We start from the raw sequence: 72,089 nt of genomic DNA, 5'->3' as shown, positions 1-72,089 counted from the left end.
GGGGCAACCATTATTTATTAGTGTTTTTTACAATTATATCTATTAAATATGTTACAGTACTTTTGGGCTATGTTAATCTGTGACTATATACATTTTGCTTAGCAGGGTTGGCATGATTCAAATGAAATGATTTTAATCAAGTGATTTGAATGAATTACGAGTATAATCAGAGAAAATATCATTGATTATAATCTAAATTATTTTGTATTTTATACAAAATAATCTAAAAATTAAAAATATATTGTACACTATTTTGTGTACCTCTATCACTACTTACCATCTAAAAATATATAATAACATGCAAATATATAGACAAAGTCACAACACAGGAGCAGTTCAGGATTTGTTCCTGCCTATTGAGCCATGACTTGTACTGGACCTGTCTTAGAGCCTTACCACTCAGTGAGGAATATCAGTTTGGTAAATTTTCTGGGTGAATTTACTTTTTTGAAATTCTTTATGTTCATGTATGACTCTGATGTAGTTATTTTTGTATTCAGCCTCCTTTGTTACCTCACTAAATTAGTTAAAAGAAATTTGATTAAATTACATTATTATATACAAATCAATAAATGATAAGTATTTTTTTCAAAAAAGTGTATAATATCCTTTCATTACGATATTTGAACCAAATTATTTTCACAGAAAAAAATATATGGAAATTTTCAAATATATTATATATATATATATATATATATATATATATATATATATATATATATATATATATATATATATATATATATATATATATATATATGTGTGTGTGTGTGTGTATATAATGGCTTTAAACAAACTACATAGAAAAAACCTTCACTATTGTATAAATAAATGAAATGTGAATAATTGGGTAAAAAAACTCGATTATAATAAAAAAATCTGATTTTAATAAAAAAAATAGCTTATTTTTATTTTTATTAAGAAATCTTATTTTCTCCAACCCTGTTGGTAAGGCTAGCTTTTGCCCATTTTAGCTATTGGCTATATATATTCATGGTAGTGTTAATTAAAATCTATATTACTCTCCATCTATTCAATCGATTACCATACTAGATTTGGGCTGTTGACAGAGGTTAGGTTAGGTTAGGTTAGGTGAGGTTAGGTTATCTGCTGCCGACGGTAAATCCTTAATTAAAACGACGAAGGAGCTTCAGCGCTGAAAAGACCACTACCATACACTGCTCAACCGAAACATGTCTTGACTACCCAGCAAGTCCCTCAGCATCCAGAGCTGACCCACCTCAGCTGTCCTCCATCCCTGGATGAGGTAACTACTGGCATCAAACAGATGAAAAATAACTAAACCTCAGGGCCTGATGGAATCCCAGCCGAGGTGCATAAACCAGGAGGACCTCTGCTTACCAGCCTTCTCCACTCTCTCCTGGAGAATATATGGGAAAAGGAAGAAACCCCCAAGCTCTTAAAGACGCCTCCATCATCAATATTTATAAGAACAAGGGCAGACTGTGGCAACTACCGCGGGATTTCGCTATTGTCCATAGCTGGCAAGATTATCGCCCGAGTCCTCATCAACAGCCTTCTTCCTGAGGCGGAAAACTTCCTCCCAGAATCTCAATGTGGCTTTAAACCATCACGGGGCACCACTGACATGATTTTTGATGCCCGCCAGATACAGGAAAGGTGCAGAGAGCAGCGTCGTGACCTGTACATGGCTTTCATCGACCTAACTAAGGCCTTCTACACGGTCAACAGTGAAGCCCTCTGTTGGACCCTCAGACGTTTTGGCTGCCCACCAAAATTCATCGCCAATGTGAGGCAACTCCACGATGGCATGAACGACAATGTCCTGTACAATGCCACCCAGTGTGAGTTCTTCCCCATCCAAACGGGGGTTAAACAAGGGTGTGTACTAACACCAACTCTCTTTTCCATTTTCTTGGCTGCCTTCCTTACTCGTGCCAGTGCCCATTTAGCCGGCGGGGTGGACATCGAATAACGGATGAAGGATCTTTTCAACATAAAAAGACTCCAGGCAGAAACAGAGGTGGTCGGCAGTTCCCATTACTGAACTTCAGTATGCAAACGACCTCACCCTTGTTGCTCACACTGAACGCGACCTACAGGAGACCCTGAACATCTACACAGATTCGTATGCACACTTCAGCTTTGAGGTGAATGTATGTAAGACTCAGATTCGTTTTCAACCTGCCCCTGGTTCAGACACACCTCCACCATCCATCCAGCTTAACGATGCTACTCTCTCTAATGTTACCCACTTTCAGTATATTGGCTCCCCATCTGTCCACCAACGCGGACATCGATGAAGAGATTCAGCATCGGATCAGATGTGCATCTCAAGCCTTTGGCAGACTCCGAAACCGTGTCTTCAGCTGTAGGGAGCTGAAATTATCTACAAAGTTACTCGTTTATCAAGCAGTGGTCCTGCCTAGCCTGCTCTATGGCAGCGAGACATGCAACACATACAGAAAGCACCTCAAGGCACTTGAAAACCTTCACCAACATAGTCTACATTCCATCCTCCGAGTTCGCTGGGAAGACAAGAGAACAAATGCCAACACTCTTGCTGACATTAACCGTAGGAGCATCGAGGCTACCATTATCCATGAACAACTACGCTGGACTGGCCATGTTACCCGGATGGACGACAGTAGACTGCCAAAGCAGCTACTTTACAGTCACCCAACGATTAGTAAACGTAACGCCGGCGGGCAACTGAAAAGGTATAAGGATAGTCTTAAGAAAAACCTGAAAAAGTGCCAAATCGACCCCCTCACCTGGGAGACGATTACTCCATACCGCAACGCTTGCAGGAGCACCACATAAGAAGGTGTCAATATTTTCGAGTTAGCCCGACTGCATAACGAGGCAGACAATTGCCAACGCTGGAAAGACGCTGCCGACGCCCCTCCCGTACTAGATGTAGCCCCCCCACATGTGCAGCATCTGTTAACGACCCTGCCGGTCCCGTATCGGCCTGTGTAGTCACCTCACAACTCACCAACGTAGGTGACATCCTTAATAACTCATAACCATTGTATCATAGCTGGATGATCGTCATACTCTGACTTAGTAAGTGAGAAGCTACGTTAGAGTTTGCCCATATTAACTCACATCTACTTTAATCTCTGCCTGTGATAAGTAATATATGTTTACCTCGAAAAAATTCAAGGCTAATTATGTCCGTGAAAAGAACACTGAAACATCCTGCAGCTACCGTAAAATTAACCTTTTCAACCTTTTTTCTAACAATACATGTTCATAACCTACTTTGTTAACATAATGATATAATGCTACAGTAGTTTTAACATCAGCTAGGTTAGGGTACACTCGAGGTGTTAACTACAGTGTAAGTACAATACATTAGTTATCGCAGTATATACCGCTGTCTTAATATGAACGTCTTTGTTAACATATGTTAAGTCTCATTTATTATAAGACACAGTAATGGTGTTAGCAGTCAGCACTATAAACACTGTTGTGTTAACGGCTCACAGCCTGGATGCTGGGTGGTGTTAATGTACACTCGGGTGTTATCAGTTGGAACAGATCGCCAATATTAATGCTGTTAATAACGCCAGCTTACATATGCTTCAATAGTTAATTAATTTGCTGCTTAATTAATATCTGGACGTGTAGTATATGATAGTATGCTGATGCTGTGTGAGTGACAGAGAGAAGTGGGCGGCGGGGGGGGGAGGAGATTGAAGTACCCATACAAGGAAAATTCGTTCATCACTTCTGGACATAATAATAAGAAAACTTACACCAGATCACCGCTCTCACTGTTCTCAATAACACAAACACGAGAGAAAACACATTGGTGATTCAGTGTCACCGGCAGAGTACTAAAATACGACAAGTTTTACCACAGTTCCTCCGTCAGGGCGTCACGTGCAGCAACGAGGTGTGACGGCCGCCTTTACTCTGAGTAAATGCCGTCACGTTACTCGTTACGTCAAGCATCGTGAACAAACACCCACTTTCTCCCTCCAGTTTTACTTTCCCTGAAGCGTTATATCAAATGTCATGGCCGAGCAAACACCTTCCTTTATCTTTATTTCTTTCACCAAGCGCTTCATGTAACAGCCAGAATGAAAACGCTTCTTTCTTTTTTAATAACGTCTTTCCTTTGTCAATGTCTTACGTGTGGAAAACAAAAACCGATGAAAGAGGGAATGGCAGAGGGAGTGGCAGCAGGTGGAGGAAGACTCCTTGTTCAACCTGTGTTTGTGACTGCAAAAGTTGCTGGTAATGTTTGTCCACTGTAAGATGACCTTTGACGCAGTACAGTTCAACACCTTTGGGAGGATGTGTATCTGTGACGTTTCGAAGAAAATATAATTAATTATTATCTAAATCAAGAAACAGTTAACACAAGGATAAGTAGTTGACATGCTTCTTATGTTTCCACGTCGCACTATATTGGTCTGGTAATCCGGTATGTGGTTTGTGGGTGTTGAATTGCACCACGATAGATTTTAGGGAATATCTGTTTTTTCTTGTCTGTGATTGTCTTTAATATGTAACATCAGAAGACTTTACCTTATAGTGTTGGAACTCTGGCGTCATTACTTTGCTACAGTCAGTGATATTTTGTCTTCTCATTATTGTGATTTTTATGGATTAAAATTATAACACCTAATTCTGCAGATCTTTCATATATAATTTAATAATAATATATTTTGTAAATGAATTTCTTGTACTGTTTATTTTGGATTTTTTTTTCTGAATGCCTCACTGTTAGTCCTTCGGAATGTAGTAAGTAACTCAAGAGCAAGTACGAAAATCCCAGACCTTGTGTGTGTGTGTGTGTGTGTGTGTGTGGTTTGGTGTGAAGCGGGAAGCGAGGAGTCCGGCGCCACACAACATGTCGTCGGGGACAAGGACGCCAGGCTGGGTGCCTGTCTTCATCACCAGCAGGCGCTCAGGGACAGTCCCACCACCTGTGCCTTACATCAGTACACACGCACTTTTCCCTCTTCCCATTATGGTTCCTTTTCAACGTCGCCTCCGTGTGTAACAGGGCGGACGAGTTCAGACCTGTGATTAAATATATTCATGTCTTAAGTTTCCTTAAAATTTGATCATAGTTTCAATCTAATCAGTTGAACTTCGTCCCAGTGGTCAGCGCCAGGTAAAAATAAGATGGGACTTGTTAAACTATTATAACTGAATTGTAACAAGAGGTTCTCGGGAGTTGTACCGACACAAGAGGAACACAATTATTCCAAGAGGCAAATACATTTACTCTAGGAAGGAAACACAAGAGAATGGAGAGTGGTTTAAAATCAACATTCTCCCCAAGCTGGACACATGGCACATTATTCCTCTTCCAAAAACATCCATCCATCAAGACTGTACAGTAGTTACGTCCTATTTCTGTCACTAGTATTTGCCCAAGTAGTTGAAAGTTTCGTCTCAGTTTGAGCACGAGATGACACTTCCCCTCATTTGGACCTCGAGCAGTTGACCTCCACTACCCTTTAGGCGTAAGAGAACTTTTATTAAAGTTCACTGACTCCCCTGACACAAAGTGCAATTATACCGAAAATGAAGCTACAGTCTCCAATGCGTTGATCAGACGAATCATACCAAGGGAGTCACACGAGTGAGACTTATGCGCGACCTGAGACAGTTACTTGGTTATGCGAATTCCTAACTTTTGGTGTCAGAGTGTGGTACACTACCTGGGCCAGCTGTCAGTCCACAGTTTATTAAGTGGAATGCCTCAAGGTACGAAGGTTGGGTCACTTGTTTTACCACAATGACATTTATGTTGACCCGAGGAGGAACAATTCAAATTTGAAAACGACTGAAAACTCCGATTTAATTACTGAATCTTACCTCGACAATCCAGCCGTGGAGAGAACAAAATACTAGTATCATAGATGGTGTAATTTACAGACAGCTTTCATTCAAGAGACTACTGGTCAACAGTATCACGCTGACAACTACAACTCTTCCAAAATTGGTTAGAAACAAACACTTGGTGTGGTATTATCACATGATCCCAAATGACTACAAAATATAACTACAATTGTATTGAAAACGGTTAAGTGATAATGTTTCATAAGAACCCTGAAGAAATTTATTGTAAAATTACGACGATTTAGTCACAATCATTCGACCATTGCTGAAACACGCATGTTAAGTGTGGCACACTCGTTCACCGCAGACCAGACAAAATCAATAAAACTAATCTGGAAAAGATTCTGCCGCCTTTTGTTAGGAGACCACAGCTACAACAGCTGGACGCTTGTCTTGGAATTGTTAAAACTGGAATATTGGGAGCAACAGCGGAGAGATAAGTTAGAACGATTGAAGGAACATATATGGTGGCATCCATTGCCTCCTCCTGTTACGACCTTTGCCCCCACGGTATCGTCACCGTCTGCTACTGCTGCTTGGGGAAAGTTATCGATGTTATTTGATATTTCGTATCCCTTAAATCTTCCCCAAAGTGACAATATTCAGTTTAACGCAAAACGTTTGAAGTTGTATACATTAGGCTCCACAGGTGTAAATACTGTATAGTATGTGAGTATGTAGAGACATTTGATATATTTATTTGTTACTTATCTAACAAACGCAAAGTTGTGTGTTTATTCTTATAGTTATCACTCACTAAACTGTACAGGTTGTGGCTGCTCACATGGGCCGCAGTAATAATAGGAGACATTCTAGTTTAACCTAACCGTTAGTTTTAAGGTCCAGTCTTAATGGGCCCATTCCAACCTAAGGGTTTGGTCGGGGCCCCCTACTGTTACTGGAGCCCATTAGACTTGTCACCACATGGTATGAATATAAGGTGTGGACACAGATGATGGTGAGTGTGGATCATCAGCTGGTTGGTTTAATCGTAACAATCCCCATCTCGACCCATCATCATAATCCAGTAATAACCGCAAGATCACTGAATAATGTTCTCAATGTGTTCACTGCAGATGTGACGCCTTGGGGGGTGGATTAAGGACATTCTAGAACAACACAAACATTCAAGTAATCTGGGGCCAGTTATACAACACTGTCCTGTTAGCCGACGCTTCTCGCAAAAACGTTGAAATCATATACAGCAAAGTTTGAAATATTTCGATAAGACACAAAAGTCTTGAGACATCTGGTTGTTTCTTAAAGAAGATAGACCCTGTCAACTAAACTGTTCAGTCGGATCACATTAGATCAACCTTACACTATGACATTTGTGATTCTCGGGCATTTCTATAAAGATAAAGCACAGTCATGAACAAAAATAACCTAACCAGAACAACGAATCACCAACCTATCCGTTAGAACGTAAATCATTAGTGAGTCGATCCACGGCGACAGTTTCAAAGGCCTGACGTCCCGGTTCACAGAGTGAAGAGGGGGGGTATGTATATCTTCCCCTCTTCGTCAGGATATCATTATATTAGTAGCTGTGCAGAGCTTCTGAATGTGTAAGACATTTTGCATATCTCGCTTATTAACAAAAAACTATATTCTACAGTGTCAATACCGTGCTGACCAAGGTATCCTGTAATATGTGTCTACTAAGGATCACAGAATATGACAGGAGTAACTGTAAGCCAGGTATTATGACCACCTGTCTCCCCCCCCCCCCTTCAAGGCTGAGGATGATCCAAGGCGGAGGAGGACGTATCACAGCCAACACAATGTAAGAAAACAGGGGTTCAACATAAACGTATGCAGGGATGAAACGATACCACTTTAGAGGTTATCCTGGTGATACGTCTCATGCGATGGGCAACGATGAGATCCAGGAGAGCAGGCGAGGCGGAGATGAGATCTACCATAGGGTTTTATCCTGAAGGATTCCTGGATCTTATATCTAAGAAGTGACACAACGTCAAGGCCTTTTCAAAGAAAATGCTGATACGAGGACAAGATTTACTGTCTAGAGGGCGGCTAAAAGGTAGCGTCGAGGCCTAAGCTGACCGCAACACAAAGACGACAATAATGAATGACTTTTTCCGTACGTCTAGAAACGTGGTGTTTGAAGGCTATTTTCGAAGATGTCTTGAATAAAGACGAAAGCTAAGGTGCTCCATTGTTTCCCTTTTCCCTGTGTGATTTTATCAAGATTTATCTTATCCACGTTTTCGTTGTCATTGTGGATCTACATGAAAAAAAAAAAAAAAAAAAAAATATATATATATATATATATATATATATATATATATATATATATATATATATATATATATATATATATATATATATATATATATATATATATATATATATATATATATATATATATATATATATATAAATCACTGTAGGTGCGCGTGATCTAGGTATATGCTGATAACCACAAGGAAAGAAGAAAACACGAAGTTCCCAAGCGCTTTCGTGTAATTCACATCTTCAGGGGTGAGTACAGACTAGAGAGAGTAATACAAATCAAGGTGTATATATACAGAGGAGGGTGAGACCAGGTCCACAATGGTCAGGTATTAGGTAATGACCTTACTAATCTTTAAATAGCACACAACGGTTGGTGGTCAGGTCAGATGGTCAAGTGACCCGGCCTTCTCACCTGATCACAAATCTTCTTAATTACAAAATTGTCCAGCTTGTACATGCCGTTACTCAAATTCATGTTGGATGCTTCGGTATGTTTAATAAGACTAGATTCTATGATGTTCCTACTATCAATTGAATTACATGGTAATATTGAGGAGGCATTATCCCAGTCAATGCAATGCTTGTTATCCCTCAAATGAACAAACAGAGCATTGGATTCCTGGCCTGTCCTAACACTGTATTTGTGTTGTTTAATTCTAGTTGCAAGATCTTTACCTGTCTGGCCTAAGTAAAACATATTACATTCCTTGCAAGGAACTTTATAAATGCAACCAATTGTGTTGTTGGGGGAGTTCTTGATTAACATTTGTTTAACAGTGCATGAGTTTTTAAATGCCACATTGACGTTCCAGGTTTTTAGCTGTGCAGGAATGTGTGAGAAATTTTTGTGAAATGGTAATATTAAGATATTCTTATGGTCATGGGTGGGCTTGGGGTCAGTTCTATAAAAAGTTTTCTTAGTAATGTTTAAGCATTTGTCTATGAAAGATCTAGGGTATTTAAGGTTTGAGCCAATATTATATATATATTTGTATTCCTCATCGATGAATTCCGGACTGCAAATTCTCAAGGCACGTAAAAACATTGTTGAAAATACTGACTGTTTGACTTTATTATGGTGGGCAGAATAATAATGAATGTATGAACACACATTAGTTGGTTTTCTATAAATACTGAACTTAAAAGTGTTACCTATTCTGTGTATCAGACAGTCTAGGAATGGCAATTTACAGTCTTGCTCTAATTCCACAGTGAATTTGATCGAGGGGGCTAAGTTGTTAAGTTGTGGTAGGAAAGCTTTTAGGTCCTCATTACATGGCCAGAGACATAATACATCATCAACATATCTAAACCAGACTGCTGAGGGTGGTAAAATATTACTTAATAGTTTCTTTTCAAAGAATTCCATATATAGGTTGCTTAATACAGGTGAGAGTGGATTACCCATTGCCATACCAAATTTTTGAGCATAATATTCCCCATTGAATTCGAATTTGCAATCCTTAATACATAGTTTGATGAGTTCGATGAAGTCGTCTTTCGAGACGGGCAGTGAAATGTTAGAAGATTTGTGATCAGGTGAGAAGGCCGGGTCACTTGACCATCTGACCTGACCACCAACCGTTGTGTGCTATTTAAAGATTAGTAAGGTCATTACCTAATACCTGACCATTGTGGACCTGGTCTCACCCTCCTCTGTATATATACACCTTGATTTGTATTACTCTCTCTAGTCTGTACTCACCCCTGAAGATGTGAATTACACGAAAGCGCTTGGGAACTTCGTGTTTTCTTCTTTCCTTGTGGTTATCAGCATATTATCAGCATATATATATATATATATATATATATATATATATATATATATATATATATATATATATATATATATATATATATATATATATATATATATATAACTAATTCAGTATTCGTGAACCTTGCAAGAAATTTGAAATACTAGTACAGTACGATACAACTAAACAGCTGACTGTCAATTTACTGTCCGTCAATAAGATAATGGCCGCAGATAGAAACAACGTGGATTTGGGAAAACTATTTACCAAAAAAATCATAAAAGTCAAACACGAAAGAACACATTATAAACCCTGTTCTAAAAGTCATACAAATCCAACTGACTATTATAGAAATCCCCGAAACAGCGGTAACCTCACACCGGCCTTGTTAACACGTTATGAACACACTTATTGATAAGGGACCAGCTGGTCAGTGCCGGCTGTTTGTGGCATCAGATAAACATTAAACCTTTGACATATATTTGGCAATACTAACTTGCATCTAATTGTTTTAAATCAACTAATCTTGCAAAATTTAGAAAATATTTAATTTCAGTTTTGACAGCAAAGATCATTTACTTATAAATTAATCAACACAACATGACCTTATAAGACAAAACAAAAATATTAAATTCTGAAATCTACAGGATAATAAGATAATGATACAAGACAAGAATAATAGTGAAATGATTTCTAGAAGTTTAATTTGGAAAAGTTCGCTGCCAAAGGACAAATCGGTATAATTTGAAGGCAAAACTGAATTTAATGACCAAGAAATAGCTGATCTCAATATAGACAAGGATTGATCTGGAGGATTAACTAGTGACGTCACCATTTCGTCAAGTACAACGAGCCGCGGAGGAGAGAGTTAAGGTACCGTCACTTGCAATAAAAAAATAGAAATAATAAAACTTAGTGACAAAAAATATCAGAGCGAAATGTATCATGAAATTCCGTGTTGATGTAGATGAAATGATAAAGTAAAATATCAGGGAGGTTAAATTTATTATCTCATCAACTACGAGTAACTATAACTCCACACCTAATTTTGCTAACACTGTGGTTAAGACGACATAGAGTTTGTTAACACTGTATCTATTTAAACCTCGATTGAGATAAGATACAGTGATGGTGTTATCAGTGTGTGGTGGTTAACATTATATAATTGTTTAGTTAACATCGCTTAACCTCTTCTTTCATGTTAATTTTACTGAGGAGTTATCAGTTGGAACAGTTGTAAATAACGTCAACTTATATATCCTTCACTGGTTAATTTGCATATCTCGACGATGTTGATAATATATGGATGTGTGTGTGTGTGTGTGTGTGAAAAGGAGGAAATCCTCCAAGCTCTTAAAGACGCTTCCATTGTCAATAGTTATATGAACAAGGGAGGCCGGTCACTCTGTGGCAAGTACCGTGGGAGTGGGATCTCGCTGCTCTCGTAGCTGGCAAGATTATCCCCCGAGTCCTCTTCAACAGACTCCTTCCTGAGGCGGAAAACTTCCTCCCAGAATCTCAATGTAGTTTTAGACCATCACGTGGCACTATTGACATGATCTTTGCTGCCTTCGACTCGGTCAACAGGGAAAACCTCTGGTGGACCCTCAGCCGTTTTGGCTGCCCACCAAAATTCATCGTCATTGTGAGGCAACTCCACGATGGCATGAACGGCAGTGTCCTGCACAACGGGACCCAGTCAGAGTTCTTGCCCATCCAAACAGGGGTTAAACAAGGGTGTGTACTGGCACCAACTCTGTTTCCATTTTCTTGGCTGCCTTCCTTACTCGTGTCAGTGCCAATTTAGTCGGCGGGGTGAACAACGAGTACCGGGTGAAGGGGGTCTTTTCAACATAAGACGACTCCAGACTCGGCAGCTTCTATGACTGAACTTCAGTATGTAGATGACCTCACCCTTGTTGTTCACACTGAACATGACCTACAGGAGACCCTAAACACCTATGCAGATGCGTATGCGCCCTTCGGCCTTGAGGTGAATGTACGCAACACTCAGATTCTCTTTCAACCTACCCCGGGTTCAGACACACCTCCACCATCCATCCAGCTTAACGGTACTACCCTCTCTAATGTTACCTACTTTCGATATCTCGGCTCCCACCTGTCCACCACCGCAGACATCGATGAAGAGATTCAGCACCGGATCAGATGTGCATCCCAAGCCTTTGGCGGACTCCGAAACCGTGTCTTCAGCCTTAGGGGGCTGAAATTATCTACAAAGCTGCATGTGTATCGAGAAGTGCTCCTCCCCACCCTGCTATATGGCAGTGAGACATGGGTCACATACAGGAAGCACCTCAAGGCACTTGATAACTTTCACCAACGTAGTCTACGTTCCATCCTCCGAGTTTGCTAGGAAGACAAGAGAACATATGCCAGTATTCTTGCTGACACCAACTGTAGGAGCATCGAGGTTACCATTATCCATGAATAGCTACGCTGGACTGGCCATGTTACCCGCATGGACGAACGTATACTGCCAAAGCAGCTACTTTACAGTCACCTAACGAATAGTAAACGTAACGCTGGCGGGCAACTGAAAAGGTATAAGGATAGTCTTAAGACAAACCTGAAAAAAGACCAAATCGACCCCCTTACCTGGGAGACGATTACTCCACATCGTAACGCTTGGAGGAGCACCACACGAGAAGGTGTCAATACTTTCGAGTTAATCCGACTGCAAACCGAGGCAGACAAGCGCCAACGCCGGAAGGACGCTGGCACCACTCCTCCCCTCCCGCACTAGATGCAGCCTTCCACATGTGCAACGAATGTGGACGACCCTGCCAGTCTCGTATCGGCCTCTTTAGTTACCTCAAAACTCACCAACCTAGGTGACATTCCTAATAACTCATATTGTATCATAACTGGATGATCGTCATACTCGATTCCGAGTGACAGCAAAGTAGTAGTGTGTGTGTGTGTGGTCAGTCTGCTCTCCTCGCAAGATGGACCTGGGTTTGATTCCTGGGCAGGGTGAAAATATGGGCAAGTTTCTTCACGTCATTTGCCTCTGTCTACCCAGCAGTAATTGGGAACCTGGATGTTAATCGATTTGCGGATCGTGTCCCGGGGTAATGGTTAGCCAGTGCAGTTGGCGAGCTGTCTAGTCTTCGCGGATTATTCCTTGACACTGGGTCATGCAGCACGTTAACTCAGGGTGTGGTTGTTGTGTTCGCGACAGCTTCTCCACCTTAAACAAATTCACGCGTAGGTGGCCCTAGGGCCGGCCATCCTCATACACGAGGGGAAACCATTATTATTATTATTATTATTATTATTATAAATAAATAAATAGACAGGCAGTCAGATGTAAAGGTATATAGTGAAGTACACATATAATTATTCGTTCATCACTTCTGGACATAATAATAACAAAACTTACACCAGATCACCGCTCTCACTGTTCTCAATAACACAAACACGAGAGAAAACACATTGGTGATTCAGTGTCAACGGCAGAGTACTAAAATACGACAAGTTTTACCACAGTTCCTCCGTCAGGGCGTCACGTGCAGCAACGAGGTGTGACGGCCGCCTTTACTCTGAGTAAATGCCGTCACGTTACTCGTTACGTCAAGCATCGTGAACAAACACCCACTTTCTCCCTCCAGTTTTAGTTTCCCTGAAGCGTTATATCAAATGTCATGGCCGAGCAAACACCTTCCTTTATCTTTATTTCTTTCACCAAGCGCTTCATGTAACAGCCAGAATGAAAACGCTTCTTTCTTTTTTAATAACGTCTTTCCTTTGTCAATGTCTTACGTGTGGAAAACAAAAAGTGATGAAAGAGGGAATGGCAGAGAAGGAGTGGCAGCAGGTGGAGGAAGACTCCTTGTTCAACCTGTGTTTGTGACTGCAAAAGTTGCTGGTAATGTTTGTCCACTGTAAGATGACCTTTGACGCAGTACAGTTCAACGTTTACAGTTTATGTAGGTTTTATAACTAGCGTCTCTCTCTCTCTCTCTCTCTCTCTCTCTCTCTCTCTCTCTCTCTCTATATATATATATATATATATATATATATATATATATATATATATATATATATATATATATATATATATATATATATGTAACGAAGAGGGAAACATCTTGACTAAGTTGGGTTTCCTTAATCACATTTGCATCGAAACAGATATTCGTCTTTATCCTCATTAGCATCAGTGATTAAACATATCAGGTGTCAGATTGATAGCAGATGATCAGTGTGGAACATCAGTTGGGTGTTTTACTTGTAATAATCCCTGGTTCAATATTTGCTCATTAGTCAGCGATAATTCAAAAGTTCTCGATTATAAAAACCATAAAAAAAACACATTTAATGTTCAGTTCAATGTGACAGTCCAGCCCACTCATGAGTGTGATGGTCACGGAGACCTAACAAAGGTTTACAAACCTTGTATATTAATGCACTAACTCAGGTAGAAAATCTAGTATTCATCATTTTTCTATAAAACTGTGTGGCATAGTCTCCAAAAACTATTAATATAGTTTTGAGGAGAGACCTGCCCACACAGTGCTCGAGTCTTTAACAGTTTCAGCCAGCTGGGTCAGGGTTTACAGACAGGTGATACAGGACAGGTACTTCTTATTCATTTACCAGGACTACATTAATGAACGGTCACAGCGTCTGAATATGTAAGGATTTTATATTCCTCGCTTTATTAAAACAAAAACAATATACAGTATACACTGAGCGTGAATATTGAACTAAGCACAATTATCCAGCAATAAGTGTCATATAAGGATCACAGAATATGACAGGAGTAACTCTGTGTTAAACCCGAGGATGTTGTATATAGCAGGTGAGACCAGTAACCTGCCCGCCTCAGTAGCTGTAAGCCAGGTATTATGACCACCTGTCTCGCCCCCCCCGAGGCTAAGGATGATCCAATGCAGAGGAGGACGGAACACAGCCAACACAAAGGTCAAGGTTGCAGGAAATAAGTGGGCTCGACAAACATATATGCAGGGATGAAAGGATATATACATTATGAGTTATCCTGGTCATATCCTGGTTATGTTGGTAAAGGATAAATGCCACAAAAGTAGGCAGAGAGAAGAGGGTATCTACTTTAAGATTTGTTATAGTAGATAACTTGCGTAAGGTTTTCCTGGAGGGATTTGTGGGTAAAGGATAAGTGTCAGAAAAATGTCCATAGTGGACAGAACACTTGGTAAGGGAACTCTTAAAGGGTTTGGGGCAAATAATAGGAACCAAAAAGACATGCAGAACGCAGAGGACATCTACTTTACGGTTCTCAGGATGGATCATGTGGCAAAGTTTAAATATTGAAAAGTAGCGGAAAGTGAAGAGGACATCCTCTTTAGGTTTATTTCTAGAGGGATCCCGGATTTTATGCCTTAAGAGTAAGTGGTATAACGTGAGAACCACTTTACCGTTTATGTTGATAAGGGAATAAGGTGTACTAGCTGGAGGGTGACTGAGGGGTAGCATGGTGGCCCCTACTGAACCCCACACACACACACAATAGCGACGAATGGTTCAACGATTCTTTAAAGGAGTAAATGTCAAAAAGTTTTCCTTAAATATTTCCCTTTAAATTATTCAATACGTGAGTTATATGTACGTATATATATATATATATATATATATATATATATATATATATATATATATATATATATATATATATATATATATATATATATATATATATATATATATTATAGTGTGAGCCTCAGAACCCCGAAAATCAAGTTATCGATGTTTTATCTTTACTGTCGCTCTAGAAATTCCTGAGTAAGCTGCCAGGCCTCAGGGAACTCCTTGAAATCCGAAAATTCAGGTGGCAGGAAATATAAGTTGATGATGGTGTGGGAGACACTGCTGGCCCAGTCATCAACACCAGACAATTTTTGCTTCCTATCTTATTAACTTTATAACTCTCCTTTAAGTATCTTCACTCATTTTAGTATCAGGGCTGTTATGAACATACTGTATATATAAATATATATATATATATATATATATATATATATATATATATATATATATATATATATATATATATATATATATATATATATATATATATATATATATATTAGCAGCATTTAGCGTCCTGTGGGTCATACATAAAGACTTTTTTTTACGAATGACTGGTTCTGGTTCTCTTTCATCAACCAGTAAGGAATGGTTGGAGTTTCCCCGTGTCTGAAAAACGTCCATATCAACCGACCTTAGACCAGGTTCAAAGTATTGCTGTCAGATTAACCTTTTCATACAATATATTATTGTAATCCAATGTTTGGGAAACTTAGAGACAACAACAGTGGTGTCAGTGTTGGTGTTAAGTGGGTGTGGCCACGACGGCACTCCTTAACATCATGTACACGAATCATCTCCGCCGCCAGGACAAATTTAGGGCAAAGCGCCCGTGTTTGTAACAGTATTATAATCTCAATAAATTCATGATACTGATATTGATTCTTTTAATAAAGTTAATTGAGTTTTATTACTAAACTTAATTAGAGAAACAGTGTCAAAACACAAATCATATACCATAAGTTCGAGGGTAATTATTGATGACTGACCTGCCGCCGATTTTTCATAAAAATAGATTTTAAAAAGGCGGCAAATTCACTTTGTTTTATAGTGAACACTGTCGTAGTTTTGGCAAATGTGTTAAAAGTGGTTATTTGTAAATTAAACATAACCTAACCTTAGTTGCTGAAAAACAAAACAAGCGGCAGAAGCATTGTTAGAAGACCTCACCAACCTAACCAAAGAAACCTAACTACCCTTACCTAACTTCCTAGCCGTGGGACTCCCCCCCCCCGTATATTAAACAGAAAGAACTTACTATGATATGGTGTAATTTTCTGTTTTTGTGGACATGAGAGCCGCCGTCAGACCCTGTGTCTATAACCGTATACCGGCGTCGATCGAAGCGTCAATATGATTGGCTTCTCACATCCGGACTTGCTGCATCACTGCCACAATACCACAGAGAAGACATAGTAGTGTGCACCTAGGCGCCTAATTCTCTACCATACGAATCATTTCCCAAAGAAATTATTATTATATCAAAGCTGACTGATGAAAATATAATAATAAGATAATAAACACCAAAGCAAATAATGTGTCGGCGGGTTAGTCATCAGTATTAGTGTATTAATTATTATTGACTGAAGTAAGATATGTTACATATTCTCACCTTGAAGATTAAAGTTGCAAAATAAGTTAACAGCTTTTTGTCACTTTAATTGCCTTTAATCCGTGGCCACACATTTAGGGTGATCATCTATGGCCACACATTTGATCATCCGTGGCCACACATTTAGGATGATCATTTATGGCCACACTTTATCATCTGTAGCCACATATTAAAGGATGACCATCCATGGCCACACATTTAAGATGATCATCTATGGCCGCACATTCAGGATGATCATCTATGGCCACACATTTGATCATCCGTGACCACACAATTAGGATGATTATTTATGGCCACACATTTTATCATCTGTGGCTACACATTAAATGATGATCATCCATGGGCACACATTTAAGATGATCATTCGTGGCCACACATTAAAGGATGATCATCCATGGCCACACATTTAGGATGATCATCCATGGCCACACATTTGATCATCCATGGCCACACATTTGATCATCCATGGCCACACATTTGATCATCCGTGGCCACACATATAAGATCATCATCCATGACCACACATTTAGGATGATCATCTATGGCCACACATTAAAGGATGATCATCCGTGATGACTCACTAATGGAAGACCATTCGTAACCAATTGGACGAAGATCGTCGGTGTCAGTAACACACACAAGAGGACGCTATTCCCTGTTACACGTGAGAGTCAAAGTCAAGGATAACACTAGACGCTGTCCTCTCCTTAATATTATAGCGAGAGTAAAGCCCAGTATCAACACAACTACCACATCACTTCAACTCTACTTTAGCATTCATTATAGTTTCACATTTCCTCTTTAAGACCAAATGAGTATATAAAAAAAAATAATTCATAGCCAATCCTTAATATGATTCATCTCACATATATTGGTGTCTCTCTTAACTGTTACATCGTTTATTGGAAGAGTACTGAGAGATGCTTCACTTGTTAAATAGTCAGCTTTATCAGTCTGTTTGATGGCACGTGTGCCCAAGTTGTACATAGAAGAACAATGAGGTGAGGTGAGAGTGATTGTCTTACAGTGAAATGTCAGCCAGTCTGTGTGTCTCTTGGCCATCGTACATCGCGGACGATTAACTTCCAAGGGGATATGGTGGTCGCCCTTGTTGAATATGCATATATTCTTAGTTTCCGTGGGAGGCGGTCACTCTTGTTGCATATGCATAAAATCCACATTGCAAATTCTATCCACGAGTAAAATTGCCAAACAGAGAGCAAGGAAATATATAAATACATGAATGTATACTTTATACACGAAATGAACAACGCAAGTAGATAATTTAAACAGTTGATATTTTATGTAAAGTTGTCACCTCAGGAGCCATGAATATTCAACGTCGCAGGATTGCATACGGGGGATATATACTACACGTGTATTGTGGATAGTATGGGATATATTGTGACTACTGCTGTCTATATTATAATTATTGGTTAATATATTGAAAATATGGCTGTGCACATATTGATTTTATTTCCAATATTGCTGTGAATATTATGATTATACGTTTTTGCAACGTGAACATTTTTGTATTTATTGTGAATATTATTAAATAAATTATAAATTCATCTAAAAATTTATAAAGAGTAGTCTGTATATATTATAAATAGCACCGCATCTATTGTGAATATTGAATACTGTCAACATGAATATCGTCCTTTATATATTATGACTGATAAATATTCCTGAATATATATTACTAGAAATATTATATATATATTACTGAAAAAAATAGGAAAACCATGACAATCTTCACCTTTTCTCTACAGTGAATATTATACATCAATTTACACTAATTTCCGAGGTGACAGGTTGTAAATAAACAATATACTCCATATAGTACCTGTCTGCAGTTACTCCCGGGATTTTTTATTTAATGACTCAGCAGGACTTTGAGTGTAGAGTTAGCGGACTTATACCATCACATGTCAATATAACTTAATTATAAGTACACATAAGAGTGGCGCCTCCCATCACGGTGTAATAGTTTGGGGGAATTTTTTGAATAAATTTTACTCGTATTCCCCTTGCTAGATATCTTAGCCTTCGGGCTGCCGTGTTATCTTAATAAACCGTTAATTATTATTATTACACACACACACACACACACACGTACACACACACACACACACACACACACACACACACACACGGACACACACACACACACGGACGCACACACACACACGCACACACACACACACACTCTCACGCAAACATATGCACACAGACACACACACGCACACACACACAAACGGACACACACACACACACACACACACACACACACACACACACACACAAACACACACACACACACAGACACACACACACAGACACACACACACACACACACACACCAGTGGCGTAGCTAGAGTGTGTGCCGCCCGGGGCGGCCCTTGAGTTTGCCGCCCACCCCCCCCGTGCCCCCACAAAAAATACATATTGCACAGTGACTCACTCTTATATATATATATATATATATATATATATATATATATATATATATATATATATATATATATATATATATTAAATAGTTTGTGTACCATTATAATATTACTGTACTTTCACATACTCAAATATAGTATGCTTTAAATACACACCAAACATACTTAAACTTTATAAGTTAATCCTCGTCGTGTCTGACCTAACACCTGACCCACACCACATGAGCTCACTGGCATACTTGTTTGAAGTTGTTTCCTTAATCCTCAACAGGTTACAGGTTGTGTGTGTGGCGGGGGGGGGGCGCATAGCAAGGGTGTAGCTCATGACGTGGCCGTGATGATGTGGGTCAGGTGTTAGGTCAGACACGACAAGGATTAACTTGCCGCCGATACAAAGGGATGGATTAACGTCTCCAGTAGCTGCAGATATGGGTGATGAGCAGACCCAAAAGTGCCGCCCGGGGCGGACCGCCCCCCCCCCTAGCTACGCTAGTGACACACACACACACATTATGTCTAAATCAAATGTAAATTTGTATATTTTCAGCCACCGGCTGCAACTCTATTAATAAACCGTTTATTATTATTATTATTATTACTATTATTACACATATACACTCCTGTGTGTAACTATAGACCACAAACTGGACTGGAAGGCTCCATGTAAACAACACTATCAAGGCAGCCTCGTACCGACTCTACATGCTACGACGACTCAGGTCACTTGGGGCACCCACGCCAGAGCTGAGGACTATCTACAACGCATTTATTCTCCCAAAATTTACGTATGCGTCACCAGCCTGGTCGTCTTCTCTCAACTCTACCCAACAACGTCAGCTAGAGGAGGTACAGAAGATGGCTTGCAGAATCATGCTCGGTGCAGACTATTCTGGCTACAACAACGCTCTCTCCACCCTGGAAATGCCATCCCTCAGTGACCTCCACCACCATGCACTAGCAGGGTTTGGCAGTGGACTACTGCACCATCCTCGTCATCGCCACCTACTGCCATCTGCAGTCCCCGCCCACCTCGCGCAGTCCGCCACTACAACAAAATTCAGCCCATAAGAGCCCGCACCGATAGATATAAGAACAGCACCATCCCATCTATTGTTAAAATAATAAATAACTCCTGATTTATGTACTGTACAGCCCTGTAAATGTATTGAACGTTTATTATTATGTCTAAATCGCTTGTAAGTTTGTATATTTTCAGCCACCGGCTGCAACTCTATTAATAAACCGTTAATATTATTATTATTATTACACACACACACACACACACACACCACACACACACACACACACACACACATACATACACATACCAAGACCATGGTTATGCACATCAACCTCTCCGACGTTGTCCCACCCCCCTCCATTACTTTAGGTCCTAACACACTCCAGGTTGTAGATTACACTAAGCTCCTCGGCGTCACCATAGACAAACTAAATTGGAAACCACACGTCAGTGAAGTTGTCAAATCCTCCAGTTTCCGTCTCCACCTCCTCCGCCGACTCAAGTCCCTCGGAGTTCCTGCACCCGAGCTCCTCAGTGTTTAGTCAACATTCATACTTCCCAAGCTCACCTATGCCTCCCCTACCTGGTCTTCTTCCTTAAATTCCACACAACACCTAGAAAAAGTGCAAAAGAGAGCATGGAAGATTATTCTCTCCCCTTCCCACTCAACATCTCAAGAAGCGCTCAACACACTGACCCTCTCGGCTCTCTCTGACCATCACCACGACCTCATCTGCAAATTTGGTGAGAAGCTTCTGCACCATCCTCGACACTGGCTCCTACTACCACCTGAGAGTCCTCGTCCGAGAATTGCTGTTCGACACCACAACCGCATCCGGCCCATACGAGCACAAGCTGATCTCTATAAGAACAGCCCAGTCCTAACCATTGTAAAAATTATCAATAACTTGTAATCAACCAGTGTATTCACTCCCAGTCAATCTTATTTTTTGCAGTCACTATGTTGAAATGCCTTGTAGTCTGAGCTTCTCCCCACCTAGTTATTATATATCATATTTGTATCACTGATGTTACTTAAAAATTATTTGTAAATCAAGAGACCCATTCCCAAATTATGTAACTGTATATTTTCAGCCTTCCGGTTGCCCTGTTCTTTCAATAAACAGTTAATTATTATTATTATTATTAGTATTATTATTATTATTATTATTATTATTATTATTACACACACCAAATTGGGATAATTACGAAATATCAGTTTTTTTAATCAAATTGACCTGTAGTATATGGGCACAAACATACAGATAATCATCAAACAGACCTAACTTAACCTAACCTACCATACTTAACCTATTTTATGCAATGTTTGGATATTTCTAGATAACAAAAGCCAGTTTGAATTCATCTGCATAACTTCCCACGGAGTTATGAAGATAACTATATAAGATTATTAATATTTTGTTTAGCTGTAACAGGTAAGCTCTTTTTTCTGGAATTCATTGGTGATGTCACACGTTTCTCTCTCTTCCGCCATTGCTGTTTTGACGTTTGTTCCTCAGACTTATCATCACGTTCCCCCAAACTCACTAGATGGTTTTCTCACAACTCTTCTTCTGTACACCACACACACACACACACACATACACACACACATACACACACACACACACACACACACACACACACACACTCATACACACACCAAGAATCTCTCAGTTCACATGGAAATGGTCACATTATATTTAGATTAAGAAAAACAAATTATCTAACCAATTTTGTCCACTCATGAGCTATCATATAGAATTAATCTCCCTTAATCCACGGCAGTTTAAAACCATTCAACAAAACCCAGCAAAGTACAGTATTCAACTAACTAACTAACTGTTTCACAACGCCTATCACCTCGTCAACTTTTTCTTTAAAGTCAAACTTTTCGGATTTGTGCGGCTGAGTGGTCGTTTCGCTGCCTAAAGGTCGGACCATCCCAGGTGGAACAAAAAGTGCTTCAGTAGTCGGATTTATCGCCTAAAATTTGCAAAAAAAAAAAAAATCTGATTTAGGTCAATAGGACGAGAATATTTGTTTTTCTTTTTTTTTATGGATGATGTGGTAAGATAAGAGAAAATAATGTGGAGAAGAGTGAAAGCTTGTTCGATACATACAAGGGATGTAAATGGGAGGTTGGATCAGCCACTGGTTGCTGATAACTTTGTCCTTATGGCTGATGAAGAATTATATCTGCAACTGTTAGTGAAAGAGTTTTCGAAGACTATGCAGCAAGGCAAAGTTATGTGGAAAAAAGTACAGTAATGAAAAACAGAGAAAGATGATAGGGAAATATAAATGTGAGTTTGATTGGAGATAAATGAGAGGAAGTGAGATGTTTGAGGTACGTGGGAGTGGCTGTGTCAGCGCGGCAATTACTGGGTGATAAGTTACATCAAAGAGTGGCGCAGCGGAAACAGATCGGTTATAGTTAAAAACACGCGTTCAGACTAAATAATTACTACATTTACTTCAACGAAATTACTAAACACTATTTTTCACTGCAGTAACTGGTGGGTGACGTTGGATTAATTTAATTCGAGCCTAGAAGTACGCTTTACACAAAGGCACAAGGCCAACTATTGTGATCAGCAAGGTCTGTGAGACTCCGACACCAAACTGCATGTGGAAGATGACACGAAGCAAACTAAGCTAATCTGATCCCCGGATATAATATTATGATGATATTTTAGGGATGCGTGTGTAAATGATGGTTGTGAGATCAATCATATGCTTATTTATTTATTTCCCTGTTTAAGCATTATACTTTTATCACAATTATGTAAAATTATTCATCATTCTAAACGTTAATAATTATACTTTCCCGTTAATAACAAATAAATTAAATACATATATGATAATTCCAAAGCACAAAAAATTACTTGGAAAGGTTTGTACAGTCCTTAAAAAAGTATCATTTGATTTTCCGTCGCTACAATTGAAATCGGTAGACGAAATGCGTTGAAATGATCACCAGTGCATCATCATAAGTTGGTACGCCTGCTCGCCGTATCAGCAACATGTATGTATCATGTTGGGGAGAAGCAAGGCATACGTAAACAAGCCACAGACTGATGATTACAATAACATTGAAATATACATTCAGTGAAAGTGTTTCTGAACATCATAACTGAGACAGACCTAAAAACGGATATTTCACCATTACGCTGTTGTGCTAACGGAGTTTCATTCACACTGAGTTTCACAATCTGCCTACTCATGTTGTTCACGATATGTCTGATTCATGAAGAGTAACTAAACAAATAGTACTTGATATTAGAGTGAATAGCTACAGCAATACACAATAGATCGGTCTACGTGGGATCTGCCATATTAATGATGTGTAAATTACATTGGTTTAACACAAAAAAAAAGGTTTCAAACCAAGGAACTTGCAGGAACAGAACTCCCATCCACCTATAGTAAGACATTTGTGGTTGTAAGTTTCAGTGTGGCACCAGTTCTTTCGTGGCGCCTAAACCATTATTGTAATACTGTACTGTGGATTCGCTCACCCCAGTTCGCCGTGTCTATCTCAGCGTTACGTATACCCACGTTGTGAAGGGCAATGATATCACTTCTCGCTCCATTCACTGTAAAATCCCGTTGATAACTGCTTACTGCCAGGGCATCGGTATCCATGTACGACATCTACTGAGTCATGTAATATAAGTTCTGAACCCTCGGAGGATTCACTTCGTTCGAAAACGTATAAACAGTACTCATTCATGCTCAAAGGTCCCGGATGTAGAACTACCAACCGTTCAGAAACAGGTCGAGTAACATTGCTCGGAAAGCCTCGAAGCTGATCGAACCTCTGGCTAAAAATACGTTTTGTGAGATTATACATAACTTACTTTTCTGAAGAAGAGGTGATTGTGTGTCAGTAGAAGCATTATAATTTTCTTGTGAACTTCTTTTGGTACTTGGGGTAACATTCAGGGCTTAGGCCAACATTACACCTAAGAGAGTCAGCCAGCACCCGCCCTCCCCAGGTGATGCAACACGTGACGCAGCTTCATTTTCACTATCATTTTCACTGTCACTGACACTATTTTCATTTAAATTATCACTTTCAGATTCAATTATCATTTGGTCATAACTAGTTTTACTTTCATATTCATTGTCATCATCTGATGTCTCGGAAAATCCTTATTTGCCATAGCAGCCATGGCTGGCAAGGCTGATGACGCCTAATCACTTGGCAAAGCGCAAATTTATTAAGGCACAAACGCACTGGTATCACTTTGCCATCTGCTATAGGTTGTCCTGGTTAATTATTTACCTTTAAGTATACATGAATTGTGTTATTTTCCTTCAGTAACGTCAACAAACGTGAAATACACCATACACGAGACTGTTTACCCATCCTGTACTGTGGCGGGACCTCACACTGTCCCCTAAATTTTTTAAATGAAATGACCTACATCATTGTTTAGCTGAGAAAAATAGCGGATCAGACCAGCCAATGACAACTCACGACTCAAGAGGCCTCCCAATAACGCATCTCTTTTCACGAAACCAGGAAATTTGAATCGGTAAGATCGTGGCTTACCGGGGCATAAATCCCTACCCTAACCCTAACTTAACCCAAGTTAACCAAACCTAACCTAACCAAACCAACACAATCTACTTAAAGATATTGTTATTTTAGGTTAGTTTAGTTCATGTAATGTTTCATAAATGGCTTTTCCTTGTCGCCTTACAGCCGTGTTTATACACGCCCTCGAAGCTGTTTTAAGTTTGGAAAGTTATTAAATGATCACCAATAAACTTCAGATTGTTTCAAGTTTTGTTCTAACGTCGCTCACCTGTTTCTACGATAAGAGGTAGAGCTTAGTATTCTGTAAACTAATGTAGAAATCTCTTAAAAATCGGTGCAAGTGTCCTCATCTATTACCTAAAGATCATATTATGTGAACTGGGAAGTGTAGGGAAAGAGAATAGGTTATACAGGTAGGAGACAAACAACTGGGTGTACGGAGGGGGTGAAGCACGGATTGTGGATACTGAGTTGGAAGTTGTGAGAATTTTTTATCTAAGATAAATAAAATGGAAACCAGCAGTGGCACTAACACTGTACACCTTAACCATACCATGAGAAAAACATGAGTGAAACACTAAAAAAAAGGGAAAAAAGTGCCTGAGATATTTCCCGAACAAGCAAGAAAGAAAAGACACGAGCGGGAACACCCACTTCACGCGGCACCTGGAGGCGGCGGGTGTACAAAAGAAAATTAAACATGGATTTAAATCGTTATGAAAATGAAAGTTGAGGCGGACAGAGGGCTGACCCGGGTGTACGTGGGGAGTATGTATCCGTTAGGAAATGGAAATCAAATGATTAATTAATTAAAAGAGCGTGTGATTCAGAGTGGATGGTGTGAGAGAGAGAGGGAGTGTTGGAGGAAGTGGCCGGTGGTTTATGGACATTATGGGGATGGACGCGCCGCTGATGGCTGATGCTTCTGTGTGGAACAGGTGTATCTTGTGGTCTGGTGGTGAAGGAGGAACACCATAGGACTTATTTCTTAAACCAATTATAGAGAATAAATATAAATGAATGAAAGGAGAGTTTGTGAGATTCCTGATTCCTATCATAGTTCACTAACAACCTGAAGGATTAAAACGATTAATATACGTACATATATATATATATATATATATATATATATATATATATATATATATATATATATATATATATATATATATATGCAAATAAATCACTGTAGGTGCGCGTGATCCAGGTATATGCTGATAACCACAAGGAAAAAGAAAACACGAAGTTCCCAAGCGCTTTCGTGTAATTCACATCTTCAGGGGTGAGTACAAACTAAAAGTGCCTTAATATATATATATATATATATATATATATATATATATATATATATATATATATATATATATATATATATATATATATATATATATATATATATATATATATATATATTTAAGGGTAAGAAAAAACAGAGATGATAGTAATCTTGTGGTATAATGGGGTAATGCCCAACAGCCGTCCTGCCCTCACCCACCATCTGCATGTTCCCAGCCAGACCCCGCGGCACCACCAACACACTCCACTTCTCACGGACTGCATTTCCGTCTGTTTACCTGATTTTGACGGGGTATAACTTTTCTGTCAGCTGGGCAATATGACTCACTTCCTGCTCAAAAGCGTTTCAAGATAACGTTTAAACTTGCTAAAATTCTCTTAAATGGTTATTTTTGTTTTTGTTTACAAACAAAATATTCAAGAGATCCACAATTCAAGATTTTTTCATGGAGTTTAATGTTTCTCTATTGATATACTGTGTTAATGTAAACAACGCGTAGAGAGACTATATACTCTCTCTCTCTCTCTCTCTCTCTCTCTCTCTCTCTCTCTCTCTCTCCCTCTCTCTCTCTCTCTCTCTCTCTCCACTAGTGCAAACCAAAAAGTATAAGAATTTCCTTCTGCCTCTCCTCCCTATTATTTTCCTTACTACCTCCCTCCCTCCCTCCCTTTCTTTCTCTGTCTTTATCTCCATCCTTTTCCATTTTCCCTTTCCATCTTCGCTTCAAGGTACAGGAATAACGTGCGAGCTTCACTCTCCCTCCCTCTTCTATCTACTTCCTTCCTTTTATCGCAAATTCTTTTCCTTCCTACCCCTTTTCTTCGCTTCCTACCTCTCTTCCTCCCCTCCTCCCTATGTCTCTTTCTCCGTCCCTCCTTCCTTCCATTAGTTACCCTTTACCTCCCCCTTTGCTCTTTCCTTCCCTCCCTACCTCTCTTCTTCCCTCCTTCCCTCATTCCTTCACTATCTCTCTTCCCCCTCCCTCCATCCTTCCTTCCTTCCATCCCTATCTCTCTTCATCTCTCCAACCTTCCTTCCCTCTCAATCTCTCTTCCTCCTTTCCTTTCTCCCTTCTTTCCTCCTTCGTTCCTTCCCTCCTCTCACTCCCACCATAACCCAGATTAAAATAAAAACATGCGACCTTCAATCATTTTCCTTCCTTCCATTCCTACCCTCCTTACTTCCCTCCCCATCCACTAGAGCAACAGTTCCCTCCCCTCACAGTACCTCGTATAGTAAAAACGGTGGATCTTGAGAGTGAGAGGGACGGTAGCATGTGTCAGCCACGTGACCTGCATCCCAACACCTTCCACCTGCTTCACCACCCTGATGTACTCCCAGTCCCCTTCATGCTCTGAGAGAGAGAGAGAGAGAGAGAGAGAGAGAGAGAGAGAGAGAGAGAGAGAGAGAGAGAGAGAGAGAGAGAGAGAGTCCAGAAGACTCTAATTTAAAGAAAAATACACGTAGATTACATCAAGTAGATCTTTATAAAGAGATTTACTTGCATATATATATATATATATATATATATATATATATATATATATATATATATATATATATATATATATATATATATATATATATATATATACCGCGAAAAAGACATGCAGTAACCTGGTGTGGGTAGGGCGAGGAGCCTCTTTATGGAGACACAAATATCAACACAAGTGACGCAACTTGACCGTGTGAGTTTGACCAAGGAAATGTGGTGATGATTGTGGTGGAAAGAGGAGAAGGAAAAAAGAGGAATAGGAAAAATGAAAAGAAGAGGGAGGAAGGAGAAAATAGGGAGGGAAGAGGGGAGAAAATGAGGTAAAAAGATATAATAAAGGGAGGAAGGGAGAGAAGGAGATAATGAAAAGGAAGGAAGACTATCTATAAAGAACAGGGAGGGAAAAGAGGGGAATGGAAGTAAGAAGGAAAAGAGGAGAGGAGTAACAGAGAGGGACAGAGGAAGAAAGGAGAAAGGGAAGGAGGGACAGAGGGGGAGGGGAGACAGGGGGTGGGAGATTATATAGAGCGGAAAGAGAAAGAGTGGAAGAAATAGGCATGAAAAAGAGAAAGGGAGGGAGGAAGAGCGAAGGAGCAGCGAGAGGAGGGAGGAAGTCTCTAAATAAATGACTGGAAGTTAGTGTGTGTGTGTGTGTGTGTGTGTGTGTGTGTGTGTGTGTGTGTGTGTGTGTGTGTGTGTGTGTGTGAGTCACAAATGTTCAACAGGAGAAAAAACAGAAGTAGATTTAACTGGAAAAAATAATATATGCTTGTTTTAATATTGTAAAAAACACGGACTAAGTAAATCTGTGAGTCTATGATACTTTTTTATCCTTGAGAAATAACTTTAAGTATATAATGTTCTTAAGTACAAGTAAATAACAGCTTTTATTGTCTATAATTATAAGAATATAAATATTATATAATATATATCTGTATTTGTAATTTGCATTTAGAAATCAGTGAAAAGTTTCCAGCGAAATTAACTAAACTTGTGTACAAGAGAGAGAGAGAGAGAGAGAGAGAGAGAGAGAGAGAGTTTGAATGCGGGTAAAAAACTGCTCGTACATTTCCTCAGGTGTGAACGAATTACTTCAGAGTAAATGTTGCAAGGGAAGCAGTGCACGATCCTGACTAATGACTTGACAGAGTTGCATGTTGATGTCCTGCACCTAACCATACATCAACAACTTTTCAATATGGAGACGCAAAACACATTCGACTAACAACATCACAATAACATCAGTACAATTTCAAAATGAACATCACTTAACGAAAAAAGATACATATCGGTTAGCCGACTGTTCCTGATATTCATTTACACAATTATTTACCACCAGTGTTAATCTGTTAAGTGATATCCGCTTGTGACATTAAATGTACGCAAGTTTTATGAGTTATGACTGATAAAAGAACAACAAAATTTAGATTGCAAATGTCATCAACTTCGGTCACAGGATCCATTAATATTATTCTTCAACAACATTATAATTGGACTAAATGATTATGCATTAATGATAGATATGAATATTATGGATCACGTGAAAATTTGGCACCCCAGTTTGTTTCACCTGATAATTAAACACCATAACGTTACGTGGAGTGTTAGGTTAGGTTAGGTTAGGTTAGGTTAGGTTAGGTTAGGTTAGGTTACGTTACGTTAGGTTAGGGTAGGTTAGGTTAGGTTAGGGTAGGTTAGGTTAGGTTAGGTTAGGTTAGGTTAGGTTAGGTTAGGTTAGGTTAGGTTAGTATTAGGGTGTTTAATCATCAGGTACAATAAACAGGCGTACCAAATCTTCAAGTGATTCTTATATCTAAAACAAGATACACATTCACCAGGTGTGTCACTAATCTGTAATTATCATCCACATAACTGCACTACAGGTGGACTAAAACAAAGAAAAATATCCTTTACGTAGCACCAATTATAATTTGATTATTAACGTGATATTGACTTGTAACCAGCACAGGATCAAAAGTTGTTTACCATTCTCTGATAGCCGTTCATGCAATTATCCCACTATGATATTACAAAATGAAATTAACAATCATAAACTCTATCGTTACAACAGCTAATGTCTGCATATATTCCAAGTTTTTATTGATTTAAAAAAACAGTAGAATCAACAGTTATTCGCCGATTCATTGTAATTAGTTATCCAATATTCATACAATTATCCTACAATAATATTACCAATTAAAATTAACTTTTGAACATTACAGGTTATTCAACACTAAATTCAAAAAATTAAATCTATATCACACAGACACACACACACACACACACACATACATACATACTAACTACATACATACATACATACATAAAATACATACAAACATACATCCATACATACATACATACATAAATAATAATAATATAATAATTCATACGACTACTTTGCTGTCACTCGGAATCGAGTATGACGATCATCCAGCTATGAGACAATGATATGAGTTATTAGGGATATCACCTTCAGTAGTGAGTTTTAAGGTGACTAAAGAGACCGATACGGGACCGGCAGTGCCGTTCACAGATGTTGCGCATGTGGAGGGCTACATAGAGTGCGGGAGGGGCCGTGGCAGCATCTTTCCGGCGTTGGCGCTTGCCTGCCTGGGTTTGCAGTCGCGCTAATTCGAAAATATTGACACCTCGTGTGGTGCTTCTTGAAGCGTTACGATGTGGAGTAATCGTCTCCCAGGTGAGGGAGGTCGATTTGTCACTTTTTCAGGTTTGTCCTAAGACTATTCTTATACCTTTTCACTTGCCCGTCAGCGTTATGTTTACTATTCGTTAAGTGACTGTAAAGTAGCTGCTTTAGCAGTTTACCGTCGTTCATACCGGGTAACATGACCAGTCCAACTTAGTTGTTCATGGATAATGGTAGCCTCGATGCTCCTACAGTTGGTGTCAGCAAGAATATTGGCATTAGTTCTCTTGTCTTCCCAGCGAACTCGGAGGATGGAATGTAGACTACGTTGGTGAAAGTTTTCAAGCGCCTTCAGCTGCCTCCTCGTAGTAATAGGAAGTAGGCAGCTACCTAACAAGGGGGTACTTCCGCCTGGGAAGATATTGGAAGCATAATGTATTGTCTAATGGTAGACCCTGCTGCCATATGGCATCACGAAAATTTTGATCAGTCCCAGGTTGCTGATCTGACTTTCTGCCTCTTTTACATACAATTGCAGGGTCTCAATTGTTTCTCTTACCATTGACAACACAACATACACATATTGTTCCTCACTCTTGATCTTTTTTTTTTAATTTTTTTATTTATGTATTATTATTATTATTATTATTATTATTATTTGTATTTTTCCTATTATAAATTTTACTTATCTGAATTATTATTATTATTATTATTATTATCATTATTACATTTTCGCCCCCCAGGCCCTGATGTGGGTCAGTGACCTGTGCCCAGGCGGGCTAATCCCCGTAAGAAGCAAAAAATAAAAATAAAAATGTGACCCATGTGTCACTGCCATATTGCAGGGTGGGGAGGACCACTGCTCGATGATATACGTGTAACTTTGTAGATAATTTCAGCTCCCTACAGCTGACGACACGGTTTCGGAGTCTGCCAAAGGCTTGAGATGCACTTCTGATCCGATGCTGAATCTCTTCATCGATGTCCGCGTTGGTGGACGGGTAACAATACAGAGGGGAGTACCGTTAAGCCGGGTGGATGGTGGAGGTGTGTCTGAACCAGGGGCAGGCTCAAAGAGAATTTGAGTCTTACATACATTCACCTCAAGGCCGAATAGTACATACTCATCTGTGTAGGTGTTCAGGATCTCATATAGATAGTGTTCAGTGTGAGCAATAAGGGTGAGTCGTCTGCATACTGAAGTTCAGTAATGGTTGCTACCGACATCTTTGTTCTTGCCCGGACTCGTATTATGTTGAAAATACCATTCATTCGGCATTCGATGTCCACCCCGCCGGCTAAATTGGCACTGGCACAAGTACAGAAGGCAGCCAAGAAAATGGAAAAGAGAGTTGGTGGCAATACATACCCTTGTTTAACCCCCGATTGGTTGGGGAAGAACTCAGACTGGGTGCCATTGTGTAGGACACTGCTGTTCATGCCCATTGTGGAGTTGCCTCACAATGGCGATGAATTTTGATAGGCAGCCAAAACAGCTGAGAGTCCGCCAGAGGGCTTCCCTACTGACCGAATCGAAGGCTTTGGTTAGGTCGATGAAAGCCATGTACAGGTCATGACGTTGTTCTCTGCACTTTTCCTGTATCTGGCGGGCAGCAAAAATCATGTCAGTGGTGCCGTGTGATGGTCTAAAGCCACATTGAGATTATGGGAGGAAGTTTTCCGCCTCAGGAAAGTAGTCTGTTTAGGAGGACTCGGGCGATAATCTTGCTAGCTACGGACAGCAGCGAGGTCCCGAGGTAGTTGTCACAGTCTAACCTGTCTCCCTTGATATTATAAATATTGACGATGGAGGCGTCTTTAAGAGCTTGGGGGTTTCTTCCTTTTCCCATATATTCTTCAGGAGAGAGTGGAGACGGCTGGTAAGCAGAGGTCCTCCTGCTTTATACACCTCGGCTGGGATTCCATCAGGCCCTGAGGCTTTGTTATTTTTCATCTGTTTGATGGCAGCAGCTACCTCATCCAGGGATGGAGGACAGCTGATGTGGGTCAGCTCTGGATGCTGAGGGACCTGCTGGGTAGTCAGGTTATCCATATCGGTGTTTCGGTTGAGCAGTGAATGGTAGTGCTCTTTCCAGCACTGAAGGAGGCCTTCTTCGTCTTTAATTATGGAATTACCATCAGATGAGCGGAGGGGGGTTTCGCCACTAGTAATTGGCCCATAAAATGTTTTAGTGCAATTGAAAAATTTGGGCACCTTGTGCTGATCTGAATTTGTTTTGTTTCACATGCTTTATTTTTAACTCAGTCATTCTTTAGAATGCGAAGTTCCCGCTAGACTGTCACTTTCTTCTTGCGGAGGGTATCAGCTTTGGTCCGAGACAGCTTGTTTATCATCGATGAGTACATTGATTGCTGGGTCATTTTCATCAAACGAGTCCTGGTGTATTCTTTCGATCTGGCCGAGGGTCTCTCTGCATATTTTGTCATGGCAGTGTCGAGAATATCCCATTCGCCACTGGGATTTGTGTTGTTCTTTGTCGGTTTGTTTATCATCCCATGTTCGAGTTGCTTTCTGAGAGTATGTGCTGCTGCTGTATCCTCCAGATGCTAAGTGTTAAAACTTCTTCTGGAGGGTTGCTGTCTTTGCCGTTTTGAGGCGACGTGAAGGGAGAACTCGGCTCTGACGAGCCGATGATCAGTGTTGCAGTGGTCTGAGCCACACATGCCATGGATGATGAGGACATCTCGGCGATCTCTTTCTCTTACAATGATGTAGTCAACGAGATGCCAGTGCTGCGATCGTGGGTGTTACCACGAACCCTTGAACTTGAGGGCCTGCCTAAACAAGGTATTGGTGATAGTGAGGGTGTGTGCAGCACACTTGCTGAGGAGGAGTAGGCCGTTGGGATTACATTTGCCTAGTCAATTTCTCCCTATGGTTTCCTGCCAAATGTCAGCATCTCTGCCAACTCTGGCATTGAAGTAACCAAGGAGCACAACCTTGTCTTCTCTGGTGATAGAGGTTTGCAATCTGCCAAGGTCGGCATAAAAAGCCTCCTTGATGTAATCCTCTGCATCCAGTTTTGAGGCGTATGCACTGATGAAAAAGGCATGACGTGAGTGATTCAGTGGGACTCAAAGCGTCATAAGGCGCTCGTTGATCCCAATAGGCATTTCAGCTAGCCTGTGCAGGATGCGTTGGCGGTTGGCAAACCAACTCCATAAATTCGGTTTCACTCCGCAGCAGGCTTACGCTTCCAGAAAAAGGTCTAACCAGACCCCCGTTCTGAAGGTTGACCTTCGTCTGGGAGCCGTGACTCACTAATGGCTCCTATGTCGATGTTATTACCTAGGCAGCTCTTTTGCCACAAGGGCAGTTCTTCTTTCAGGACGCTCATTTGTGCCAGTATTCAGAAAGGTCCTGACATTCCATGCAGCGAACATAAGAGATTGTATAGTTTGTTTTTGTTTTGATCTGTGATTTTGATTGTGTTTTCGACCGCATTAGGATGACCTTAATGAGTGCGGTTGCCCAGTCAGGTTGTTTTTTTAGGCAGGCTATGTTTAGGGCACCTTTTCTAGCCCCATCCCCGTGTGGGGTGAGCAGAGTGGCTCTTCGAAAGGGCTGCTTAGTCACACAGGCATGATCGGACTGCACTGCTGCCAAGATACCAGTGCGTAAACGACCATCTTGTCTGTGCCTCCCATGTGCAGAGTTGTGACAAGAGAATCCTGGCAGTCATCACTGCCTGTTGCCGTCGCCATTCGTCCGTGTTAGTTGATTTATGTGGTGAGGCAGGAGCGCAGGCTGCAACCACACATCTTTGCTCTACATACACACTTACACTACTACTAATACAACTACTTTGCTGTCATTCGGAATCGAGTATGACGATCATCCAGTGATGGCAAAATGACATGAGTTTTCAGTAACGTCACCTTCGTTGGTGAGCTTTGAGGTAACACGAGAGGCCGATACGGGACCGGCAGAGCCGTCCACAGATGTTGCACATATAGAGGGCTACTTCAAGTGCGGGAGGGGCGGCAGCAGCGTCTTTCCGGCCTTGGTGCTTGTCTGACTCGGTAGGCAGTCGGGCTTATTCCCAAGTATTGACACCTCTCGACAATGTAACTGTATTCTGGGTATTAAGTCATCATACCTTAGGACTGAAGTAGTTTTTTTTCTGAAAATTTGGTATTCATATTCAGGGTAACCTGTAATTCACATGCCGATACAACCTGTTCTTTTGACTTAAAGATGTACTTACAGTATACTTCTGTATAAAGTAAGGAATCTCTGTAATTGTTAACTATACTCCAAGACACACAATGGTTACTTTCAACATATCAGAACAAATTATGTGCCCATTTAAGACCAAATTTATTAACACAACTGCTAATATTCATATTCATAATAATCCAGAACAAAAGAGAATAAGTGTGAAAATAATTAGCAACATTCGTCAGCAATATGTGTTACTGATCATTTTAACGCCCATTTGTCCCCTGTAATCACAAGATTATAATAATAATTAATCACTAACAAGATTAACTAGTTTAAATATATTGTACATAAGCCTCCCCTCCCCAATTCCGTCTTCAGGTGCCCCGCGAAGAGCGTGCCCCAAGGACATGAGTTCCGTGAGGTGGATAATCAGTGGTTTCCCCATTTGTTTATTTGTTTGTTGTTTCAGTGGTTGCTTGTCCGGGCGATATTTCAGGCAATTTTTGAGCTGAAGTTTGGACGCAATATGACCGAGTGCTTTGGCAAAAATGTTTATTTTTTCAATAGTTTTTACTCGTATTTTTTTATGGCATGGCAGGGGGCGGCAGTGTATGTGTTAGTACCACTACTTGTTTCAATGATAGCTACAGCAGGTTCAGGCTTTAAGTATTATAAATTCAGTATGTGAATTATCATCATACACACAAACTATCATCACGTACACAAGGATGATCAACATACACAAGGAATAATACACACACAGGGGTGATATCATACTAATATTCAGCTCACGGGAGAGGATGGGAGGGGAAGAGAATTTGGGAGGCGCGGTACAGCGTTTGGACAGATTAGTCAAGACACTCAGAGAGAGATTTTTTACGGGGATTAACTCACCCCATCGGGGCCTGGGGGGCGAAAATATAATAATAATAATAATAATAATAATAATAATAATAATAATAATAATAATAATAATAATAATAATAATAAAAATAATAAAAATAATAGAATTTGTAATAAAAATAAAATAATAATAATAAAGATAATAACCATAAATAAATACAAAAAAAATATCAATAGTGAGAAATTATATATGTATGTTGTATTGTCAAAGAGAAACAATTGAGACCCTGAAATTGTGTGTAAATGAGGCAGAAAGTCAGATCATCAACCTGGGACTTGGTCACAATTTTCATGATACCATATGGCAGCAGGGTCTACCATAGACAACACATTATGCTTCCAATATCTTCCCAGGCGGTAGTACCCCCCTGTTTGGTAGCTGCCTTCTACCTACCTAGATAGATAGATAGATAGATGAAAAAAATTAAGAGAGAAGAGGCGAGAGGATTGGGTGGGAGATAGACAGAATGACAGTTAAGATCAGAGAAGGAAAAAATTAGGAGGCTCGCACGCACATACACATCCACCCCACACACACACATCCCCCACACACACATCCACCCCCCACACACACATCCACCCCACACACACACACATCAACCCCCCCACTTTATTCTCCGCAAACTTACATATGCGTCACCAGCCTGGTCGTCTTCTCTCAACTCCACCCAACAACGTCAGCTAGAGAAGGTACAGAAAAGGGCCTGCAGAATCATGCTCGGCACAGAATACTCCGGCTATACACTAACGCTCTCTCCACCCTGGAAATGCCATCCCTCAGTGACCTCCACCACCAAGCACTGGAAAGGTTTGGCAGTGGACTACTGCACCACCCTCGTCATCGCCACCTCCTGCCACCTGCAGCCCCCCATCCAACTCGCGTAGTCAGCCACTACAACAAAATACAGCCCATAAGAGCCTGCACCGATAGATATAAGAACAGCACCATCCCATCTATTGTTAAAATAATAAATAACTCCTGATTTATGTACTGTACAGCCCTGTAAATGTATTCAATGCATATTATATCATTAAGTCTAAATCAAATGTAAGTCTGTATATTTTCAGCCACCGGCTGCAACTCTATTAATAAACCGTTTATTATTATTATTATTATTATTACACACCACACACACACTCACACGCACACACGCATATACACATCCACCCACTCCCCACACACCTCCCTCCTACACTCGGCCCGACACCAACACACTCGCCCACCCATTCAGGAGGTCGTCAATACTTCACACACCCAACGCCGGGGAGATGTGAGGCGGCATAGACGAGGAGAAGATAGTGATGAAAAGCCCACAGAGCAACTATTCAGGAAGACAGGTAAAGTGACAATAACGCTCGGGTGATGAGAATTGGGGGAGATGGGAAAAGAGAAGAAGGAAGAGGCGTAGGTAGGAATGCTTGGGATACTCGGCATTCATAATTAAGAGAGGGGCGAGGAAATAAATGTGATAATTATGCATAGAAGTGATAGAAATAAAGGTATAGAAAAATAAAGAGGAGTAATAATAACACAGAAACAGACATAAACAAGAATATAACACACTGATAAATGTACAAAAGGATAAACAAAAATAAACAAAGATATGGCAAAGCGAAAATGAATACGCAAAAGTCTGTAAGAAATGTAAGAAATGGTGAAAGCTGGTAGAAGAAGAAAAGTAGATACACAGCAATACTCTGAAGAACCAGAAATAAGAAGGATGGAGAAAGTTACAAACACAGTGAAGACAAAAGTGAGGACGGCAGCCACACTCTCACACCAATATCTTGTTTATGATTCTCAGAAGACCTCAGTAGTTTTCCTTGATGTTTATTTCCTCGTAAGCCTTCATGTTTTTTTCTCCCTATCGTCTAGGGGCGTGACAAGTGTGGTAGATGGTGATGTTTTCCTGAAATATATTTGTTCTTCCTTAAATATGTATCAATGTATACAAGACTTTAAATGGAATGTAAACACAGTCATTTTTGTCTAGTTCGTGAAATGGACTTTTAACCTAACCTAACCTAGCATAATCTCGGTTAGGAAGGCGAGGTTATTTATGCACCTTAACTTGTCTCTGAATTTTATTTAAACCAGTTTCCGCCACCAACAAAAAAACAAATCATAAACTTCCTTAATGCAACACTTCACACACACACACACACACACACACACACACACTGACTCAAAGAGCATAGAAACAAACACGGGGGAGGACTAATAGATAGAATTAAGCGAAAGGAACAGAGAGAGAGAGAGGGGGGGGCAGATCCCCAAGAGAATCATCCACCATCAGGTAGCTGCCTGCCAGCCTCTTTCTGTACAACACACAGAATTAGGCCCCGTCCTACCCTATCAGCCACCCGTCCACAGTAATTTAGGGGCCCCGTCCAAAACCAACACCTCGGTTCAGTTTTTTCCTCTATACAAGTGGAAAAGGACGAGGGATTTCATTATCCTCTCGTGTGTGACTAAGGTTTTTTCTTTTTATTTAATGGTACTGTTCGGAAAATTTATGGTAACGCTATCTTTTTTTTTTTATTTCGTAGCATATGTACACAGCTACACGTATATTAAAACACATCCATACATAAAACACACAAACACATACACGCAAGTGAGCCAAGAATCTACAGAAAATACCAACAAAGAGCTTTTAAAGTACATACTGGACGGAAACAAAACACTAATAACAAGGCGCAAGGCAGGAGGTATTGAGGTGTGTAAAGGCGACACAACACAGCCCACCCGCCGAATGATACACTCACACACACCTGACACCCCAAACACTCCCTCTGACGGTATTGGTTCCCCACGGAGGGAGGGAAGTGAGGGGGAGAGAGGTGAGGTAGAAGAAGGGAAGGAGGGGGGAGGTGGTATTGGCTCTCTAGGCCGGTGATAACAAAGACAGGGAGTGAGGGGGGAAGGGAGGGCGGGAGGTGTGGTATTGGCTCCCTACGGTGATAACACACACAGGGAGGGAGGAGGGAGAGAAGGGAGAGAAAGGAGGGGGAGAGGGATATGGTAAAAATGGGAAGGTAGAAAAATGAGAGAGGGAGAAAGTGTGGGTGGCATGGATCTGGGAACGATAGGATGGAAAGATGGTAAGAAAGCGTCAAGAGGAAGGAGGAAAGGCGAAGGAGGACTAGAGAGAGAGAGAGAGAGAGAGAGACATTTAGAAGAGGAGACACAGGTAGTGAGGGCATGAAGAAGAATTAAAGAAGACAATAATAAGGATAAGGGAAAGACAGTTAAAGAGAATGAAGACACAAAGAGAAAAAGAAGATACAACCATGAATAAAGATAATTAGAGTAAAAAGCAACTAATAGTGGTGAAAACAAAAAGATTGTTTATAATAAAAGGAGATTGAAAGAAATAGGAAAGAAAAATAAAAAGAAACAACAATGGAAGAAGATTGAAAGAGGAAAGAAGGAATTACAGGATATGAAAAAAAAAAGAAAAATTAAAGAGAGGAAAGAAAAATAAATTGTGACAAAGATAGAATAACATTGAAAGGGGAAGAAGGAATTACAGGATATGAAAAGGAGAGAGAGAGAGAGAGCAATAATAATGAAATATATGAGACACAGACAGACAGACAGACATAAAGAGAGATAAAAAATAGAATTAAAAAAACAGAAGAGTAAAAGTGTCATAAAATAATGAAGGAAACATAAGTATATAATAAATAATTACACAAGATATGATGGAACATAAAAGAAACACGGCGACTTTGTGATCTACCTAAAGATTTATTAATTTCCCGAGACTAAATGATATATAAAAATATATATTGTAGTGTTTACAAAAACTCACGAAACACCTAGAAAATACAGTATTTTGTGTGTGTGTGTGTGTGTGTGTGTGTGTGTGTGTGTGTGTGTGTGTGTGTGTGTGTGTGTGTGTCTGTGTGTGTGTCTGTGTGTGTGTGTGTGTGTGTCTGTGTGTGTGTGTGTGTGTGTGTGTGTGTGTGTGTGTGTGTGTGTGTGTGTGTGTGTGTGTGTGTGTGTGTGTGTGTGTGTGTGTGTGTAGATCTTTCACAATAAAACCTCCCAAATTAGACAAAAAATAAATATTTGCACCATAACTAGTGATAAAAATTGAAACACTGAACAAACTGCCCATAATACATAATAATGATCTATACACACATACATACACGCATATATACCTTCATACATACACACATACATACTTACATGCCAACATACATACACACAGACACATACATACTCTCCCATTATCCTTGCTTTCCTATTTTCATTTTATATTCTCTTTCCTTTCTTTCCTCCTCCCTTTCCTTCCTGTATACCTTTTCCTTTAATATATTCATCCTTCTCCCATCGTATCTCCCTTTCATCTGTGCCTATCCCCTTTCCACCTCTTCCTCCATTACACTCCTACACCCCCCCCCCCTTCTCTCAGCTCTTTTCATGCATAATATAAGGGATGAAGGAGATGAAGGGGAGACGAAGAACAAAATGGGATAAAGGAGAAGAAAGCAAATATAGAGAAAGTATAAATACACAAAAGGAAAAGAGAGAGGAAATGAGAAATAAAAGAGTAAAACGTAAAAGAAAATAGAGGAAGAGAGAGAAAGGAAAGGAAAAAAATAGAGATCAAACCAAAAGGAATAAGAAGGAAAGAAATGGTGAAGGACAAGATAAACATGAAGTGAAAATAATGACACGAGAAGGTCAAATGAAATAAGGAAGGAAGAGAGAGAGAAAGGCTGAGAGAGGGAGAGAGAGATAAAAGGTAAACAGAAAGAGAATGGGGAAGGAAAAAAATGCAGAGAGAAAAAGAGAAAGGGTGAAGAGGGTAATTACTAGCCTGGGAATTAATGGAGTGCAGTAATTAACGTGGAAAATGAACGAGCCTGACCACTGAGGGTGAGGAAAGGGGAGGGAAGGGGGGGAAGGAAGGAGGGGTGGAAGTAAGGAAGGCGGAGGGAAAGGCGGTAGGAGGGGAAGAAGGAAGTTGATAGGGAGGGAGGGAAGGAGGGAGGAGGAAGATTTCAGGAAGATAAGGAGGGAGAGGCAGGAGGTGAGAAAGAAAAAAGATGGTAATGAAGGAGGGAGAGAGAAGGAGGGTGGGGAAGAGGGAAGGACAGAAGGAAGGCGAAATGGGTAGAGAGGATGAAGAAAAAAGAATGTAAGAAGGGAGGGAGAAGTGTGAAAGAAGAAGGAATCTGGTAGAAAGGGAGGGAGGGAGAAACAGGGAGGAAGGGAAGAGGATGGAAAATAATAGGGAGGAGAGTAGGAGGAGGGAGAAAAGGAGCAGGGAAACGGGCGGGGAGGGGAGAAGGGTGAAGGAAGTTTGGAAGGAGATGGATATAAGAAGGAGGAGGAGGTGGAGAGACGGGGAGATCAGGGGGAAATGGAGAGATAGGAAGGTGATGAAGGGAGGAGGAATGAAGGAGAAGGAGAGAGGAATAAGAATGGAGGAGAGGAAGGAGAGAGGGAGGTAAGAGGCAGTAATGAGAGAGAGAGAGAGAGAGCTGAAGAAGGAGGGCTGAGAAAGGAAAAAGGGGGCTGGAAGAGGGAGGAGGGCTGGAGAAGGGAGGAGGGCTGGAGGAGGAAAGGGGAAGAAGGAAGGGCTAGAAGAAGAAGAAGGAAACTACAGAAGGGAGGGCTAGGAGGAGAAAGGAGAGCTGGGGGGAGGAAGGGGGCTGGAGGAGGGAGGGAGTGCTGGAGGGAGGAGGGAGGAGGCTGAGGAGGGAGGAGGGGGGGAAGGAGGAGGAGGGAGGGAGAGGAGGGAGGAGGGAGGGGAGGAGGAGGGAGGGAGGGAGGGGAGGCCGGAGGAGGAGGAGGAGGCTGGAGGGAGGGAGGAGTGCTGAGGGAGGAGGGAGGGAGGTGCTGGAGGGAGGAGGAGGGGAGGCTGGAGGGAGGAGGGAGGAGGCTGAGGGAGGAGGAGGGAGGGAGGAGGAGGGAGGGAGGCTGGAGGGAGGAGGGAGGGCGCTGAAGGGAGGAGGAGGGAGGCTGGAGGGAGGAGGGAGGGAGTGCTGAGGAGGGAGTGCTGAAGGGAGGAGGAGGGAATGCTGAGGGAGGAGGAAGGAGTGCTGAAGGGAGGAGGAGGCTGAGGAGGAGGAGGAGGCTGAAGGGAGGAGGGAGGGAGTGCTGAGGGAGGAGAGAGGAGTGCTGAAGGAGGAGGGAGGAGTGCTGAGGGAGAGAGGCTGAAGGAGGAGGGAGGAGGCTGGAGGAGGAGGAGGGAGGCTGGAGGGAAGGAGGCTGAAGGGAGGAGGGAGGGGAATGCTGAGGGGAGGAGGGAGGGAGTGCTGAAGGGAGGAGGGAGGGGGCAAGGGAGGAGGGAGGAGTGCTGGAGAGAGGAGGCTGAAGGGAGGAGGGAGGGGAGTGCTGAGGGAGGGAGTGCTGGAGGAAGGAGGCTGAAGGAGAGAGTATTAGGGAGGCTTTAGGGCTAAGTATTACAGCTCCCCGCACACCATTTTTTTATTCATTTTTTTCTATCCTCCGGCCAACACTCACAGAGGAGGAGGGGGGTGGAGGAGGGGGGATGGGGACAGAGATAGAGGGAGAGGGGGGGAGTGGAAGGGGGGAAGTGGTAGAGTGAGAGAGAAAGGGTGGGGAGAACGGGGGGCTTGACGTAATGGAGGAGGAGGGGCAGAGGGTGAGGAAAGAGGAGGAGAAGGAGGAGGAAAAGATGTTTAAACAGAGGTAAAGAGAAGGACAAATGGTGTAGGATGGAGGTTAGAGAGATGCCTTGGTTATAAGAATACGAGGAGAAGGAAAAATAGTATGATGATGATAATAGTGTAATGAGAATGATGGAATAATAACAAAAACAAGAGAAGAAGAGAAGGAAGAAAGAATACCAACAAAAATATCTATCCATCCATTTGCCTATTTATCCTTATTTATCAAAACAAAATAATAATAATCTAAGACATAACACATCAACATAATATCTGAAGGTGATTTAGCTATCATTTCTTTCACTACTATATCATTATATCATCCTATATGTATATCATCAACATAATGTGATTTTGCTTTTAAGATGTTTAATTCATTTCACTTGAACTCGTAAACTATATTCACAATCTGTATAAGAAATTTGAGAAAAATATTAAAATAAACAATAATGGTTTGTGTCTGAAAACTAAGGTAAGAGCTGTGGGTTTAACATCATTTATACAAACTTCCAATAGCTTTCAGTCACCATTTTATTTAATTAAGTTATCGGGTATCAACTTACGAAACGTTCGTTAATAGTGAACAAACATAATTTTGGTTGTTTTATTATACTTTTTCTACCATTCCAAGAAAAATTAGTAGATAAGAAATTAATAAATAGATAAATAAACGAATAAACAGATAAAAAATATGATTGTACAGAAAAAATTAGGTAAATTAATAAATAAGCAAATTAAGCAAGAACACCAACAGGAAAACTTGACCACAGGTAAACCTAAACACAGGTAAACCTAAACATTAAACCGTTCCTATAAATACAAGTTATATAACCCACTACCATTACTGAATATACACTTCTTATTACAGTAAACACACACACACACACACACATACTACTACTACTACTACTCCTACTTTGCTGTCAGTCGGAATCGAGTAGGACGATCATCCAGCTACGATACAATGATATGAGTTATTGGGGATGTCACCTTCACTGGTCGGTCACATTCGTTGCACATGTGGAGGGCTGCATCAAGTGCGGGAGCAGCGTCTTTCCGGAGTTGCCGCTTGTCTGCCTCGGTTTGCATTCGAGTTAACTCAAAAGTATTGACACCTTCTCGTAGTGAACCTCCAAGCATTACGTTGTGGAGTAATCGGCTCCCAGGTGAGGGGGTCGAATTGGCATTTTTTCGGGTTTGTCTTTAGACTATCCTTATACCTTTTCAGTTGCCCGCCAGCGATACGTATACTATTCGTTAGGTGACTGTAAAGCAGCTGCTTTGGCAGTCTACTGTCGTCCATGCGGGTAACATGGCCAGTCCAGCGTAGTTGTTCATGGATAATGGTAGCCTCGATGCTCCTACAGATGGTGTCAGCAGGAATACAAGGATTTGCTCTCTTGTCTTCCCAGCGAACACGATGGATTGAGCGTAGTCAAAGTTGGCGAAAAATTTCAAGTGCCTTGAGGTGCCTCCTGTATGTGACCCATGTCTCACTGCCATATAGCAGGGTGGGGAGGGCCACTGCTCAATATACGTGCAGCTTTGTAAATAATTTCAGCTCCCTACAGCTGAAGACACGATTTTGGAGTCTGCCAAAGGCTTGAGATGCACATCTGATCCAATGCTGAATCTCTTCATCGATGTCCGAGGTGGTGGACAGGTAGTAGCCGAGATACCTCGAGGCCGAAGTGTGCATACGCATATGCGTAGGTGTTCAGGATCTCCTGTAGGTCGTGTTCAGTGTGAGCATCAAGGGTGAGGTCGTCTGCATACTGAAGTTCAGTAATGGAAGCTACCGACACCTTTGTTCGTGTCTTATGTTGAAAAGACCCCCCTTCACGCGGTAATCGATGTCCACCCCGCCGGCTAAATTGGCACTGGCACGAGTAAGGAAGGCAGCCAAGAAAACAGAAAAGAGAGTTGGTGCCAGTGCACACCCTTGTTTAACCCCTGTTTGGATGGCGAAAAACTCAGACTGGGTGCCGTTGTGCAGGACACTGTCGTTCATGCTATCGTTTTTTTTTGGGATTAGCCCACCCGGGCACAGGTCTTGTTGGAACTCTTTACGTTCTGCCTGATGCGCGGCTCCACCACTGATTTTTTTCGTTCGGTGTTTACTCCCGTAGCCTTATACCTGCCAAGGTTAATCCGCAAGGCAGCGGGGCAATCGTTGGTAGGCTCCAGAACGTGTCCACATGCCAGTGGCCCAATGCACCGTCCCTCAGGGACCCACTGCTACTCTGAGATCCCCTGCTGGTCTAGCCTGGGCCCACGAGGCACCCAGTTACCGTGTGTTGCCGCGAGGAGGCACAGCAGGAGTCTTGGTGGTGAGGAGGCTGTGTACTGGCAGGGGAAGACTTAAACAACTTGCTTCCCTGTTTGCCATGAGGGCTAGCCAGCGGCGGCAGCTGAAAGCGAGAGGGAGCAAGCAGTGCTTGCGCCTTAACACTGACATAATGCTGCCACACTAGAGGCATTTCACCACCCTGTGTGCACACGCACACACACACCCACAACCAGTATATTGTGTGTGTGTGTGTGTGTGTGTGTGTGTGTGTGTGTGTGTGTGTGTGTGTGTGTGTGTGTGTGTGTGTGTGTGTGCTTGTGTGTGTGTGAAAGAGAGAGATAAAGAGTGTGAGAAAGAGAGAGGAAAGAGAACCAGAGAGAAAGAGAGGCAACGATAAACCACTGACATAAATATCCAAAACGACAGATACATAAAAACCCCATAAATAATAATAGAAATGGTACACAGAAATAGAACGATCCTTTACATACATGAACAACACAACACAGGCACACAGTGGGAGATGATAACAATAAACAAAACCTTCAACTCAGACAAAATCACAGAGACAAACACACAGACAGACACAACAAAGCGTAAGTAGACAAAAGAGGAATAAAAAATGTATACATAACAAAAAATAATGAATACGCCAAAACATAGTAACTTAAAAAAATAAATTGATCAAGAGATATACACACAGACTCACTCTAAAGACACTGATACAAGAATAAATATGTATACAAGAATATGTATATAAACACCAAAAATACACACACACACACACACACACACACACACACACACACACACACACACACACAGAAAATACAATATTGTTATAAAAAGAAAGAAAACGACCCGTCATATATATATACAAAAACATAACAGATGCAAGCACAGACACACAAACACACACAGAATAGAACACTCTGTATGCAAACAGGATAACCCTTCATATATAAAAAGAGACCACGCCAAAAAAAAAATAAGAAATTGACAGACAGACACATACACAGAGGAAATAAAACACTGATACTCAAACAAAATAACTTTTTTATATTTACAAATGAAAAAACAAAACGGAAAATAACTGACACATAACCAAACACAAACAGACAGATAGATATATATATAGAGAAACACATACACACACAGGTAGACAACATTTACCACACACAAATACAGACACAGACACACACAAAGACAGACACATTGACACACAGGCAGACTGAAACAGACACATACACACACACACACACACACACACACACACACACACACAGAAAGTAAAACACCAGTGCAAAAGACAAAAATTAGATTCTTAGACAAATACACAGACATTTAAACAGTGAATAAACAAAGATAAATCTATAGAAAAATAACATAGATAATGAAAGTAAACAAAGAAAAAACAAAAAAACAAAGAAATCAAACATAAAAAAGACAAAAACAAAGACAAACAGAAACAAAAACAGAAACAAAGACAAACAGGAAAAATCACATAGATAACGAAAGTAAAAAAAAAAACAGAAAAAGAAAAGAAAAAGAAGACAAAAAGAAACAAAGACAAAAACAAAGGCAAACACAAACAAAACATCAAACGTAATAAAAAAATACGATAATTCTTTATATATAGAGAAATAAATCATCAAAATAGACAATAATAAAGTTATAAAAAAAAATTTCCTCACATTGTATATAAACCCCAAAACGTTATATACAGACCCGCAGTTCCGGTGATGCCAACCCATTTTTTTTTCTATCAGACTTGACCGACGTTTCCATAAACAATCCAACGCGATTTTTTTTTTTAGATGTGACCTGTGAGAGAGTCACACACAGACAGAGAGCGAGACAGAGAGGGAGAAAGAGAGACAGAAAAGAGAGAGAGAAAGACAGACACAGACAAACTGCATGAGATTTAGAGAGAGAGAGAGATAAATACCTTCAAAGATTGGTTCATGTATTTACCATCTCTAATCCTGGCCACTCCCATAATTTATTACCATATTAATCTTCACTGTTTTCACACTTTATTCTGACTTTTATGTTCACTAACCTAACCTAACCAATCCTAACCTAACCTAACCTAACCTAACCTAACCTAACCAATCCTAACCTAACCTAACCAAACCAAACCTAACCAAACCTAACCTAACTCACAATTTATTTTCTCTTATTCTTCACCGTTTCTATTTTTTATTCCCGTCATATTTTCTTTTGCAATTCCCATAGTTTATTACCTTTAAACATTCACCATTTCCTTAATTCATTGTATTTAATCTTCACTATTTTCTCATTGAATTATCTCTCAACCTTTACTATAATAACACGGAAGAAGAGACAAGAGAAATGGCTAAACGAGGGTAAGAGTAAAGAATAAAATATGGGAATAATGAGGAGTGACCAATAATATTATCTGGGAAGAGTGAAAATTGAAAGATAAAGAGAAAGAGATATAGAAAATGGAGATAATTGGACGAAAGTAAGAGAATGTGGGAAGAATAAAGAGTAAAAGATGGAAGCAATAAACTGTGGGAATAGCGAAGCCTTAACATTTATATGAAGGGGGAGAATGATGATGCATGGGAGAAGAAAAGAGAGGTGAGAAGATGCAGTGGAAGGAAGGAGAGAGAAGGGGGAGAGTAATGGAAGTGGGAGAGACAAAGAAGACGTGGAAAGGTGAAAGTGGGGAGGAAAGACAAGGAGGGATAAAGGGGGAGGGGGGAAAGAAGGGAAAGGGAAGCGGGGAAGGTAGAAACAGGGAAGGGGACATAGGATGAAAAGCTGGGAAGGAGACGGAAGATGGAGAAATAGGAGGAAAGGAGGACAAAGGAGTTGGGGGAGGTGATGAAAGGCAAGGAAGGAAACTGAAAGAGGGGGGCTGGGGAGGGTGGGCGTGAGGGGAAACCGTGGAAGGGAGACATGGTAAGGGTGGTGGAAGTGGAGGATGGAAGAATAGAAATATAAAGGTGTGGTAAACAAGAAGAGGAGGCGAAGGAAGGGAAACATGAGAGGAAGGGGAAAAGAAGAAGGGGAAGGGTGTCCGCCCTAATGTCGTCAATAACCTAAGTTTTTTTTACGCTGAATCTTGCACGTGTACATACAGTGTGTGTATATATATATATATATATATATATATATATATATATATATATATATATATATATATATATATATATATATATATATATATATATATATATATATATATATATATATATATATATATATATAATATACATCGCATACCTACTGTACAGTACGTGCATATTCATAAGTATTAAATCATCCGCGCATATCTTAAATCACAGTCCCCTTCTCCCCTCTGGCACTCACACAGCCCCTTTCCTCCCAGGGAACTCTTCTTCTCTCTGCCTCTCTGCCACTCTCCCGGTAAGAGTTAACGGTGAATCAATGGTGAGTAATGGGGGAGACAACCTTATGGTAGGGGGTGTGTTTATGGCACTATATAATGGAGGATTAACAGGGGGGTTACGGGTCTAGGGAAGGAAGGGAGAGAGAAAGGAAAGGAAAACAAGAAGTATGAAAAGTGGAGGTCAGAAAAAGGACAGAAAGGGAGAGGGTGATAGGAAAATGGAACCAATAAAAATGAGAAGAAGGGAGATGGATATAGGAAAAGAAAAAGGGATAGAGAGACAAGAAAAATAAAAGAAAGGAGACAGAAGTAAGAAAAGGAAGAGAGAGCGAGATGGAGGTAGGAAATGGAAAAGGGAGGTAAAAAGACAAGAGATAAAGAGATGGAGACAGAAAATGGAATAAGGGTGAGGAAAGGGAGAGATATAGGAAAACGGAGGGCGGAGTAGGAATGGAGGAGAGAGAAGTAGCAATGGGGAGAAAGTGGGAATGGGGAGAAAATTAGGAATGAGGAAACAGGAGGAATGGGGAGATCAAAGGAAAATGGGGGGAGAGAGGTTGGAATGGAGAAAGAGAAAAGAAGAATAGGGGAACGAAAAGGAGGAATGGGAAAGAGAATGTATTTAATACCATGATGGGAATTAATGGTAAATATAATTAATATCAAAATAGGTATTAATAGTAGATTTTAGTACTACCATAGGTAAAACCACTACCGTGATGAATATTTATAGTAGAGTGTTTTACCGTGTTGTGGTGTATCTACATGACAAGTTTGGTTAAAATTAATTGCTGTTTGTTGTTGTTGTTGTGCTTACAATGTTCGACACACAGATGCATGCACACACCCACACACACATACACACACACACACACACACACACACACACCCACACCCACACACACACACACACACACACACACACACACACACACACACACACACACACACACACACAACACACACACACACACACACACACACACACACACACACACACACACACCCACACCCACACACACACACACACTCTGATAATTTTTAAACCCCTTTTACGGCAGAGAATACAGAGAGGGTAGGGTTGAGAATAGAGAAAATGCAAGATGTAATATACAAAGTACATCATAAAGAAGAAGAAGAAGAAGAAGAAGAAAAAAATAATAATAAGAAGAAATACGTCAAATAGAATGTATATAAAAAACGGAGAAAAGGATAAAAAGGAGGGGAGGGGGAGGAGAAAGGGGAAAAGGTATTAGAGTTAAGAATAAGAAGAGTAACACCACTGTATGGTTTCTAGAGAAACGAATCGCCAAATATCCTCCTATAAAAACCAGAGATAAGTTTAGTGTATTTTAATAAACTAGTATACACGCTGAAATGTCTTAGTAACTTCAACGTCTGGTGGAATCTCAAAGGCATCACGATTCAGACAGCGTTTCTTATCATTTGAGTTTTGCAGTGAGAGAGACAAGGCCAATACACAAGTATCGGGAATCAGGTTGTGCCTTTAAGAGAGCTCCAACACTCGATAGGATCAGCCGTGTCAATATTGTTGTTGTTGCTCACTTTGTATCTGGTTTATTCTGGATCAAATAAATTGTTTCAGCTCTATCTCTGGAAAGTACGAAGTTATCTAAAGAATTTTTTTTTAATTTCACAGCTTTGAAATATAACCACAAGGACTTTGGTACAATAGTAAGATGAGGAATGATGACTGATTATCCTCCTTCTGGAAGCGGCTGTTAGTACACAAGTTTCCCAGGAGTTGGAGGGAAAGTATTCTTAGGGGGGAAAGTTTGGGGGGAAGTTTGTCATAGATTGGCGTTGGTCAAGGGGAACGCGCCTTCAGAACTAGTTGAGAAATGCCATCACTAAGGCAGATAAACTTTGTTGTGGTCTCAGTGTCGGAGAAGCAGTCAAGAAGAGTGAATGTAGAATTACGATTGAGCACAGAAGGGAGGAATTGTTGAGCTAGAATATGGAGGATGAGATATTTGTACCGGGGATGAGTTAAATTATTTGTAGGTAAAGAGTACAGGTGGCACAAACATTACCTCTCTCTCTCTCTCTCTCTCTCTTTCTATTACCATAACACCATTTACCTAAGTAGCAAAAAACACATTAACTTTAAGCAACTTATAAAGAAACTCTCTCTCTCTCTCTCTCTCTCTCTCACTTTACTCTATCCCCATAAAACCATTTAATTAAGCACCAGAAAATACACACACGTCAGCATTAAGCAACAGATAAACGACTTATTCAATATAAAAACATAAAAAACAAAAGCAAAATACACAAAATAAGGCGTTGAGTGAAAGCTGGTAAGACGAACCGCAGGAGGTCCGTGAAAGGCTAAAGAATAAATATATCATCATCAAGGGGAGAAACTGGAGGCAGGAACAAGAGGAGGATTCTGCCTCCTGACCATAAACTTTGCTCCCTCAGTAGTGCTGTACTTCCGCCACTCTCCTGTTGACTTCATAAACATACGTCTATCATCCAGTTACTGCCTTTATTTACATGTCTCATATCATCCAGTTACTGCCTTTATTTACATGTCTCAATCATTCGACTGGCTTTATTTACATGTCTCAATCATTCGACTGGCTTTATTTACATGTCTCAATCATTCGACTGGTTTTATTTACATGTCTCAATCATTCGACTGGCTTTATTTACATGTCTCAATCATTCGACTGGCTTTATTTACATGTCTCAATCATTCGACTGGTTTTATTTACATGTCTCAATCATTCGACTGGCTTTATTTACATGTCTCAATCATTCGACTGGTTTTATTTACATGTCTCAATCATTCGACTGGCTTTATTTACATGTCTCAATCATTCGACTGGCTTTATTTACATGTCTCAATCATTCGACTGGCTTTATTTACATGTCTCAATCATTCGACTGGCTTTATTTACATGTCTCGTCATTCGACTGGTTTATTTACATGTCTCAATCATTCGACTGGCTTTATTTGCATGTCTCAATCATTCAGCTAGCTTTATTTACATGTCTCGATCATTCGGCTAGTTTATTTACATGTCTCAATCATTCGACTTTAGCTTTTATTTACATGTGTCTCCAATCATTCGACTGGCTTTATTTACATGTCTCAATCATTCGACTGGCTTTATTTACATGTCTCAATCATTCGACTGGCATTTACATGTCTCTGATCATTCGACTGGTTTATTTACATGTCTCCAATCATTCATTTGGCTTTTGTTACATGTCTCAATCATTCGACTGGCTTTATTTACATGTCTCAATCATTCGACTGGTTTTATTTACATGTCTCAATCATTCGACTGGCTTTATTTACATGTCTCAATCATTCGACTGGCTTTATTTACATGTCTCAATCATTCGACTGGTTTTATTTACATGTCTCAATCATTCGACTGGTTTTATTTACATGTCTCAATCATTCGACTGGCTTTATTTACATGTCTCAATCATTCGACTGGTTTTATTTACATGTCTCAATCATTCGACTGGTTTTATTTACATGTCTCAATCATTCGACTGGCTTTATTTACATGTCTCAATCATTCGACTGGTTTTATTTACATGTCTCAATCATTCGACTGGCTTTATTTACATGTCTCAATCATTCGACTGGTTTTATTTACATGTCTCAATCATTCGACTGGCTTTATTTACATACCTCAATCAACCTATTGGCTTTATAAACATGCCTTTATCATCCTGCTGGCTATATTTTCATGGCTCTATCATATTGTTGGCTCTACTGCTGGCTTTATTTTCATAGCTCAATCACACTCCTGGCTTTGTAAACATGTCTATCATACCACTGGCTTTATTTTCATGGCTCTATCATACGCTGGCTTTAATTACATGTTCCTATAATACTACCTGGCTTTATTTACATGCCTCTATCATGCTGCCAGCTTTATAAACATGCCTCTATCATCCTGCTGGCTTTATAGGCATACCTATATCAGCCTGCTAGCTTTATAAATACGCCTCTATCGTTCTGCTACCAATATAAGCACACCTCTATCATCAAGAGAGCTTTATAAACATGCCTCTATCATCCTGCTAGCTTTATAAACTACCTATATCATCCTGCTACCATTATAAACACACCTCTATCATCCTGCTAGCTTTATAAACATGCCTCTATCATCCTGCTACCAATATAAACACACCACTATCATCCTGCTATAAACACACCACTATCATAGCTTTATAAACATGCCTCTATCATCCTGCTTTATAAACATGCCTCTATCATCCTGCTACCAATATAAACACACCACTATCATCCTGCTATAAACACACCACTATCATCCTGCTAGCTTTATAAACATGCCTCTATCATCCTGCTGCCAATATAAACACACCACTATCACCCTGCTGGCTTTATAAACTGCCTCCCAACACCTGCTATCCACATGATGGCTTTACCAACATTAAACTCTATTTTCAGATCGAATTTATGCATATTAAACCACTACGTATATACAGTGCGAATGGATGGTATTTATTTTATGCTAATGCTCTCTCTCTCTCTCTCTCTCTCTCTCTCTCTCTCTCTCTCTTTCTCTCTCTCTCTCTCTCTCATTTTCTCATCTCTTTTCTATCCATTGATACTTTATTCATCTCTGCATGACGTCCACTCTCCCTTTCTGTCTGTCTGTCTATCGCTCTTTCCTCTACCGATTCTTCCATCCACGCCCTTAACATTTCTTCGCCCTTCCTTCCTGCCTCTCCCCCTTCTTCTTTTTCACTTTCCGTTGGTGATGAAGAGAAGCACACAGAAGTAGACCTACGTAATAGGGGCAAACATAAAGGTGTGTTGGCTTGAGCTCCAGTTGAATAGGGGGGAGTTTTTTTTATTAAAGGCTTCTGTAAAGTTCTTGTTTGTTTATGGTTTGTATAGAGAATCCTGTGTGTGTGTGTGTGTGTGTGTGTGTGTGTGTGTGTGTGTGTGTGTGTGTGTGTGTGTGTGTGTGTGTGTGTGTGTGTGTGTGTGTGTGCGTGCGTGCGTGTGTGTGTGTGTGTGTGTGTGTGTGTGTGTGTGTGTGTGTGTGTGTGTGTGTGTGTGTGTGTGTGTGTGTGTGTGTGTGTGTGTGTGTGTGTGTGTGTGTGTGTGTGTGTGCTCGTAAAATGAGTTTATGTTTTATTTATCGTGAGTGTGATTTTAAACGAAAAATGAAGTTAATTTTTGTTACCTCAGTTTGAGTTTGAGTTTTATATTAATAATGGTAGCTAGACACTGCATACTACTTAACTAGAGAGTCATTACTGTTTCCTCGTTGTCTGTGCTTCGAATATCTCTCTCTCTCTCTCTCTCTCTCTCTCTCTCTCTCTCTCTCTCTCTCTCTCTCTCTCTCTCTCTCTCTCTCTCTCTCTCTCTCTCATCTTCGCTCTCCCCTTCTGTCATCTACCATTTCTCTCACCTCCTTCCCCATCTCTTTCTCATCCCTATTTCCCCTTTTCCCAGTTTTATTTCCCTATATCATTCTTCTCTCCCTTCCGCCCATCTCCCTATTCTCATCTTTCTTCCCTTTACACCCCTTATCCACTCCCCTTCACCCTTACATTACCCCCCCTTTCTCCCTCTACATTTCCCTTTCACCTCATTTTTCCCTGACATCCCATTCCTATCATTTCTTCCCCTAAATTCTCTCTCATCCTCCTTCTTTCCACACTCCGCCATTCTTACCTTCCTTTTGTTTCCCTCCCCTATCCCCCCTCCTGTCTCCCCTACCTCCTCCTGTCTCCCCCCCTCCTCCTCCTGTCTCTCCTACCTCCTCCTGTCTCCCCCTCCTACCCTCCTCCTGTCTCCCCACTCCCTACCTCCTCCTGTCTCCCCACTCCCCTACTACTCCTACCTCCTCCTGTCTCCCACTCCCCCCTCCTGTCTCCCCCTCCCTCCTACCTCCTCCTGTCTCCCCCACCTCCCCACTCTCCCTCCTCCGTCTCCCCCCTACCTCACACTGTCTCCCCACCCCTCCCTACCTCCCCTCCTCGTCTCCCCTCCCTCCCTACCTCCTCCTGTCTCCCCCCACTCCTACCTCCTCCTGTCTCCCCACTCCCCTCCCCGTCTCCCCCCCCCCTACCTCCCTCCCCCTCCCTCCTCCCGTCTCCCTCCTCCTACCTCCTCCTGTCTCCCCACTCCCCTCCTCCTGTCTCCCCTCCTACCTCCTCCTGTCCCCCCTCCTACCTCCTCCTGTCTCCCCACGTCCCCACGTCTCCCCTCTACTCCTCCTGTCTCCCCCCCTACCTCCTCCTGTCTCTCCCCTCCCCTGTCCTCTCCCCCTCCCCTCCTCCTGTCTCCCCCCCTCTCCTACCTCCTCCTGTCTCCCCCCTCCCCTCCCCCTCGTCTCCCCCTCCTACCTCCTCCTCCCCCACTCCTACCTCCTCCTCTCCCCCCCTCCCCTCTCCCTCCCCTCCTACCTCCTCCTGTCTCCCCCTCCTACCTCCTCCTGTCTCCCCCTCCTGTCTCTCCTCCTGTCCCTCCCCCTCCTCCTCCTCCCTCCTGTCTCCCCCCCTCTCCTCGTCTCCCTCTCCCCCTCCCTACTCCTCCTGTCTCCCCCTCCTACCTCCTCCTGTCTCCCCCTCCCTACCTCCTCCTGTCTCCCCCTCTCCCCGTCCCCTCCGTCTCCCCCTCCTACCTCCCTCTGTCTCCCCCTCCCTACCTCCTCCTGTCTCCCCCCCTCCACCTCCTCCTGTCTCCCCTCCCTACCTCCTCCTGTCTCCCCACCCCTCTCCCCCCCCCTACCTCCTCCTGTCTCCCCCACTCCCTACCTCCTGTCTCCCCACCCTCCTACCCCTCCCCCTCATGTCTCCCCCCACTCCTCCGCCTCCTCCTGTCTCCCCCCCCTCCCTACCTCCCCCGTCTCCCCCACTCCCTACCCCTCCCTCTCCCCCCTCCCCCCCTCCTCCTACCCCCTGCCTCCCCCTGTCTCCCCCCTCCCCCCTCCCCTGTCTCCCCCCCTACCTTGTCTCCCCTGTCCCCCTGTCCCCCCCTCCTACCTCCCATGTCTCCCCCTCTTACCTCCCCTCTTTTACCTCTCGCCCGTCTCCCCCTCTCTTACCTCCCCAGAGTCTCCCATCCCTCCCCCCCTCTCACTATCATTTGCATTAACAGCGGGGAGTAATGACCAACGTGATGAAGGCACGTCAGAACGTGTAGTAACCTGATTGTCCGTGTTGAGACTACAAACACGCCATCATCTGCACTGCCTCCCCCCCCTCTCCCTTCCTCTCCCTCTTCCTTTCTTTCTTTCTCTCTTTCTTTAGGTCGTTCCTTCTGTCTTTCCCATTTAATATCTTATAATTTTTTCTTGATTACAATTTCTCTATCTTTTATTATTTTACAACAGCTACTTCGTCTTCAATCCTTGTTTTTTTAATTCTCTCTTCATGACTTTCCTTATTTTTTTTAGTCTCTCTCTCTCTCTCTCTCTCTCCCTCTCTCTCTCTCTCTCTCTCTCTCTCTCTCTTTCTGTCTCTTTTCTCTCTCTAACTGGCTGTCTGTTTGCCTGCACTCTCTCTCTCTCTCCATCGTAATTTTCACTTTCCACCATTTTAGTGACATGTTATACGATGATCGCTTTAAGCCCTTTCCTCTGCTCGTAGATTCCAAAGTTTTAGAAGTAAAACAGATAAACTAGACTGTACTCGAGGGAGGCGTCACGGTGCCCTCAGCAAAGTGATTATTTTAACCTCTGACCTCAATATAGCGGCTCTAGCGGGTGTTGAGGTGAATATACAGTCGCCTGAAGATTAGCTCCCCCTTCCCCAGCTTATTTCACCTGATATTTAAACTCCCTAATAATATGGGAGAGTTAGGTTAGGTTAGGTTAGTGTGGCCAATATTAAGAACATCACCCCAGGATCAAGAACATCACCCCAGGAACAATAAAGAACATCACCCCAAGAACAATAAAGAATGTCACCCCAGGAACTAGAATATCACCCCTGGACCAAGAACATCCCCCAGGAACAACAAAAACATCACCCAGAATGAACAATAAACATTCACATCACCCAGGAACAAAAGAACATCACCAGAACACCACAGATAAAGAACATCGGAACAAAAAGAACATCACCCCAAGAACAATAAGAACATGGAACAAGAACAATAACATGGAACAACAAGAACAATAAAAGAACATCACTCAGAACAGAACAGAACAATAAAGAACATGGGAACAGAACATAACCCCAAGAACAATAAAGAACATCACATTTACTGGAGGCAGACATTAGCATTGATAACATTAACCCCAGTGAGTGGCGGGTCCCAGCTTCACCCCGCTGCCCCTTGCTGCCTCGCCCAGTTCCTTCGCCCCGCCTCGCCCTGCCCGCCCCTCGTCCCCCCCCCCACCTACCAGCCACGCCATTCTCCTGACCCTCCCAGCCTCTCCTCACCTCTTTCCAGGTCCCACCACCCGCCCCCGCCTTCCCTTCACACCTACAGAACCCCCCCCACACACACACACCTTGCTCACCCATACCCACAATTTTCCTCACTCACACTCCCCACAACCTCCCTCATCCACACAACCTCCACTCCCCCATCACACCCACAAACTCATAAACTCCCTCTCCCGCACACCAAAAATCTTCCTTCCTCAAACACCCACAATCTCCCCCACCTACACAATCTCCCTACCCACACATCCAGAACGTTCCTCCTCTCCCACACCCAACGTCTTCTGCCCCCACACACCCATAAAGTTAGAAGGGCTCTTTCATAAGCCCGCCTTGGCCACCTGCCTTAATCTAGTGTGTTATGAGGCAGGTGGTATTGGTGTATTTATTAAGTGAAGATGATGGCTGTCAAGAAGGCTGATATTGCTATTCTCTCTCTCTCTCTCTCTCTCTCTCTCTCTCTCTCTCTCTCTCTCTCTCTCTCTCGTTTCCATTTATCTTTCTATCTTTTTTTTCACTCAAATACTTTTTTAAGGAAGATATCACCTTTTGCAGCTCAAGGATTCGTGTCAATGTGTTAATGTTACCACTTTTTCGTTCTTTCTTTCTTTCTTTCTTCTTGTCTTTCAGTTTTCTAGTACTTCCCCCTCCTCCCCCTCCCTTACTCTCTCTCTACCTATAGATAGATAGATAGATAGATAGATAGATAGACCTCTAAATTCATTTTTTTTAATGTACTGTACCTGCCTCTCACCCACTTGTATATCTGATGAGCTGGAAATGTGTCTAAATATCTCATAACTTCTTGCCGGAAGAGTCTCTATAGGTCTGACAGAGTCTCTTAATACCACATAATATTTTCATCTCGTTGAAAATATCTCTAAATGTCTTATTGTAAACTAGTTATATATATATATATATATATATATATATATATATATATATATATATATATATATATATATATATATATATATATATATATATATATATATATATATATATATATATATATATATATATATATATATCTAAACTATTTCGTGGTGGCTAGCCAGAAATATATCTAATTGTCGTCTATTAATTAGCTAGAAATGTCTCACAATGCCCTCCACTAACTAGCTAGAAATGTCTCACAATGCCTTCCACTAACTAGCTAGAAATGTCTCACAATGCCCTCCACTAACTAGCTAGAAATGTCTCACAAAGCCTCCCACTAACTAGCTAGAAATGTCTCACAATGCCCTCCACTAACTAGTTAGAAATGTCTCACAAAGCCTCCCACTAACTAGCTAGAAATGTCTCACAATTCCTTCCACTAACTAGCTAGAAATGTCTCACAATGCCCTCCACTAACTAGCTAGAAATGTCTCACAATTCCTTCCACTAACTAGCTAGAAATGTCTCACAAAGCCTCCCACTAACTAGCTAGAAATGTCTCACAATGCCCTCCACTAACTAGCTAGAAATGTCTCACAAAGCCTCCCACTAACTAGCTAGAAATGTCTCACAATGCCCTTCACTAACTAGCTAGAAATGTCTCACAATGCCCTCCACTAACTAGCTAGAAATGTCTCACAAAGCCTTACAAACTGTTGGAAATATCTCTCGAAAAAGCCACATATCGGCCAAGAGTCGAGGTTCAAAAAAAAAATAGTTCAATATTGGAAAAGTTTGTCTCAGGTCATGCAGTTGTGGACGAGTTGGTGGCGTTGGGAAGTGGAAATCTGAGGATGATGCAGGTAGGGGGTGGGGGTCAAAGGTCACCTGGCCCCAACCCTCCCCGGATTTACATTATCTAGGCGGGGTTTTCCATTCACTGGTTGATATCTTATCCATGTGTGTGTGTGTGTGTGTGTGAGTGTGTGTGTGTGTGTGTGTGTGTGTGTGTGTGTGTGTGTGTGTGTGTGTGTGTGTGTGTGTGCTGTAGGTAAACATCCCTCTCAGAAACTATCAATATACCTGTTACATATCTTTGTATCTCACATGTTAGAAAATAATGTCATTATAAATCCCTTATAAGCACATCGTCCTTTATTTTTCATCAGTTTTATTATCAGTTTAATCTCACAAAATTCTTATGCCTGATGATGAAACGCCCTGACGCTATCATAACCCAACATAGCTACCCCCCCGCCAGGTAGTGTTAGGGTGTTTAATAATCTGGTGAAATAAGGGGGATGGTTAATCTTCAGGTGATCCCTTACACCTGTCTAAAATTGACCTTCTTCTCCACACTGTTTTGTAATACATCTACACAACTTTCTGTTTACTTTTAATTATGATTTTCGGTGCTATAATCTCTAAGTCAAACACCTCTATATGGTTGCTGTTCTACACCACGATGTTTCTATAAAGAATAATTTTCGTCATCACTTAAGAGGTCGTTTTTAATGCAATTTTTTTCAGTATTAATTAAACTTTTCATAAAATAGATAATATATTGGGTTTTTATACGGTGTACATGTTTGGGGTAAAACACAGCTAAACAACACACGTTAGATAACACCAGCAGGGGATATGCAGTAGAGGGTTGCAGGGTTCGTGTTATAAATGTCTTAATGTTGTAGTCTCACAGAACGCCACATGTCAACAACTGGCTCCGCTGCTTGGTGCTGCTATTCGCATGAGATTTTAACGTAATTTCAAGGAATCTCTCATGCTCCTAAATTGAGAGAGCATCCAGTCAGAGTTCTAAACTACTGCGTCACATTAATTCAAAGCGGCGTCCTTATTAGTCTTGATGAATATGAAATGTTATTAAAAAGGAACCGTGTGATAAGAGAAAGGGACCCACTTGCTCTGCTCGCTACCACCTCACCATAATTAATGTGAGAATTAAATTTACGCGGACACCAAGTTATATTCAGAGTCGTTATGTTGGAAATCTATGTTCATTCCATCCAACACGGGAGGAATAACCGCTATACCAGGAATGTATGAATGATGGAAATCCATTATAATCCCTGACCTCACGCTTGCCATCGTAACCATTAATCTGATCCATCAGTAACTTTCTGAATATCGTACCAAGAAAAGTGTTGGAAGACGAGTGCAACTCTTTATTCTTCGGCAGGAAACAGAAACATTGAAGTTACATGAAAAAAATTAAAGATGTTTTCACCATTTATAACTTCCTCAGTGGCATCATGTACGTCTACCAGGTTAGACTCCATATATATATATATATATATATATATATATATATATATATATATATATATATATATATATATATATATATATATATATATATATATATATATATATCTTGATAAAATCACACGGGAAAATGGAAACAACAGGGCAAGGTCTTTATTAAGACAGCTAAAACATTCACTCCAAGTTATCTTATCACGTTTTCATTGATCTACACGATATATATATATATATATATATATATATATATATATATATATATATATATATATATATATATATATATATATATGCAAATAAATCACTGCAGGTGCACGTGATCCATGTATATGCTGATAACCACATGTGAATTACACGAAAGTGCCTGGGAACTTCGTGTTTTCTTGTTTCCTTTGTGGTTATCAGCGCATATACAGTATATACAGTATATACAGTATATATATATATATATATATATATATATATATATATATATATATATATATATATATATATATATATATATATATATATATATATATATATACAAAAAGATGGAGAGATAGATTGATAGATAGATAAATAGACTAATAAGAACATAAGAACATAAGAATGGAGGAAACTGCAGCGGGCCTATCTATTCACTAAAATCGTCATACCATTTCTCATGGATTCAACTTGAATACATAGACAGTGCAGGTAGACAACGTATAAGGCCTGAGTTACGGACGTTGTGGATACTGAAGTATTCAGTTCTACACAGCACTCGGCAGTTTAAGACATGAGTTGGAAGCTCTCAGTTTAGCGGCATACAAGAGACCTCTAAGGATGGTCGTAGTCTCATGCTTGAAGAGAAAATGTAATAGCTGGAGTCGTGAAAGTTTTCAAGTTTTGAACACTGATGCTGCACGTGTGTAAATATCCCTCTATATATCCAGATTTACAGACATACACACTGTATAGACACACACATGGTACAGACATACACTACATAAACACGTATATTCGTACACTTCTCCCCTATGTTCTGAACTATAATGAACAGACCATAACAGGGTTACAACTGTGACTACGACTAAACATGATTAAATACGGTATAACCCGCCACTATAAGAGAGAGAGAGAGAGAGAGAGAGAGAGAGTACTGTAGTAACGTTCTCCTTTTACGCAATTTATTTGATATATTTTTTGTACCCAAAGTGGTGCTGGATTAGTAAAAGTGAGTTGAACGTCTTGCACCCGCACACACAAACACACATAGTAAATGTGAGAGGAACCTCTCTCTCTCTCTCTCTCTCGCACACACATTCAGTGAACGTAGGTTGAACGTGTATATATATCTCTCAGTAAATGTTGGCGCAATGTATTTTTTCTTCTCTCTCTCTCTTTCCCCCATATCATACGTGGGCGGGCTGAAGGTTATTTCTCCTATAGTAGACATACGTTATAAGGCGTCTCTCTCAAACTGAACGTGGGCTACAAGTGTCTCTTTTAAGGTGAACAAAACATGAACGTGTATCTCACAAATGAACGTGGTATGGTCATTTATCTCTCTCAAAGTGAACGTTGGCTGAACATAACTCCCATAGACTGAACGTGAACTGAACGTATCTCTCTCTCACTTGTTTCTCACAATGAACGTAAATGATTAGGTCGGAAGCTTTCATCATCATCATCAGTCTCTGTGTTTACAAATTTATCTGTTTATTTATCTATTCTTTTCCTGTGGTTTAGTAGTTATGAGTTTTGTGAATCAGTAAATCATTTTTATTAACGAATTTACATAGTGACGTGAGGACATGAATACGCAACAGCAGCCAGTAACCTCGTAAAACCTAACCTAACCTAACCAAATCTAAGCTCATAATAAAACCTAACCTAACCAAATCTAACCTCATAATCTTATAACGCACATAAAGATACATTTACATACGCATACTCACATATACATGCAAAAAAACTCCGGTACTTACATATGCACATTTATGTATACTCCCACACGTATACATAGACACCGAGACAGACACAGACACACACACAAAACCCTCACACAATAACATGAACAAACATCTACCTAGTCATTATTATTAATGTTTACACACATACATTTCTCATATACAGTATACGTTCACTTATACATGTCCACATACTAGGAAAGCAGCCACATGCAATTACACGCAAACACACAGACAGACACACATACACACACACAAACCAACAAACAAACACCTCACACACACACACACTCAATCACAAATAAGTATAAATACTGAAAAAATACAAGCACAATCACCATCAGAAAAAAAAAAAATATATATATATATACAGTATATATATATATATATATATATATATATATATATATATATATATATATATATATATATATATATATATATATATATATATATATATATATAAATCACACGTGATCCGCTGATAACCACAAGGAAAGAAGAAAACACGAAGTTCCCAAGCGCTTTCGTGTAATTCACATCTTCAGGGGTGAGTACAGACTAAGGAGAAGTACAAAACAAGGTGTATATATACAGAGGAGGGTGAGACCAGGTCCACAATGGTCAGGTTTTAGGTAATGACCCTACTAATCTTTAAAAAGCACCGAGACGGTCGGTAGTCAGGTCAGAGGGTAAGGTGACCCAACCTTCTCACCTGGTTACAAATCTTCTTAATTATAAAATTGTCCAGTTTGTACATGCCATTACTCAAATTCATGTTGGATGCTTCGGTATGTTTAATGAGACTAGATTCTATAATGTTCCTACTGTCAATTGAATTATAAGGTAATATTGAGAAGGCATTATCCCAGTCAATGCAATGTTTATTATCCTTCAGATGAACAAACAGAGCGTTGGATTCCTGGCCTGTCCTAACACTGTATTTATGTTGTTTAAGTCTAGTTACAAGATCTTTACCTGTCTGACCTAAGTAAAACATATTACCATTTCACAAAAATTTACCTCAAATTCCTTTACAACTAAAAACCTGGAACGTCAATGTGGCATTTAAAAACTCATGCACTGTTAAACAAATGTTAATCAAGAACTCCCCCAACAATACAAATGGCTGCATTTATAAAGTTCCTTGCAAGGAATGTAATATGTTTTACTTAGGCCAGACAGGTAAAGATCTTGTAACTAGACTTAAACAACATAAATACAGTGTTAGGACAGGCCAGGAATCCAACGCTCTGGATCACGCGCAACTACAGTGATTTACTTGCATAGATATATACACAGAAAATGGAACAGTGTTTTCACAATCAACTAAACAACAAATAAAATTAAATGTAGTTTTTAGCTGGGTATAAATAAAGCAATTACCTGCCAGGACAGTGACGCGGCCAGACGACTCTAGGCACACTGATGAGAGAGAGAGAGAGAGAGAGAGAGAGAGAGAGAGAGAGAGAGAGAGAGAGAGAGATAATAAATAAACGGTCAGAGAAAAAGTACGGAAGGGAAAGGAGAAAAAAGAGAGTGTGATAAAGAGGCAAATACGATGAATGGGTAAGAATTGGTCATAATCCGCACCAGTAAGAGGATAATTAACACGAGCGGGCTGGGGGTGCAATGAGTTGGTCATGATGTGAGCGGACCAGGGGTGCGGGATAAGAATTCACTCACTGGGTCTAGATCAATAAAGAGGTAGATGAGTAAATGAAAAATAATCCCAAATTACAGAAAAAAAGTTATTTCTCATTCTATCTCCATTATCAAGTCAAGGCACAGAAATACTCCTAAGGCTTATGCCGACTTTATAATATTAATGAAAACTGTCGTTGAAAATACAAATTGATGCATCATTTTAATGTGAGGGAGATTATCTTCAAACTAATGTTGATTACTTGGATGCCTACTTTTATGTGCATTAAGTAGATATATGAAAGTGTGTGTGACTCATTCGAATAATATTGTGTAGTTTTGTAGGTGAGTCACGTTAATTATTTCAAGTGACTAGTATTTTACCTGAGTAGAGAATCATTAAATGTTAGTCAGTTATTTGGGTGAGAAGGAGTTAATGAATTATTATAAGACAAAAGTTATTTATTTGGACGAGAAGTTAATGAAAGCTACAAAGTTAGTTGATAGAAGTTACTTAGTCGGGTGATAAGATACTGAAAGCTACAAAGTTAACACGTATAAGTTACTAATTATGGCAAGGCGATGCTAATTGATAAAAAGTTTGTGTATACTGTATATATATAACTTAGTAAATGGATCACATGATACCTAAAACGCTGTAATTCCCTTACATTATTAGTATTATTTTAGGGCCTTACTTCCATTAAAAATATACTTTCTTTTCAGAAATTTCCAAATGAAATCTTCCTCTCATATTTTTTAGAGTTTTAGGAACCTTAAAATCTTTATTTTCTTCTGTGATTATCTAAAGGTGTTGTAACATATATAAGAGATGTGTTTCGTTACGTTCAGACTTTTAGACCTTTAAAAAAATCATAATCGAGTTAAATGTCGTCTTTCCTCTTCCTGAAGGTGAGTGGCAACTTTTCTGCTCGAGTGTGCAAAACTTACTGCTCTCCCAAACTCAACTCGTGCTTTATCATACTCTCGCCCCGCGCAGTTGCCATTTGCTGAATTTCGTGTGAATATGGTTATTCCAGGATATTTACTTCTTTATTGTAGTCTGTGTATTATTACTGATTTTATTCTATTATTAGTATTTAAATTATTGTTACTACTATTAAAATTGAAACCACCATCAATATCATTATTATTATTATTATTATTATTATTATTATTAATATTATTCTATTATTACTATTATTATTATTATTATTATTATTATTATTATTATTATTATTATCATTATTATTATTATTTTATCATTATTCTACAGGTTATGTCGACGGGTGAGCGCTGAGGCTGAGCACGTAAGGGAGAGCTTCTGCAGTAGCCACGGCTACTTATTATTATTATTATATTATTATTATTATTATTATTATTATTATTATTATTATTATTATTATTATTATTATTATTATTATTATGTACAATTAAGAAAGACAATTTGACCGGCCTCCCCATGCATGCGTCCTCATACAATATAATCAGACAAGCATCATTCCTGTTGTCAAACTCCTGTAAGCTGTTGGCGGGTACAATCATCCGTTATGTGCCTCCATCCACTCATGAGTTATCACGTGGACATGAAAGATACACACTTGACTCGTGCGATTCTGTAACATCCCACGACCTTGTTGGAGAATGTAACTATGTGACCAATTTGAACAATCTGGGCAAGACTGGTGACGGCTGTGCTTTAAAACTGTGAGACATACTAGAAACATTATATATATATATATATATATATATATATATATATATATATATATATATATATATATATATATATATATATATATATACTTCATTTTCAGTCCATATAACACGCGGACTTTGAACATGTAATCAACAACCTCACCAGCCAGGACTCGAACCCTCGACCTACTGGGTGGGACTAGGAAACGCTACCGACTTGTCCTTGTGGGTTGGTCGGTAGCGTTCCCAAGTCCCACCCAGTAGGTCGAGGGTTCGAGTCCTGGCTGGTGAGGTTGTTAATTGACTATATATATATATATATATATATATATATATATATTTATATATATATATATATATATATATATATACACTTTATACTATATATATACTATATATATACATATATACTGCTGCTATATATATATATATATATACATATATATATATATATATATATATATATATATATATATATATATATCAGGTAGAACCACAATAGCATTAGACCAAAAGATCCAATCTTGATACAAAATCACACAGGGAAAAAGAGAAGCAGTGGAGCACCTTAGCTTTCGTCTTTATTCAAGATATATATATATATATATATATATATATATATATATATATATATATATATATACCATATATATAAAGCTAACAAAAGAAGTCTGTCTGTCTGTCTGTTTGTTTATTTGTGTGTGTGTCCTCACGAGAATCTCGGAAACTACTTTACCTATCTGTAGTGATGATGGATGGTGTTATATGTAGTGATGATGGGTGGTGTTATATGTAGATGATGATGGATGTTGATGATGGTGGTTATATGTAGTGATGATGGATGGTGTTATATGTAGTGATGATGGATGGTTGTTATATGTAGTGATGATGGATGGTGTTATATGTAGTGATGATGGATGGTGTTATATGTAGTGATGATGGATGGTTATATGTAGTGATGATGGATGTTATATGTAGTGATGATGGATGTTGTTATATGTAGTGATGATGGGTGGTGTTATATGTAGTGATGATGGGTGGTGTTATATGTAGTGATGATGGAGTGTTATATGTGTGTGATGGGTGTTATATGTAGTGATGATGGATGTGGTGTTATATGTATGATGAGTGATGATGGATGGTGGTGTTATATGTATGTGATGATGATGATGATGGTGGTATATGTAGTATGATGATGGATGTTGTTATATGTAGTGATGATGGGTGGTGTTATATGTAGTGATGATGGGTGGTGTTATATGTAGTGATGATGGATGATGTTATATGTAGTGATGATGGATGTTGTTATATGTAGTGATGATGGGTGGTGTTATATGTAGTGATGATGGGTGGTGTTATATGTAGTGATGATGGATGATGTTATATGTAGTGTTGATGGGTGGTGTTATATGTAGTGATGATTAGACAATAAAATAATAAGTTTAATGCTAAAAAATATACTTTGCTGTACCGTTGTAGTGAAAAACATGGTGGAACTTACATACACCGTTAATGAACTGTTGATGGAAGAAGAAGTTTTGGGGACTGAACAGTGAGACAATGTGGAGCCTCCCGGAAGGTGGCGTCCTACCGTGGCCTAGGGAATGAGCCGCCCCGAGGGCGGCGTTTCTCCTAGTGTGTGTGTGTGTATATATATATATATATATATATATATATATATATATATATATATATATATATATATATATATATAGATTGGTTTTTTTATGAGACTGTTAGTGGCAATCGTCATTAAAGGATATATCATATATAATTATTAAAAACTTCGAAATACTATTCATGTAAAAACAGACAAAACAATGTGAAATTATAAAACGATAAAAGAAATTCACGAACAAATAGAAAGGTAGATGAAAGAGAATTTATTAAGAAAAATGATAAATAATGATTTAGTTATTATATGACTGGTTTCACGGGATTCATTTACATTCATTTTTATATACAGTACAGTCGAATAAAAAAGTCGCGTTAAACTTACTGTGATAACAAAATTTGGTAAAGTTCCTCGATCGGACTCAACCCTCAAAGCTTCTCTGTCACTTACCCAAATTCTTCGTCGTAGGTTTCGGAACATAACCCTGGGGGGGGGGGGTTTACACGACTGTACATTTAAAAAATTATTTAACATTTACACTGAATTCGGTAAGTGAAACCAAGACTAGATTGTCCGAACTCAGATTTGTGGCTTTGTTTATGAACGCAATCCGCAAATACTTTTTCTAGAAGTTTTTCAATCTCTCCCTCCATTTGGTTATCTACCATTCTTTCACTCCTTTCTCTCTCTCTCTTTCTCTATCCCACTCTACTTCTCTTTATCTGTATCTATTTCCATTTCCTTTCCACTCTCTCTGTCCCCACCTTTCTGTCTTCCTTTCCGTCTGTCCCTTCCTGTCTCCCTTTCTGTCTTTCAGCTTCTCTCTCTATATCTTCCTTTAGCTCTCCCTCTCCCGGCATGTATACATATACATGAAACAGGAGACCCGTGTAGCAGCTACAAACAGCAATAGCTTTACATGTAGATTTGTGTGTATACCCGTTAGCTCAGCTGATGTGAGGGAGGGTGAGGCGCTATTTCCTGACACTGGCCGATACTCCTGCCATCTAGCGGCCGGGGCACAGTTAATTTTCAAAACACAAGAGTTGTCGTTACTACTGTCATTGTTCCTACTGTGTATCATGATTAGGGAAGTTAATAGTCAAAAGACGTGAGTTTCCTCTACAATTTTTACTGCTCCTGCCATCTAGCGGCTAATGGGGAGTGTTAACAATCAAGTTGCCAGAATGAGTTATATAGATCGGCGACCCAGTTATATTCATAGTTACCTGTAGGTAATTTCTGATACTAATCCTTATTGAAGTCATTATTCGCCCATTTCACTGACTTTTCATGTAGATCCATGCATAATGGAAACATGGACAGGATAAATCTCGATAAAGTCACACAGGAAAAGGGAAACAATGGAGCACCTTAGCTTTTGTCTTTACTCAAGACATCTTCAGAGGTAACTGTTGCCTCTTAAGATGTCTTGAATAAAGACAAAAGCTAAGGTGCTCCATTGTTTCCCTTTTCCTGTGTGATTTTATCGAGATTCACTGTGTTTTGGAAGAATCTAAAACCAGACATTCGAGTTGCCATCACTACTGACACTATCTGTGCCATCAAACGGCCAGGGGAGAGTTAATATTCAAACACAAGAACTGGTCATCCTAAGGCCTCTACTTACCATAACTATTGACGGGGAGAGGAAGGGAACGGTTTGTCGAATGATTTTGTAATAGTGAGATCACTACTACAAATTTTCTATTCGTCGATGGACAGTGACAATAACAGTTAAAGGAGTATTGCAACGGTGAGAGGAAGAATGCCACTAAATGAGATCCTACCTAAAAAGCTTGAAACTCTTACCTTTTATTCTGAGATCCGGTTATGTTGACTTGCTTGCCTGTTCAGCGCACGACGTTCTCAATGTGGACAGCACCCTGAGGGCAACACCTGTGGATAGTTGGAGACAAAAATAAGGACTAGATAGCCAACTGTAACTCCGTCTAACTCAGCTTTTCGTGACCACAGTGAGTCCATCTAGTTTTACTGACCTCTGATGGTGTCACTCTTTCTCTTAATCTTACATTTATTACACGTAACATAAATTATTTCATATGTGACCAGTACTGTACAACCAATGTCACCCAGTTATACATCGTCCCCAGGATACGTTTTTTTTTTCATGACTAAAACTAGTTTTCAGAAATATCACTGAACTTAAACTGTTATTTTCATATTGTCCTGGCTAATGCCGCCTCATTATATCCTCCTGGAAAAAAAAGGAATTAATTCAGCTGAAGGTAATTACAATACTCAGTGAATAACGTACACTATTTTTTAGCTTAATACCTACGTTTTACAAGTGTCATAACTTTCACTAGTGTTGCAGTGTGTCCAAGATATAGTGTCACAATTTAGACCAACAGAGAAAAACATACCTTTAGTAAGTAATAAACCATATATAAGCGGTTAATATATCAAGTGTGACATATTACACACAGGATATTTTACAAATGTGTCGTTTTTATTCTATTTACAAATTCGTTGAATACACAAAAAAATTATGTCACGTTTAATATTTTGTTTTTGATGGGTGATTGATAGTGTACAGGATGGCGATAACTGGTGAAAATATTTATATGTTAACAAAAGCGTAGTCCTACGTCGTGTTATTACTATACATGAAATGTTTTATCACCTTAATTACATTATTAAACGCAACAACAATAATAACAATAATTACAACACAAAATCCCTTGATATTCTCAAATCCTTTTATAATGGGTTAGTAAATAACAAGTATTTTCAGCTTAAAAAACGTATTTTTCATAAACAGATAACAAAATAAACATATATATTGGGCTCCCCTACGGCCAATATTTTTTTTTCCTTCAGATAAAAACTTTTCACTCGAGCACGCTGACAGAGACCTTCATTATTGGAACTCGTCCAGAATAAATCACGTTTTTTCCAGCTGCACGAACAACTTTACACACACACACACACACACACTACTTTGCTGTCACTCGGAATCGAGTATGACGATCATCTAGCTATGATACAATGAATGATATGAGTTAGTAGGGATGTCACCTACGTTGGTGAGTTTTGAGGTGACTAAAGAGACCGATACGGGACCCTCAGCGTCGTTCACATTCGTTGCACATGTGGAGGGCTCCATCTACTGCGGGAGGGGCAGTGGCAGCGTTTTTTAGGCGTTGATGCTTGTCTGCCTCGGTTTGCTGTCGGGTTAACTCGAAAGCATTGACACCTTCTCGTGCGGTCTCCAACAAGCGTTACGATGTGGAATAATCGACCCTGAGGTGAAGGGGTCGAAATGGCACTTTTTCAGGTTCGTCTTAAGAATGTCCTTATACCTTTTCAATTGCTCGCCGGCGTTATGTTTACTATTCGTTAAGTGACTGTAAAGTAGCTGCTTCGGCAAACCTACTGTCATCCATGCGGGTAACATGGCCAGTCCAACATAGTTGTTCATGGATAATGGTAGCCTCGATGCTCCCACAGTGGTGTCAGCAAGAATACTGGCATTTGTTCTCTTGTCTTCCCAGCGAACTCGGAGGATGGAACGTAGACTACGTTGGTGAAAGTTTACAAGTGCCTTGAGGTGCCTCCTGTATGTGACCTCACTGCCATATAGCAGGGTGGGGAGGATCACTGCTCGATATACGTGCAGCTTTGTAGATGATTTAAGCTCACCACAGCTGAAGACACGATTTCGGAATCTGCCAAAGGCTTGAGATGCACATCTGATCCGATGCTGAATCACTTCATTGATGTCTGCGGTGGTGTACAGTTGGGAACCGAGATGCCGAAAGTGGGCAACATTAAAGAGGGTAGTACCATTAAGCTGGATGGATGGTGGAAGTGTGTATGAATCACAGGCTTGTTGAAAGAGAATCAGAGTCTTACGTACAATCACCTCAAGACCGAAGTGCGCATAAGCTTCTGCGTAGGTGTTCAGGATCTCCTGTAGGTCGTCTTCAGTGTGAGCGACGTTCAGAATCTCCTGTAGGTCGTTTTCAGTGTGAGCGACAAGGGTGAGGTCGTCTGCATACTGAAGTTCATTTACCGACACCTTTGTTCTTGCCTGGAGTCATCTTATGTTGAAAAGACCCCACCCCCCCTTCACAGGGTACTCGATGTTTACCCCGCTGGCTGAGACGGCACTGGCGGAAGTAAGGAAGGCAGCCAAGAAGATGGAAAAGAGAGTTGCTGCCAGTATACACCCATGTTCAACCCCTGTTTGGATGGGGAAGAACTCTGACTGGGTGCCGTTGTGCAGGACACTGCCGTATCATGCCATCGTGGAGTTGCCTCACAATGGTGATGAATTTTGGTGGGCAGCCAAAGCGGCTGATGGTCCACCAGAGGGCATCCCTGTTGACCAAGTCGAAGGCTTTGGTTAGGTCGATGAAAGCCATGTACAGGTCACGAAACTGTTCTCTACACTTTCCCTGCATCTGGCGGGCAACAAATATCATGTCAGTGGTACCACGTGACGGTCTAAAACCAAATTGAGATTCTGGGAGGAAGTTTTCCGCCTCAGGAAGAAGTCTGTTTAGGAGGAATCGGGCGATAATCTTGCCAGCTACGGAGAGCGGCGAGATCCCACGGTAGTTATCACAGTTTTACCGGTCACCCTTGTTCTTATTAATATTGATAATGAAGGCGTCTTTCAGAGCTTGAGGGATTCCTCCTTTTCCCATATATTCTCCGGGAGAGAGTGGAAACGGCTGGTAAGCAGAGGTCCTCCTGCTTCAGACACCTCGGCTGGGATTCCACCAGGACCTGAGGCTTTGTTATTTTTCATCTGTTTGAAGTCAGTAACTACCTCATCCAGGGATGGAGGATAGTTGAGGTGGGTCAGCTCTGGATGCTGAGTGACGTGCTGGGTAGTCAGAACATCCACATCAGTGTTTCGGTTAAGCAATGAATGGTAGTGCTCTTTCCAGCGCTGAAGGATGCCTTCATCGTCTTTAATTATGAGGTTACCGTCAGAAGAGCAGAGGGGGGCTGCACCACGAGTGACTGGCCCATAAAATGTTTTAGTGGAAATGAAAAAGTCGCGCATCTTGTGCTGATCTGCAAGTTTTTGTGCTTCACATGCTTTAATTTTAAGCCAGTCGTTCTTTGGATTGCGAAGTTGGGCTGCCGCTTTCTTCTTGCGGAAGGTCCGAAACTGAGGGTTGTTCTGCCAGTCAGTAAAAGCAGCACGTTTATCATCGATGAGTACTTTGATTGCAGGGTCATTTTCATCAAACCAGTCCTGGTCTATTCTTTTGATCTAGCCGAGGGTCTCTGCAAGTTTTTGTCATAACAGTATTAAGATTATCCCATTTGGCACAGGGATTCACGTTGTTTGCTGTTGGGTTGTTTATTAGCCCATGTTCGAACTGCTCTCTGAAAGCATGTGCTACTGCTGGATCCTCCAGACGCTTAGTATTAAAACCTCTTCTGGAGACTTGCTGCCTTTACCGTTTTGGGGCGACGTGAAGCCCCCCCCTCCTCATGTGGGATGAGCAGAGAGGCTCCCCAAAAGGGCTGCTCAGTCGCACAGACAGGACCGGATTGCACTGCTGCCTAGATCCCAGTGCATAAACGACCATCTTATCTGTGCCGCCCAGGAGCAGAGTTGTGGCCAGGGATTCCCGGCAGTCATCTCTGCCTGTCCCCGTCGCCATAGGACTTTGGGGGGTATAGG

Source organism: Homarus americanus, unplaced genomic scaffold (assembly GCF_018991925.1).
Source record: "Homarus americanus isolate GMGI-L3 unplaced genomic scaffold, GMGI_Hamer_2.0 scaffold42286, whole genome shotgun sequence".
Classification (NCBI taxonomy): Eukaryota; Metazoa; Arthropoda; class Malacostraca; order Decapoda; family Nephropidae; genus Homarus; species Homarus americanus.
The sequence above is the reverse complement of the archived record's forward strand: the minus strand, read 5'-3'. Positions refer to the sequence as shown.